The following is a 71437-nucleotide window of genomic DNA, read 5'->3' as shown; positions in this document are numbered from 1 at the left end:
ATAGTTTTGTCTGGTTTTGAAATACACAGAAAGAGAATCATGTAGTATGTACTCTTTTGTGTGTGTGTGTGTGTGTGTGTGTGTGTGTGTGTGTGTCTGGTTTATCAAAGGGTGAAGTTTCTCCATGTTGCACATAGCAATAGTTCCCTCATTTTTATTGCTGCACAATAGTTCGTTTTAGGAATAATGTAAAATGAAATTAATTATCCATTCTATTTAAAAAACACTTTTTATTGACTTTAGAGAGGGAGGAGAGAGAGATAGAAACATCAATGATGAGAGAGAATAATTGGCTGCCTCCTGCACACACACACACACACCACATCTATTGGGGATAGAGCACGTAACTGGGCATGTGCCCTGACTGGGAATTTTTTTAATTAAAAAAAGGAAGAAAAAGAACCATCCCTAAGGGTGTGGTTTGTAGTAACAATTCAATAGGGTCCTCTGGGAGTTAGGACCGACTGGGAAGGGGCGTCTGAATGTGCCTATTCAGGAGTAGATAATGGCCCCTAATTACAATTTCAATAGAGACCAGAGGCAAGTTAAGAAGTGAAGGTAACCGCCCGGGCAGATCTTGTCGGAGGAGTTTGCCAGAGACAAGCAGAAACAGGGCGGTGTCTTTAAAAGAGCGGTCGGTTGGGCAAAGCCTGAGCTGGGCGTTGGAGAGGCCCAGACCAAGCAGGTGTCCGCTCCTCCCCCGCGGCTACTCCAGCTGTAAATCTAAAGCGGCCCAGGCCCACCAGGCCAACCAGGCTTCTCCGCCTTCTTCTTTCCATTTCTTTCAGAAGGCGCGAAGGCTGTGCCTTCCTAGACTATGCTCGTGAGAGGTGAGAAACAGGGCTCTGAGGGAAGGAGAAAGCCATTTGATTGTAGGTTCCTCACGCTTCACCCATTAGCAAAACCTGTTTGTGGCGAGCTGGCTCTTGAGAAAACGTGGGGCCGTGGGAAAACGAGGTACGCTTCAAATCCTGCCTCAGATTCGCCTCAGAGCCAGCATGCCAGATGGAGGCTTGCCTCAGAGCTTCCCCAGAGGCTGTTTGTTTGAGGAGGAGCGTGGAGAGAACACAGCACAGGAAAAGATGGCAGTTAGGTTGTTGGACAGAAACGCCTTCGGGTAAAACTGTTGAGCTTGGCAGTTACCCTTTTCCTGTGCGGTCCTGGAAGTATTGCCCATCTTGGCTTACTTCAGGATTATCCCTGCCTGGGAGGAATTTCCTGTCGGGTCCAAGGGGAAGGTGGTGCCAGACCTGTGCAGATCTATTTCAGACAAAGCTTTGCATCTTCCCACACTTCTTCAGTCAGACCATGACAAGAGCCCACCCAGAAGCCTCGCTCTTCAGGTTGAATCAAGGTCTTCCGGACCCTTCGTGGTGGCCAGGCTCGCTCAGGGTCAGAGGAGGGAGGGAATGTGACTTTTCATAGTCCATCTTTTGAATTTTGTATTATGAACATTATTCAACAAAATAAGTTGTTTTAAAGACTTGATTAAGGTCAGGAAGAGAAATATTGGGCTTGCTCTCTGATCAGCATAGTTTCCTGGATTTGCTTCATCTCAGACCCTATTTGCTCAACTGAATTGTGATTCCATAGTGTGTTTGAAGTTTCGGTTTAGGGACCTCTTCCTGCAAATCACACCCCCATTCCAAGTTAACAGATCTTATCTAAATGTACGTCTATTTATGCGTGTCATCTCTTTTTCTTCCCACTGCCCTTCTGTTTTTCATCAGCAAACAAAGCACCTTGTTAAAAACACAAGCTTGAGATCTGAGTCACAGGCCGATGCCAGCCCCGCTGTTTGGTAGCTCTGGGGCCTTGCTGATCATGTAAAACATTTTGGAGAGGGGGGGGGCGGTAAAGGGGTGAGAAGGTTTGACTTGGGTGGTGGGCACATACTACAATATATAAATAATGTATCGTAGGATTGTATATATAATCTTATTCATCCATGTTACCCCAGTACATTTAACTTAGGAAAAATACTCTGGGATTCAGTTTCCCCCTGTGGAGCTGTGGAAGGTACCCTCACAAGGTCAGGAACCAAAGGCTGTGGGTTCAACTGGTTCTGCCACTTTGTTGCTGTCCAATCCTCGACATGCCTGGCCTGTGAGTGTCTGTTTCTAGAAAATGGAGGTAAATCTCATTATGGGGAGACTGGAAAAGAGCGCTGAGAGATGTGAGATGTGTCCAGGACGTATCACTTGTCAAATCATGCTAGCGTCTGTCTATTCTTTCCTCTCCACCCTCTTCTTTCTGTTTTTGTTTTGTTTCCTTTTAACGTTGTAAAGCCTGCCTATTACTGAGATCCCGACCTCTCAGAGTGCTTTGTAAACTGGTTGGTCCGGCACCAGGCAGACACTGGCCCCAGGCTGGGAATTTCTCTGGCCTCCAAATGGCGCTTGAATGCCACAGACGAGCTCTGTTTTTCTAGAAGGAATTTAATTAGGCTTTTCCAGCAGCTCCACCCCAAGCATGCTGGGGCGGGGCTTCCCTCCAAAAGTGCCCCCCATCACAAAGGAGTCAGCATCCGGAGCCACCTGGGTGCCGGCTACCCCCTCAGGGCAAGAGCAGCAGCTGGGTTTGTAAGACACACTGAACTGTAACCCAGTTCACAAGTGGAAGCCAAATTGGTGATGATGATGATGTTAATAATAGTAATAATGCTAATCATCATCATCATCCCAATAATAATAATAATGGTAGTAATAATAATAAACCACACCTGTTGTTCACTCTTTGTGCTGTGAACTGGAAGAATCAGAATGCATTCAGCCCGTACTTAATTGGATTATTAAAGGCTAGAGGCTCAGTGCTTGAAAATTCATGCAGTGGGGACGGGGTGGTCCCTCAACCAGCCCTGCTCCCCCCAATGCCCCTCTGCTGCTGGTTGCTGCCGCCCCCCCTTCCTGATCACCATCCTTTCCCTCTGCCCGCTGGCACGCACCTTGGCTGGCCTGGTGCTGCCTGCTCGTTGCTCAGTCGTTCCATCATTCAGTCGATTTGCATATTACACTTTTTAACAAAATATATATATTTTATTGATTTTTTACAGGGAGGAAGGGAGAGAGATAGAGAGCCAGAAACGTCCATGAGAGAGAAACATTGACCAGCTGCCTCCTGCACACCCCCTACCGGGGATGTGCCCGCAACCAACGTACATGCCCCTGACGGGAATCGAACCTGGGACCTTTCAGTCCGCAGACCGACGCTCTACCACTGAGCCAAACCGGTTTCGGCTGCATATTACACTTTTATATAGGATTTCGTTGCATGTCTATCTCCTCTGAAGTTTTACTTCTACAGGCACATCGAGGTGTAAAATTAAAGTTCTGAAGCAAACACACTCAGAGATGGAAAAAGAGAAGACAGTTAACCTAAAGACTAGCCATTTTAATTAGTGTAGAGATGAATCAGGAGGGGTTAGAAAACTGAGTCAGGTCTAAGTGGGAGTTTAGAATTCATTAGGACACTTACTTCAGCCACTCAATGGATTTGTAAGCTTTATTAAACAATCTACGCTTCCTGGGCCCCAGTTTTCCTGTCTTCAGATGAGAATTGGTAAAATAATATCTAGCACTTCTTCGCTCCAACGTTCCTAGGCTAGATGCTTACAAACAGACTCTTCTGGGTCAGCCCTGTCCTCCTCTGTGGACAAGGGGGAGGAGATTAAGGGTCCTAGTTCTGATAGAGCAATGAGCATATGTGAGAGATTTTATGTACATTAGTGTTAACATTAACTCCTAGCACAAAGTTGCTCTGTTAATTTGGCTAGTTGTCTTTAAACAGGCAGGCACACAGCCAGGAATACTATCACAAGAAAACAAAGTAGCCAAAACCGGTTTGGCTCAGTGGATAGAGCATCAGCCTGCTCTGAAGGGTCCCAAGTTTGATTCCAGTCAAGGGTATGTACTGGGGATATGCAGGAGGCAGCTGATCGGTGTTTCTCTCTCATCGATGTTTCTAACTCTCTCTCCCTTCCTCTTCCTCTCTGTAAAACATCAGTGAAATATATATAAAAAAAAGAAAGAAAAAGTAATCAATAGGCAAAGAAGTGTGTATATAAATTTATATATATACATATATATTAATATTTTTATTGTAGGCAGGACACTGATTCTCTTCCTTTCTGAATTCAATAAAAAATATCCTATATAATAAAACCCTAATATGCAAATTGACCAAACGGCAGAATGACCGATCACTATGACATGCACTGACCACCAAGGGGCAGACGCTCAATGCAGGAGCTGCCCCCTGGTGGTCAGTGCGCTCCCACAGGGGGAGTGCCGCTCAGCCAGAAGCTGGCTCATGGCTGGCAAGCAGCAGTCGTGGGAGCCTCTCCTGCCTCCACTGCAGGCCGGAGATAAGGAGTGAGGGGTCTGGGACTGCGAGAGCCCCAGACTGTGAGAGGCATGTCTGACTGCTGACTTCGGCCCTGGGAATCAGGCCTAAGTTGGCAAGTGGACATCCCCCAAGGGGCCCCAGACTGAGAGGGGGTACAGGCTGGGCTGAGGGACCTCCCATCCCAAGTGTATGAATTTTGTGCACCAGGCCTCTAATATATCAATATATATATATATATATATATATATATATATATATATATATATATATCCTCCTATCTAATAAAAGAGTAATATGCAAATTGACCATCACTCCAACACACAAGATGGCTGCTCCCATGTGGTAAAAAATGGCTGCCCCCATGTGGACACAAGATGGCCATCACAAGATGGCCAGCAGGGGAGGGCAGTTGGGAGGGATCAGGCCAGCAGGGGAGGGCAGTTGTGAGCGATCAGGCCTGAAAGGGAGGGCAGTTGGGGGCATTAAAGCCTGCAGGGGGATGCAGTTAGGATGACCAGGCTGGCAAAGGAGGGAAGTTGGGGGGACCCATGCCTACAGGGGAGGGCAGTTAGGGGTGACCAGGCCTGAAAGGGAGGGCAGTTAGAGGCAATCAGGCTGGCAGGGGAGTGGATAGGGGGTGATCAGGTTGGCAGGCAGAAGCGGTTAGTGGCAATCAGGAAGGCAGGCAGGCAAGCAGTTGGGAGCCAGCAGTCCTGGATTGTGAGAGGGACTAAACGGGCAGTTGGACATCCCTTGAGGGGTCCAAGATTTGAGAGGGTGCAGGCTGGGCTGAGGGACACCCCCCTTCCTGCACCGGGCCTCTAGTATACACACACACACACACACACACACACACACACACACACACACATATATATATATATATATATATATATATATATATATGATATATGAATGACTAGAAAGAGTGGGGAGAAAGTCGGATTCAGTAACTACAAAGCACTGTAGGCAGGACACTTTTTAAAAATGCAACAGGCAGACCTGGAAGTTGAACCACGTGTGGTTGAACCACGTGTGGATTCCAGTGCAGGGCAGCAGGCCACCTCACCTCAGTAAACACCGCTGACTGCCTGGGTCTGGCTCTGGCCTGCCTGCCAGGGACAGCCAGACACAGGAAACCTGACAAATCACTAGCATCTTTCACTTCTTTATTTTTAATTCTTTATTACTCACCAATGGCCCCTGTGCCCGGGCAATGGCCGGGAACAGGAGTTTCTCTTATACACAGCAGCAAGGACATACTTTCTCGCCTCTTTCCTTCTGAAGGGACAGTGTCAAGGGCATGTTCAGAGCTGGTCAGAGAATGTAACAGCAGAGAAACTGCTGCTATATTTACCCCTACTTGCCTTTCAGGCAGAGCAATTAGTATGACGAGAAACAGCAGAGACAGACTGGCCAGGGTACCTCCAGACAGAGAATAAAAAACACTGAATTTTAAAGGTCCCTATGACTTTTACGTGGCAGTCATTTTCTCTGAGGCTGAATTTCGCTTTCCTCTTTTGGAGGAAATCCTTGGTGGAAAAAGAAAAAAGAAAAAAAAAATTCTTGATGGAGAACCAAAGTTCCAGCCACGTTTGCTTATTTGTTTGCTTATTTGTTTAAGAATATAAACTGAAATCCACATTTATTTAAAGACATTCTCTCTTAGGGGAGAGTTAAAGAGATGGATGACTTCACCGCAGGCCTAGAGACCTGCAGTTGCTAATCAGTTCCAGGCTGTCTCGGAGCCTTGGGCGAGAGAGACTGAACCGGAGGATGAGGAGCAGAGGCGGTGTGGTGCCTGCGGTCTGGGTGTGTCTACATCGGCCTCGGCCGCACTCACACTCCTCACCCCTCTGGACCAATTACTTTTATTTTCCGGGCCTCAGTTTCCTGCTCAGTAAATGAAGAGGCCATTCTGCTTCTCTGGGAGAGGCATTGGAAGGAGGAGGAGGATGGATAAGGCCTTAGGAAGGGTTACTATTCAGCTATGGTGCAATTCAACTGTCACTTTCGGAGGATAGTTTTAATTTTAAATCCTCACCTGAGGGTTTTTTATTCACGGACTTTTAGAGAGAGGGAGGGAGAAATACCTCCTCGTGAGAGAGACACATCAATTGGTTGCCTCCTGTATGAACCTTGGTCCGGGGCCGAGGACTTAACCTGCAACTGAGGTTCGTGCCCTGGACTGGGAATTGAATCCGAGACACCTTTGGTCCAAGGGTCAACGCTCTAACCATTGGGAAAAATTGGCCAGAGTTTGGAGTATATTTTATTTTACTTTACTTTATTATTTATTTCATTTTATTTATTTCATTTCATTTTTGGAGTATATTTTATAAAGTGCTGGTAGACAACAGAGTAAGATTGTTAACCTTTAAGGAGTTAACAATCTGGTAACTAGTTAACAAAAATTTACCAAGAACCTTACCCACCAGGCAGCAAATGATGAGAGCCCAGGTTGCAGCTGAAAGAATGTGGAAGGAGGTAGAGGACTGGGGGAAGATCAAAGGAAGGGGCTGCATTTGCGATAGAGAAGAAAGAAGAAAGAAGAAGAAAGGAAGGTGTGGAGGAACCCCAGCTCCAGATGAGTGCTGGGGAGTAGGTCCGAGAGGAAGGGGTGGCACTGAGTTCACGATGGAGAGGCTGTGTGAGGTCTGTGCTCAGTTCCACGGGCATCACAGATGTGCGGTCAGGAGCAGGCACCTGGTGAAGGTAGCTGTGGCAGTTGCGGTGGCGGAGGGCGCATCCTGGAGAGAGAAAAGGAACAGGTGCTTGGGGGAGGGGATGGTGCTGCTGGTGGAAGTGGGGCCCTGGCGGGGTTGTGAGAAAAGCATTTTCGGGGACCCACAGGGGAGAGTGAGGTCGGTGCTGAGATATATTTGTGGCACCGGATGCAAAATCAAAGGAGTGCCCCTGTGGTGCCATGTCCCATCTCCGTCCAGCCCGATGGAAAAAGTCCAGCCTTGCCTTCGTCAGGCCCAGAAATAGGACCAGCGTGCAGAGCTGTGTGCCATGTCAAGGCTGGTTCAGTTCAACCTTTCCCCCATCGGCCAGCGCGGTCTGTGCTCCCTGCGCAGCTGCACTCGGCCGGCGCCGTGTCCAGGCCTGCACTGGGAGCCTGAGCAGTCTGCCCCGGCCCCAGGGGACTGCCAGAGCCACAGGGCCGCCTCAGGGAGAACATGCAAAGGAACAGGATGAGCCAGTGTTGGGGGGGGGGGGGGAGGCGGCGAAGGGAGGGGGCATTTTGTTAGCTGGGATTATATTATTTTGGGCTTGGGAAGGACCAGAGGTTTTTCAAAATGACAAATCAACTTCCCAAGCTCTCATGGGCTTTCGAGGGGCCCACCTCCTAACAGCCTGTTCTTTCCCCAGGCTGCACTGCCGGGCCTCCGGGGGCCGCTGTGGCTCCCACTGTGCACCTGCTCACCTCCCCCTTCATGGTTCTGTTCGTCCCCGCCCCCCCCCCCCCCCCCATCTGCGGGAAGCACAGGTGGTTCTTGGGGAGCCTGTGAAGCTCTCACTTCCTAGGGAGCAAGCCTATGTCCCCCAGTGGATGATGCTTAATGTCTTATTTCCTCTGCTCCCTCCCTTTATTAGTATCTAGCTCCCTAACTAATATCTGCTAATAAAGGCAGAGCAGCACAAAGTCTTCGTTGATTAAAGTCACCCGCAGGGAATCTCTGTGTCAAATCTGTTCCAGGGAGAGCTTCCCTCCCAGCACGTCCATTTGCAGTATTTATACTTGCCCCAGCCTGATTTGAATCCTGCTTTCTTTCCCGAGCATGATTCCTGGCTCCCCAACCAGAGGCTGAACTTCCTGAAACCACGGCCTTTCCTTCACCTCCCTCCTCGGTGCCGGCAGCCCCAGTGCCTCCTGAACGATGACTCAGAGTGAAGAGACTGGCACATGCCCTCCAGGCCCGCCTACACTTCCCTTCTGCTTTTGTTGCAGGCATTTGCAACATCATCCAAAACATTCTGAGGGTGAAAAGGGGAAAATAATCAGTAGGCAGACGGGGGAGGAAGAGAGGTGCCTGTGACATAGTCCAACACCAGCTTTGGGTTATGGTCCTTTAAAAAAAAAAGTTAAGAGCATTGACTAAGCAGATTTTAGGTCTGGCATCTTGCACTTCAAATGCATTATCTCACTGCATCCCGTTAGCAATCCTATGAGGTAGCAACTATTATTTCAGAGATGAGAAAGCTGCTGCACAGAGAAGTTCAGTAGTTTGGTCAATAACAGATGACAAGTGACAGACTCAGAATTTGAATCGGTTCTTCAATCCCAAATCTTCCCACAGAGGCTAATCAGTATAAACTGAAAAAATATATTTTAATCCCAAGCATTGTTTCAACTCCTGTTCAAGGAAGGTGTGAGAGTTCATTAATATCTCCTCCCTTCCTTCTTTCCTCCCTTTCTTTTTTATATTTTTATTGATTTCCAAGAGGAAGGGAGAGGGAGACAGGGATAGACACATCAATGATGAGAGAGAATCATCAATCAGCTGCCTCCTACACACCCCTACTACGGATCAAGCCTGCAACCTGGGCATGTGACCTGACCAGGAATTGAACGGTGACCTCCTGGTTCATAGGTTGACACTCAACCACTAAACTACACTGGCCGGGCAGGAGTTTATATTTATTTAGAATTAAAGGGGATCATGAGCTTTAAAGTTTGAGAATCACTGGCCAATAGAGTCACAAGGGCCTCCCACTACCCACTAACTCCAACCACCACCGGTACCCAGGTATCTGTGTGCAGGAGTGAGTCAGCCACCCCCTGAGGCTGTGACTCCAACCTGAGTAACTGGCTGGGAGCAGGGATGGAAGTGGGAGAAGAGGAAGCCGGAGGCTGATCCTGCCTTTGCTGGAAGAGTCTGGTTCTGAGCCACCACAGCCCCTGTAGGTTTCCGCCTCTGCTGCTGACAGAACGACGTCAGCCAGAACTGTTTCCTCCTGCATCTTTCTAAAAGGGCTTTAAAAAGCATGGACTCACTCACACGTTTTAAAGTTGACATCTAACGTTTTCCATCGTATTTCAGCATGACCCCGAATGTCTGCAGACCCCAAGACTCACGTGGCCCCTTCTCTTGGCCTTTCCCCTTTGTCTCCTGGCGAACTCAAATTTCCCCCTTTCAAATCTTAATGCGATTCCCTCCTTCAAGATGCCTTCCCGCCCTCTGATGGCCTAGATACCCGCAGTCTGTTCAGTGCATTTGGTGGAGAGCCGTGCTTCTGAAAACGGGGTCCACCGCTGACCGCGTGAGGATACTTAGGGTGTGCCAAGAATGCAAATCAGAATTCCTGGGCGAGGCTCAGGAAGCTGTATTTTAACAAGTGTCCAGGTGGTTATTTTCTATAGGAAAGTTTGGAGAACACTGCTATCCTGGATACACATACTTCTCTCCCCCCCCCCCCTCTCTCTCTCTCTCTCACACACACACACACACACACACACACACACACACACACACACACAGCTGCCTTCAGCTCCTGCGGCTGCTGATGCCACTGGGTCCTTCCCCTGCAGTTTCCCTCAGCAGGGCCCTGGGGTTTGTTTTCCTCCATGTGGACCTTGTTCATTTCCTGCTGCTTCTAAGAGGCTGGGAGAGGGTAGAGAGCAAGCATGAAAGCTGGAGGGCAGGGGAAGGGCGAGCTAAGGCAGTGGAGCTTTCAAGAATGAAAAGGAACATGCTTAGTGACAAGGCTCCTTTGTGAAGAGTTAGCTTTATGTTGATGGAGCTGCAAGTCATTAGCAACCCAGCCGCAGGGCGGGGAGCTGACCTGGTCATTCTCCTGCGCCAGATCGCCCCCTGCTGCTGACAGATAAATAACACTAAGGACGCGGGAACTGTCCAGGAAAGAGGAGGAGGCCCTGGGGCTGGGGTGGGAGAGAAGACGTCACTAAGGCCAAGAGGTCACAGTCACCACTCCAGGCAGTAGAAGACTCTTCTTAGGATCTGGTTTGCAGGGAAGGAAGAAGTGACCAGTTCAATGGGTGTTTCCAGAACCCAGCCAAACCCCAACTGTGGGTTCAGCCAACACCTCCACCGGCTCCCATGAGTCCAAGCTCCCATTTGATTTGGTTCTGCAGCCATGGTTTCCCCCTTCTTACTCCTTACCTCACCTTGAAAAGAAGGGGCGTTTAAAATAGGAAGAGGGGTTAAAAAAGAGGGGCGGGATTTTTGGTGTGGAGGCATCCAGGGGCAATTGGTCAAATGTAGACTTTTAAAAAAAATCTCATTTTCAGAGTCTGTTTCTTTTGTCCCAGGAAAGCACCGGGTCTTTCCTCTTCTCTTGCCAGGGAATTCTTACCCCACCGATGTGAGTCAGCCCTTCTTTATTGCCCCATTTTATTGCTCTTGGGAGTGATGGTTCATGTGGGTCAGGAAGAGAGCAAAGATTTGAGAAGAAAAGCTCAAGCACAGCAGTTGCTGCTGCCAGCCTGGGGCAGTGACCCATTTCCTTCTAGCCCTGGCTTCTGCCCTTTCCCAGCTCTGATTGGAGCTGGCCACGAGCGGGCCACACCCCTGCACCTTTGGATTCTGGCAGAGCATAGGACTCCTGGGGAGATGCCATTAGGGTCAGATCTGGAAAATTGCTGAACCTGCCCCAAAGGAGCTAGGGTAGCGTGGAGGGAGGAAGGAGGAGGAGGGGGGAAGAGATGGGGAGATGAGGAGTGGGGTGAAGATGGGAGTGTACTGAAATCCTCTGGCTCTTCCCAAACACCCTCATGCACAGAGTAAGTCAATGCATGTGATGCCAAGCCCCCAACCAAAGAGATTCCTTTGGATAAAAATCGCGTGGTTTGGTTGGTTTTCGGTCTACATGAGGCCAAATATCTGTATCTTCAGATAACCACATTTGGGTAATTTTATCTGTAAGCTCCCAGATGTATGCTGGTTATCTGTTTCTATTAAAATCTAAGTACTTTAACTCAGCCAGCGTGGCTCAGTATTTGAGCATTGACCTATGAACCAGGAGGTCACGGTTCGATTCCCAGTCAGGGCACATGCCTGGATTGCAGGCTATATCCCCAGTGAAAGGGGAAGAAGGGGTAGCAGGCAGCTGATCAATGATTCTCTCTCATTATTGATGTTTCTATTTTTCTCTCCCCTCCTCTCTGAAATCAATGAAGATATATTTAAAAATTTCTTGAGAAGTTGTGGTAAAAATATAAGGGTATCAGATGAAAACATAAATGTCACAAATGGGAAAATGACAGATACTAGAACTGCTTACCAGGAAGTAGGATATTGATCACAGGGGCGGGGAGAGGAGTTTTTGGGGGATATCCCAGCGATTTAAATAGATGTTTTGTGGACACTTCAAAAAGAAAGGTATTGACACTTAAATTGAGTATGAGTTTTCTAAAACTATTTCATGTCAAGTTATCTATATTTTATGATAAAGTTACTAGGAGTGAATTAGAGCAATGCCAGAGTTGCACTCTGTCTTGATTTTAGAAAGACATTTACAGAGTAAGTTCATGTCATTAAGGAAATGATGAAAGATGTGACAAGGTTCTAATATTGTTTGCTGGGCTATATGGGTTGAATAGCTTGGTGTTTTTATCAAGGACTCAGAAAGCATTTAATTAAATTTGTAGATGACAAATTTGGGAGCCAAATTTAATGAATTACACAATAGGGTTAAAAATTTTTAAAAGTGTTGTTATTTTGGGATAATTACTCCAAACCAATAAGAATATTATTGTAGCAGTCATGTGGAGACCACCTGCGTGTGGTGCTCTCGTGGCTGCCCTGGCCAGATATTTCAATAAATCTTTGCCTGCTTATTAATCAATTAAAAAAAAAAAAGAATATTATTGTATCCTGGAATTAAATCTAGAAACAAATTGAACAGGTAGGAGCTTTTGGATGATGGTTCAAAAGAAAACGCTCTGACAATCCCTGTGGTGGGACTTCATTATTTCCAGTGTACCTGCTAAAAACAAGCAAACAAAAACAAAAAAAAGGAAAGAACTTTCCCCTGGGTGGCCACTCCGGGGCTCTGTATATGGTTTGTTGTGCCATTCTTTAGGAAGATCCTTAAAAAATTGTGGGATATTCAATGATGATAATGCTGTGCAGGGGGCTTTAGAATACATTTTCTCATATAATTCTTTTTTAAAAAATGTTTTTTATTTCTTTTTAGAGAGAGGAGGGGAGAGGGATAGATAGAAACATCATCTATCGGCTGCCTCCTGTACTTCCCCTACTGGGGATCGATCCCAAAAGCTCGGCATGTGCCCTGACCGGGAATCGAACCAGTGACCTCTTGGTTCATGGATTGACACTCAATCACTTAGCCATATTGGTCTGGCTCTCATATAAGTCTTCCAATAGTCTTGTGCGCTAGCTATTCCTATCATTTCACAAGCAAAGAAACTGGGGCATAAGATTAAGCATTTATCCTAAATCATACAACTGTAATTAAGATTTATGCACAGATCTGGCAGATGTTTCCACCCATATGCTAGGAAGGATGATCAGGTCACTGGCTCTGTATGGTCCTGGAGCAGATCCTCTATCTAAATTCTTTTAGGCATCTAGGGGGGAGGCCAAAGGTTTTTCTGAGTTTTTTGGTTCTTAAAAATAGCCAGTTTAAAAGAATCGGGTCCCAAAGAGGCATCGTTTGGGGTGAAAAACTCTCTTCCCCCTTAATCCTAAATTAAACTGTGCCTTAATACAAATGGTGAAGACTCAGGATATGCATTTTAAAGTATTTTTAGTGTCATGTGGAAAATATGGCGCTGGGGGTATAATTAGGACAAAAATGCTGATCATTATCAGCAAAGACTTGATACGGGGCAGAACTGTCCCAAAATGGAATGGGCTGCTCAGGGAAAAAGTGTGTGTGCCCGCGTCCCGGCTCTGCATGCTGGGATGTGGCCGTGGCCACAGTCCCCGCCCTCGGGGAGTTTCTCGACAGAGCGTCTGACAAAGCGGAGCTGGTGACTCACCCTGGGTTCCTCCCAGGAGTGATGACATGTGAGTTGGGTCTGTACTAGGTGGAAACTTGAACTGGTGAATTCTATGATTCTTCTTTGTAAATATTTAGAAAATTTGATGTTTTCAGATGTTATGCAAATGTTAGCTCACGTGTTGCCACTATCCCTCTACCCACATTCCCTCTTCAGTCGCTCGCAGTTGTTGCTGTTTTTGTTTTAATGGTTATTCAAATAAGATTGGCCTATATGTCTACCTTGTCTTTTTGAAAATTTATTTATTTATTATCCCTTTTGTTGAATTTATTGGGGTTACCTTGGTCAACCAAATTATAAAGGTTTAGGTGCATAATTCCACAGCACATCATCTGTACATGGCGTTGTGTGTTCACCACCCTGAGTCAAGTCTTCTTCCATCACCTTTATGCCCGCTGTGCCTACCTCCTTCACCTCCCTCCCCTCCCCTACGTAGTCCTGTACTCAGACATTCAGAGCAGCTTCATTTGTAATAGACAAAAACTGGAAATGGCTCAAATGTCCATCAATAATAAATAAACATATTGAGGTATATCCCAAACCATGGAATATTACTCAGCAATAAAAATGAATGAAATATTGATGCACACAATAGCATGATGGACCACAAAATAACTATATCACTAAGAGAAGCCAGACCAAAAAAAAAAAAAAAAAAAAAAAAGTACATTTTGTGCTATTTAATTTACATAAAGCTCTAGACTATGTAAACTAATCTATAGTGACAGAAGACAGATCAGAGGTTGCCTGTGGATAGGGTTGATGTAAATAATTTTGTTTTAAAAACTGTTCATTTTTTACTTATTTTTTATTTATTTTTATATTGGGAATGGATTACAAAGGAGCAGAAGGACACTTTGGGGAGTAACCAAAGGCACATTATCTTTTAAAAAAACATTTTTAAAATTGGTTTTAGAGAGAGGAAGAGAGATGAAACATTGATGAGAGAAACATCGATAGGCTGCCTCCTGCACACGTCCCCCTGAGGATTGAGTCCTGACCTCCTAGTTCATGGGCCATTGCTCAACCACGGAGCCATACTGGCCGAGCGGTACATTATCTTGATCATGGTTATAGTTTCACAGGTGTATATGCAGGTGTCAAAACCCAACCGGTTGTAAACTTTACATATCTAGGCAGTTAATGATATGTCAATTACATCTCAATGTAGTTGAAATTTAAAAAAGGAAAATGTGGAAAGTGGTTTGGAGCCAGAAATTAATGGATTTGGAAAAACTTCAAAATAGTTGCATGTAGAACAGAAAAGCTGCTATAAGGTCTGTTCAGAAATGACCTAGTTACCGAGACTGCAAAGGCTGAGCTGGAAGCTCTTTCAAAGGTCTCCTCTCGGTCCTCTTCCCTTGGAGCCAGGTCTTTGGGACTCGGCTGTAGTGAGAGAATAGCCTCCTGTCTCTCTGGGATTGAATTAGAGGTTTGGGGGTTAAGAAACCTGGTCCTTGTTCAAGTTTAACAATGAGTAAGGAGCACTTAGAACATGCAAGGTACTAATAGTCTTTGTTGTCATTGTAATGGTCATCGTCATAGCAGAGGACTTCAGATGCAGTATCTTCTTCAATTCTAACAGTCATCTATGATATGGGTATTATTATTATTTTCAAAAATATTTTTATTGGTTTCAGAGTGGAAGAGGGAGGGAGAGAGAGATAGAAACACCAATGATGAGAGAGAATCATTGATCGGCTGCCTTCTGCACACCCCACACAGGGAATAGAGCCTGGAATCTGGGTATGTGCCCGTGACTGGAATCGAACCCAGGGCCCTTTACTCCGCTCTAGCAACTGAGCCAAACCAGCTGGGGCTTAATATATTTTTATTGATTTCAGAGAGGGAGGGAGAGGGAGAGAGCGAAACATCAATGATGACAGAGAGCCATTGACCGGCTGCCTCCTGCACACCCCACACTAGGGATCATGCCTGCAACCTGGGCATGTGCTCTGACTGGGACTCGAAATGTGGCCTCCTGGTTCATAGGATGATGCTGAACCACTGAGCCACGCCAGCTGAGCCCTCGCCATCGCTTTATACTGTAAATTAAAAAGGGAGAGTCCCTGCTCTTGAGGCCCCATGGTCTGGCGGGGGAGACTGGCATAGAAACACATGGTCCCTAACATTGACGAGCCTGGGGAGCGTGTACGAAGTGCCACAAAGAAACTAAGGCAGCCACCCCCACCTGCCTCGGGGAATCGGGGAAAGTGGCCTTTGAGCTGGACCCTGAAGGATAGGGAGGGGGGGGGGTTTTGCCATGAAGAGAAGGGGAAAGAGTGTGGCAGGCAAGGCACTGAGGAGTCAGACATGAAGGCATACCAGAGTGGGCGGAGAGCCGGTGATGCTGAGAGAGAGTGGAGTGGTGCCGTAGGGAAAGTAGCAAGGACTTGAGATGAGAATGGGGGCAGCTTGTGAGAGGCCTTCACGGGCATTGAGGAGCCGCAGGGAGAGTGTCAGAGAGGAGCAGGGTCAGAGCTGCCGTGTGGATACTGGGGTCACCCCTCCTCTACAACGTAACAAGGAGAACCTGAGGTTTTGCCACGATCCGAGAGACCCTGCTGCGCTCCAACCAGTTCCGATGTTGGAGGAAGAGGAGCGGCCACTCTGGTTATTTACCTGCTTCTGCTCAGGGGAGTCAGCCTTGGGCTGCGGGTCCAGAAGGGGCAGGCAGGGGCTCCAGCAAAACACTGCTACTGTCCTGTTCCACAGAAACCCCAGGCATGCTTCTGTGTCCATTGTGATCGCTGCCTAGAGAGGACAATTCTTTATTGGGATACTGTCCAGTGCAGCTAGCAGAAACACAGACTTGAGTATGGAATTTATCAACTCACCTTGTTAGAAAGTCCTGAGGTAGGAGCTTTCAATGAGGCTTGATCTTCCTTCTCAGCTGTGTTTGTGGTACCGCTGCCTCCCTGTGGGGTCCTAAGCTGGCTAAAAACCCCCGCAGGGCCACCTGCTTTCTCATTCACACTCAGCAGGAGAGACAGCCCCGTTGTCCCTGTATTCCCAGCAGCCTCTTCAGTAGCATGCATCATAGCGCCGAGGATAACGTGCAGCGATTACCTTCGCCTTCAGGGGCCTCTTGCTTGGTCTCTGGAGTGAGGTAAAGGAGTCTTCTTCCTGAGGACTAAATAGATCTCCAAATTTAAAACAGGACTGCTGGGAAAGGAGCCACAGGTCCACCAGGTAGGTATCAGAGATGCAGAGGACTTGCTCAGTTAATCCGATGATTTCAAAGAGGAAGGGGGAGGGAGAGAGAGAGATAGAAACAACAATGATGAGAGAGAATCATTGATTGGCTTCCTCCTGCTCCCCCTCCACTGGGGATCCAGCCCACAACCCTTGGCATGTGCCCTGACTGGGAATCCCTCATTATTGCCACTTCTTCAGTCATAGTTAGGAGTTTATGTCGCTGAGCTTTGCTGAATGTAAACGGATCGGAAGGATTGGGCCAACGTATTGAAGGGACCAAAGTCCTGCCGCCTAAAGCTGCTTTGGGGGACATTGATTTGAGCTGTTGATTAAGAAATGAGACTCAGAAAGAACCTTTGACCCTCTCCCCTTTCCTGCCCAGGAGGTTTGGAAAGAGAAACTGCTTCAGGAAGGAGATCTTAGGGTGCCAACTCGGCTTCATTTGAATTGAGTTGGGTAAATAGAGGGCTTCAGAAGAGCCTGTTAGCGAGCCTCCCCTTGGGTCCCCTTGTGTCTGAGTCGCCCCGCAGGGGTTTTCCTGCCCTGTGTGCTGTTCCTCAGCTCCCTGCAAATCCCACATCCTCACTTCTGAAACCCAACACCCCGTCCCCTCCCCCCTTCTCCTTTGTCCAAAGCCGTCTTATGTACCCAGTGTTATCTCACTGTCGTTGGAATTGTCATTCCCATGTGAATTCCCCATGCACCTGGATTAAAGCTTTGGTTTTCTCCTGATAATCTGTTCATTTGATTATCAGTCCAGCCAGAATTTAGAAGGTGGGAGGGAAAATATTAATATTTTTTTTATCCCCCACAACATAATTAGAATGAACAATAACTAACACTTATGGAGACATACGTATTCCAGGCACATTGCAAGGTGTTTTACATGCATTATCTCATTTCATCCACTCAGCAATCTTATGACATAGAGAATATTATCTTTTTCACAGGTAAGAAAACCAAGGCCCAACAACTTAATTGTCCAATGTCTAGTGTGTGCCTAAGATAGGATCCCTGGCATTTAACTCATTTTACACAGTGTTTGTCCCAGAACCATAAATAGAAGAGATTAATGGATAGTTCATTTCCCAATCCTTTCTGGTTCCTGAGAATTTTGTAAGGGATCTGTCAGGGCCTGCAAGGTGGCATTCACTGAGGTTTTGCTTTTAAATCACCTCTTGCACCATCTACCACCTTTTATATACACTGTATTGTACCCTAGGAGATCACTCCTAGTATTTATCTATAGGTAGAAAATGGGTGTGATCCAAATACATGTTCACAAATTACACTTACCGTTTATAGCTATGCACACACCCCTGTATTTAAACACATATAAAATGTGTTATGGAGGTAGTACAAGGGACGGAACGCTGATTTAGAGTTTCGCTTTTGACTAGCACTGTGACCTTAGACAAACACCATATTTGTTTAGTTTGGTTTTTAAAATCTCTCCAATGGGGAGACAGTGCTTGCTTTTTCTAACTGTGAGTATCTGAGGTTTGAATGAGATCCCAAACCTAGCAAGGAGTCTTGACCACATTTTTTTGCCCGCTACTGAGCCGTCCATATGAACTCTAGTAAATGTGTGAGATGTGTCTTCATCGCCTTTTACAGGTAACGTTGAATCTCTTTGTGTCCTAGTTGATGATTCATAGATGTCCCTCCCCTTGTTTCCAGACGAACCTCTGGAGTTCTGGGTAATGCGCATGGGTCAGGCGTTGCGAATTTAACTAGAAAGCAGGGGAAAGAACAGAAGGAAAGAGCAGGAGAGCCATTTTTACAACTTACCTACTAGCATTTTAATTTTAATTTTTTTTTTTTAACTATAAAACAGGTCACTATTGGCCGGGATGGGAGAAATGGGCCCTTTTATACACTGTTGGTGAGAGTGTTGATTCGTCTACAGCTTTGGAGAACTAGTTATCCAATTAAAGACCAACATAAATAAAAAATTAACAAGTGTAAACTCATGTTTATAGCAGGGATGAGAAGACAGACAACAGATAGTTAACTGGCCATCCTGGGAGAAGTTCCCCTTTTTACTTTATGTTCTTCTGCACAGTCTGAACTTACAGACAAGCATTTATTATTATTGTTATATTTTGCAAAAACCCGCAAAAGAAGCCCAGAGCAGAGGCCCTGTGGGTGTGCGCAGCTCAGCTGTGCTCCCCGCGTCCTCCCTCCCTGGCCGCAGTCCCCGGAGGGCGCTGACCCCGGCCTGGCAGGCCCTCCGCCTGCTGTTTTGCTGTCCATTACCAGCTGCTTAAGCAGCAGGTTCCCCGTGGCTGGTCAGCTGGAACCTGCTTCTGGAAGACAAACAGGAAGGACGCAGCTGTCAGCGGCCTCACGGCAGGAAAATAATTTAAATCTTAGGACACCGAGGGCAACTTCCTGCCTCTGCTTGGCTCGCTCCCCTCCCCGGGCAGAGGGGGCCCCGAAGGAAGCCTTGCATCGGCGTGGATGACGGTGGATGACCGGCTTCCAGCCTCGGGCCTCCACACTCAGTGAGGGCTGCGGGTCCACAGGTCACGTCTCACTGGGTCCAGATCCCTTAGGTGTAACTGGAGCTCCCTTCTCTCCCTCTCTCCCCCCCTCTCTCTCTCTCTCTCTCTCTCTCTCTCTCTTTTTAATATATTTTATTGATTTTTTTTACAGAGGGAAAGAGAGAGGGATAGAGAGTTAGAAACATCGATGAGAGGGAAACATCAATCAGCTGCCTCCTGCACACCCCCCACTGGGGATGTGCCCACAACCAAGGTACATGCCCTTGACTGGAATTGAACCCGGGACCTTTCAGTCCGCAGGCCGAAGCTCTATCTACTGAGCCAAACCGGTTCTGGCAGAGCTCCCTTTTTTTATGCAAGACGCCTGCAGGACCTGGGGCAAAGAGAGGTCAGGGGAGGCAATGTAATAGGTAGGAGCAGGTAGATGGACAGCAGATCCTGGCTCTGCCGCTTTCTAGTTGTGTGGCCTTAGGTGGGTTATTTCACCTCTCTGAGCCTACACGTCCTTACCTGCAAGCTAGGGCCGTTGTCGGCAAATTGTGGCTCTCGAGCCACATGTGGCTCTTTGGCCCCTTGAGAGTGGCTCTTCCACTGGCCTGGGCGAGTCTATGTTGAAGAAGTGGCGTTAGAAGAAATTTAAATTTAAAAAATGTGGCTCTCAAAAGAAATTTTGATTATTGTGTTGTTGATGTTTGACTCTGTGGACTGATGAGTTTGCCGACCATGGGGCCAGGGAAAACCAACCTACTTGTATTACAGGGTTGGAGTGCTGCTACCTGTACAGGCTTACCTCCCTCTGCCTGACAGAGAAGCATGCTCAGTCAGTGCCACCTTTATGTTTGCTCGGAGCCTCATTTCCTACCACTCCCCGCAGTGGCCGAGGCTGAGAGTTCGGGCTGTGATTTATTACTGGTGTGACTTTGGACACACCTCTTGGAGCCTCCGTTTTCTCACGGGCAATATGAGCGTCAGGATTCCCATCTCATGGCCCTTGTGAATGTTACCTGAGACAGGTACATGCCACGGTGAAATGCCCGGGACACAGGCATGCAGGAATCAGGCTGTTACATGTGCTGATGAAATATTAGTATGTTTCCGATAAGAAATACAAGTTTCATAAAACCATCGTCCTCACTCCTGCCTGCCCGGGCCTCAGCCTCTCAGAAGACAAGCTGCTGGTTCCAGTCTGAAGGTGTCTTGAGCTCCTGTGTCCCAGGACGTTCCTCTCTCAGCCGCTTCCTTCTTCTCCGGCTTCTCTCTCCCTCCCTGCCAGGAGGCCTCTCATTAGTCCAATTAATAAACTGCGACTGTCATCTCAGTTTAGTCCCAAGAGCAGGGCCCCTTGGGGATGAGCATTATGCTGGGGACGTGAGGTGGGGGAGCCGCAGGGTCACCCTCCTTTCCACGGGGAATGAACAAGGACCCAGGGTTGGCAGCAGATGGGCCCCCTGGGCGGGGCCTCCTGGGGTATCATCAGGATCATCAGTGAGGCCTTCATTACACAGAACGAGAGCCTGGCTGCCTGGCAGAGCCCCAGGGTCCCTTTCGGGCACTGAAGGTTCTGTCCTGGAGATAATGACAACCCCGAGGCCTCTGGCCTTCCGTGCCCCGGCCTTCAGCTCTCCCTTGGGCATGCCCACACACACCCGTGCACGTGCAGGCACGCATGCAGCTCCCTTAGCTTTCACTCAGCCGGAGAGTGTGTGGGTACGTTCCGGGCCTGGCAGGCGGTGAACAGGGAGAGCTCGGAGGGCCCAGAAACGCATGACTGCTCCCCTTGATTGCTGAGAATAATCAAACCCCGAGGTTCCCAAGAGCTGATTAAACCGTCACAAAGCCTCATCCAGAGTGACAACGGCTGGCTCCCAGTCTCAGGAGGATAAAGGACAATGGGACGGACAAGTTCGCTCAGAAGCTCAGGCAGCCCGGGGACAGGCTGGTTTGTTGGGTGCACAATGGAGTCAGCACTTTCAACCCCGAAAGGAGATTATGCCGAGGCTGGGGAGGAAGCCAGGTGTGTGTGTGTGTGTGTGTGTGTGTGTGTGTGTGTGTGAGAGAGAGAGAGAGAGAGAGAGAGAGAGAGAGAGAGAGGTGTGTCATGTAGTCATGGTTTGTTGGGAAATCAGCCCAGTTATCCCCCAATCAGTTACATTGTACATACCTGTTCAGGCTTATATTTAGGCAAAAGGGGGTTCATATCAAACTCATTCTGCTGACACCTGGCTCCTCCCTGCCGCACTGTCAGCACTCCTGTTCACCACCCAGAATTACGAGCTCTATGCTGGCTCAGCCCCAGGTGAATGTGGGTTGTTTCCTTTATCTCATTGATTTGTAGGCGGTTTCTTTCTTTCTTTTCTTTTCTTTCTTTGTGTGTGTGTGTGTGTGTGTGTGTGTACACGCTTGCTGGTTATGTATGTTGCAAATATCTTTTTGTGGTGTCTTTTGTGAGTGAAATTTTATCTTAATGTGTTCAAATTTATCCTTTTCTTTTATGGCTAATGATTTTCTTCCCTTTTCAGATATTTGCTACTCCAAAGTGAAAAAGATGGTCTTCACTATTCTCTTTTAAAAGCTGCATGGTGTTACCTCTCATTTTTAGGTTTTGAATTGATTTTTGATCGTGATGTGAGAAAGGATCCAGTTCCATTTCTTTCCGTATGATTATCTGATGATCTCAGCCCGTTTATTGAAAAGCCTGTCCTTTCTCCCCTGAAGTTACACCTGCGCCATAAATCAAATGTCCCGTGAAGTCTCTGATAGGCACCAAAAGTCCATTAAAGTTACGCTCTGGAGACACTACACTTTTTAATTACTATAGCTTTCAAAACCTATCTTGATATTTGATAAAACAAGTTCTTCTACATTTCACGCCTCCCCTTCCTTCCCCCAACAACCAAAGAGTATCTTGGTTACTATTTTGTTCTTGCACTGCCATGCCCATTGGGAATTTTTATTGGAATTGTATATATCTACAAATCAACATGAAATAGTTGATACCTTTATAATAACAATTCTTTCAGTCTAAAAGCATAACTCTTCATCTACTTAGGCTTTTAAAAAAATACTTTCTAAAAAGTATGTTTTTATTTTTAAAATACATTTTTATTGATTCAGAGAGGAAGGGAGAGGGAGAAAGATAGAAACATCAATGATGAGAGGGAATATTGATCAGTTATCTCCTGCACGCCCCCTAATGGGGACCTAGCCTGCAACTCAGGCATATGCCCTTGACCAGAAATGAACCCGAGATCCTTTAGTCAGCAGGCGGCAGTCCTATCCACTGAGCCAAATCGGCTAGGCTAGTATAGCAATTTTCAACATTTTACAGCTCATAGCACACATCAACCAATTACTAAAATTATGCGGCACACTAAAAATATGGCCATCTGACAAAAATAGGTATAATTTTGATTGATAACCAACAAATAATTATAATCGTAATTACCTACCCATTTTGCTCCAAAGTGCCTTAAAAAAAAAAAAAAATCAAGTGCCTATACTTATCTATAAGGATTTCTGGTACCAAAGAATTAACCAATCAGACGCAATCTTATGCGTGGTGACCAATAAGATGCGACTCTATTATATGACCTATATATATTTAAGGTTCAAGACTGGGCATTCACACTGGAGCGCTGTAGTTGTGTTTGTGGTTGTCATTTGGCAATCTAAGGGAAAAGAGGCCAGTGTTCCTGGCTAAACAGGTATTCCATGTTTTAAAAAGCGGCACACGGGGTTGAAAATCGCTGCCATAGTAGATCAACTCCAAGTCGGGACTTCCAACGGCCAGTTCCAGGGCACTCCTTGCTCCCTCTGAAGGAGCAACGGCGCCCCCCAGCGGGGGACCGGCGGGGAAACCGCAGAAGGGCGCCCCAAAATGCCAGACACCTGAGGTCCTCCCCAAGGCCCTCCTTGCTTCCGGCCCCGCCCCTTCCCCGGAGCCCCGCCCCCGACGCGATCCCGTCCCGGGGCACCGATTGGTCGGCGCCTCCGTGCGTGAGGACGTTGCGTCGCGGGGCGGGGCGGAGGAGCGTTGTCCGCGGGGCTCCAGCCGTGTGTCCGGGTCGCCGCCCCCGCCGCCGGGCCGTGTCCGCCCCTCGCCTTCCGGAGGGCACGGGCCGCCGCGGGGCTCGGCGCGGTCGGGCCGCTGACAGGCGTCTCCGCGAAGCCGTCCCTCCCAGCTGGCGGCTCCCCTCGGCCCGGTCCCGGTCGGGGAGGAAAATGGCGCCGGCGCCCCGAGGCGCCCGGGAGGCGCGGCCGCCGCTGCAGCGCCGGCGCGGCCCCCCGTGCGGGCTCCTCGTCCTCGCCCAGGCCCTGCTCCTGCTGCCGGCCGCCCGGGCCGGCCCCTGCCCGGCGCCCTGCGCCTGCCGCCTCCCGCTGCTGGACTGCAGCCGCCGGAAGCTGCCGGCGCCCGGCTGGAGGGCGCTGTGGAGCCCGCTGCCCGCCGCCGCCGCCAGCCTGTGAGTGGGGTGCCGACCGGGGAGGGGGCGTCTAGGGGCGATCGGACCAGGGGGGACCTGGGCGGACAGGCCTGGTGGAGGGCGCGGTCCGGAGCCCACCTTGTGCAGAGAAACGCCCCGAGGATGCTGCGAACTTTGCAGAAGGGGCTCCGGAGACTCAGGACGGAGATGCCCGGGGCCCGGGAGGCCGGGAAGCCGGGTGGGTGGAGCTGGGCGGGGTGTTGAGGACTCGGCGGGCCTGGGCCCCGGCCTCGGCTGTGGATGGGGGTGGGGGGCCCCTCGCCCACTGCGGGCAGCCTCCTCCATCCAGTGTGTGCCTCAGCCGGAACGGTCCCCGGGCGTGCGGATTTTATAAACACCGAGACACACACACGGACAGCCTTTTGTCCCCGGTTTGCATTTTGGCTCATTCCGTGCGGCTGCACCTTTGATACGTTGCAAGGTTAAAACATTAAATGTGTTAGGAGAGCTGGTGCCACCCCGAACAAACAAATACCTTTATAAGGAGCATTCTTGGTCTAATTTGGAAAAGGAGTCTTCTTTCCAAGAGCATGTCGTGTTTTAATCGCTTTCGAGTGCATAGCTTGTGGCAGAGAATCCAAAAAGCCAGCCCCCTTTGTTTATGTGTGAGAAGCCAGGGCAGCGATTGGCCGGATGCTTCCGGAGACTCCGCTGCTGAGTGCTCGTTTTGACAGGCCGGTGCCGGTGGCACCTGGGGTGGCGTTAGGAGCAACAGTAGGTATTAAATGCCGAAATGATGGGTCTTCTTAACCACCAGCGTACAGTTATTCCTCTGCCACTAACGGAGTAATTCATTTACTAATGGGCGGACTTCTAGTACAGCTGTCTCCAAAAAAGAGGCACACAAAAAGAATAGCTTGAGGTGCAATGAAAATGAGGGTCTGTTTGGATTGTCAGTAGAAAATAGAGCACAAATTGAAGGTATCTATCTGCCACAGAGGTTATGTATTCATTTGCAAATAGGTTATGATAGACAGGAAAGAAAGCTGCCTCATACATTCCTTGAGAAAATGCTGGAATAGCATAGATCTGCAACATAATCAAATGCTTTCTGTTGTTTTAAGATGTAACACCCGAAGCTAGTTTGGTTCTCTTGATGCAAATAAAATTTAAAAGATTATATCAATGTTCAGCATAGTCTTTTTAAACCTAGCACAGCACCTTTTCCTAAAAATTTATTGGAACAGCTGGTTATGACAGAATAAATTTGGTGCAGGTTTCAAAACAACACAACTTTATTTAGCTTAATTGAAATAAATATGCCCCTCTCTTTAAGATCCTCCATTGGCAGATAAACAATAATTAGAAACAGTTTTATGTAAGAAACATTTTATGCCTAGGTATGATTTTTGTTTAATTGAGATAAATTTCCTAAAGCCAAATGACATTAAATTTTTTTAAATGTTCTAGAATGAAATGGACATTTTTCAGTTGAAGTAAAATGTCTTGGCGAGCAATTCTGTTGTAGAAATGTGATTGGATGGAAGGCTTACAATAGCAGAGCAACTCGACCTATTAGAAGGTGGGCTTGTGCTTTTTAAACTGAGAAAGGTAACTGTTTTTGTAAGTTGCCTTCAGCTATAAAATCACCAGATGCATATGGGTTTCTTTTTTTTATTTATTTTTAATTTTTATTGATTTTTTACAGAGAGGAAGAGAGAGGGATAGAGAGTTAGAAACATCGATGAGAGAATCATTGATCATCTGCCTCCTGCACACCCCTCACCGGGGATGTGCCCGCAACCAAGGTACATGCCCTTGACCGGAATCAAACCCGGGACCTTTCAGTCCGCAGGCTGACGCTCTACCCACTGAGCCAAACTGGTTTCGGCCTTATGGGTTTCTTTATGCAATTTTGAATTTTTAAAACGCACGCAAATGCTTAAATATAAATATAATAAATATATATTAAATATATTTCAAACTCCAATGCTCAGATTTGTGGCCATCATCGGGAAGATTGTGGACACAATTCATTAATGCTGGCTTTTGGACTATGTCTGCCCCTGGTTCCTTTCACAAGCTCCTGAGACCCTTTTAGTTCCCTGAGGAATGAGAGTACTAGGAGCTTCTTTTAACATTTGGTCTTTGACCTTGTTTCCTGACTCAAGGCTCTTAAATCCTTTGGCATTTCCTGGGTGAGAGGAGTGTTTTTTGATCTAAAGAGACACCTCTTGGTTGGCTCCTGGGTAGCTTCAGGGTGGGGTCTGGTCCCCAGAAAGACCCATCTGTCCTAAGAAGCTTGGGACGTTCAGCCCCTCCCCCTTCATCCTGGGAGGGGAAACGGTTGGAGATTGAGTTAGTAGTTGAATATGCCTAGGTGACAACGTCACCATAAAAACCCCCAAATCTCTGGGGTTGGTGAGCAGATCTACGTGCCAGGAGGGTAGTGCACCCCACCTCCGTCAGGGACAGGAGCCCCTTTACTCCTGTAGGTCTCACCGTATGTATCTCTTCACCTGCCGGTTGTGTGCTTCGTCGTATCTTTTTTTTTTATATGTAATGAACCAGTAAACGAAAGTGTTTCTCTGAGTTCGGTGAGCTTTGCAGGCGGTTACATCTAATGACGGGGTCATGGGAACCTCCGATTTGTAGCCAAGTTGGACAGAAAGTCTGGGTCACATGGGTTCTTACTACCTGTGATTAGTGCCTGAGCTGGGGAGCAGCCTTGTGGGACTGAGCCTTTCCCAGCGAGGTCTGCGCTAACTGTGCTAGTGTTGGGATTGCATGGAATTGCAGGATACCTGGCTGGCGCTGGAGAAATGATTGGTGTGGGGAGAGAAAACACACACACCTCTGGCACCGGAAGTATTGTGTGTGAGAGTACAGGAAGAAACAGGTGAGACACGTTTTTTGCTTCATTGAAGTTCAGCCAGGTTCCCGAACCTTCTCCTTGGCCATCTGTGCACATCCTTGTAAGATACAGTTTTAGCAAGAACCTTGCCCTGTCAGTTTAGCAAGAAGCCCTAATCCTCGACATTGGATTGGGTTCCTTCCCTGTTCCATGTCCCAGGTGATAGTTGAACACTCTGACCTTTTTTTAAAAAAAAAATTTTTTTTTAAAATATGTATTTTATTGATTTTTATACAGAGAGGAAGGGAGAGAGATAGAGAGTTAGAAACATCGATGAGAGAGAATCATCGATCAGCTGCCTCCTGCACACCCCCCACTGGGGATATGCCCGCAACAAAGGTACATGCCCTTGACCGGAATCGAACCCGGGACCCTTCAGTCCCCAAGCCGACGCTCTATCCATTGAGCCAAACCAGTCCCGGCAATTTTTTTTTTTTTTTAAAGCAAAAATCCTGTTAGGTCTGTTTAGTTAGAGCCTTCTTACCCCTGATGTTTTTCTCTTAGTATGTTTTATCCACTGACCCTACTTTGCTCCTTTGCTTTAAATTCCCATACATACAGGCAGCATTCGGCACTGAGCCCAGTTTCTTACCTACATTAAAGAAATTTATTTCAGTGGTCCCTATGCCTAGCTCCCCATTCCCCAAGTTCTTTCTCACCATGCTTTACCAAGTGTCCTTGAATATTTTCCTTCTAACAGCTGTGGTGCCACAACACCCATAGGATCAGATTCATCATTGGACCCCGGACCTCTCAGCCAGGACCCTAAAAGTGCATACCTTTGAAGCCTTTATCTTCCTCCTGACTGATTGATCGGGGATCCATTGGTGAGTCCGACTCCTGAACCATTGCTCCGGACAAACGTCCGTGGAAGCTGGTGAGGACGGGTTGGATTCTTAGATTCTTCCAGAACAGCTGTTGCCAACCGGTGGTCTGCGGACCACTGGTCGTCTGCGAGGTCTGAAAGGCTGGCAACCGCTGCTCCAGAAGCTGGGATGGAGTCCTAGGTAAACACAGGCTGGGTTAGAGGCTGGGGAAACAGCTGTTTGAAAAAAGATGAGTTCGAGTCCTAGGTTTCTTTGTTTGAAAGATACCAATTGGGCTGGAAGACTCTTCTTCCTGGCTCTCTCTCTGGTTGAACCCCTGTTCCACCAACTCTGACTGCCTCCGTTTTTGTTGGCTTGCTTTTGCTGAGAATAATAGGAAACTCATTGGCCTCTTGGGGAACCTTCCCACCTCAAGCTGGGTCCTCGGAGACCTCTCCCTCCCCATTGCAGAATCTGCTCCTTTCTCCTCCTCCCACCTCTAGTCTTCCCTCCAGTTCCCTGAGTCCTTTGATATGTCTCCCTCCGAGCCCTTTCTCCTCCGTCCCTCTGTCCACCAGGCCGGACCTTTCCCCCTGCCTGTCTCTGTTGTTCCTTAAGCGTTGGGCTCCTTGCCCTCCACGAGGGCTGTCTAGGGACTTACGGATCCTCAGAAGCAAATGCTTGAGGCTGAGAAACCTGGAATAGACTGGATGTTTTGGTTAGCTAGATGGGCTTTGGAGACATCCAGACAGTTGCTAGATATCTCCTCGGTCACTCACCTAAAATCTGGTCCACAGCTTTCATTAGATTACCTATCAGGGCACCACCTTGAATAAGGTCTTCCTTTCTGGGTTTTAACAAATGATATATTTTTCTTTTAACACGGAATTCTTCCTGGACATTTGGCGTCACATAAGTGAGATTTGCTAGATGACCCTGGCTCACGGAAACGTGGTTTGGGAAAAGAAAGGATAAAAGAGTGGGGACTATGGAACCTTTGGTTCCTCGGGGCCGTTTGGTTGCCCGTGGTATGGAGCGGTAGCTGTGCGGCTCTCAGGGATTAAAGATAACCATCACCAGTGGAGATTAGAGATGGATCCAATTACCAGGACGTTGGTTCAGTCCCTTGGCTGTTTTCTGTAATAGCTAAAATGAAACTAAAAGAGTGTGCTGAGTCAGACATTGATACTAGACCAAACTCAAATTTCAGTGAGTCTGAGCTTTGGTCACTAACCCCAAGGGAAAAATTAGGCAAGGACAACAGAAAGTACCTCTTGGTGTGAGAAAAGGAAGGAACTGTTTGCAACCAGGGAGTGTAGTGGGAAGAAGTTGTTTCATATTGTGGCTCAGCAGTAGCTTTCTGAAGGACATCCTTTAGTAAGATGTTCTGTGAGAGTAATTAATTTAGGAGCAGTATCTGGTTTTAAGTGCCACAATAGGGGAAGAGCATGTTTGGGTTGATGCAGGATTTATAGCTCGTTATGTAACAGTCACAGATGGTTGTATGTGATCCAGACACAAAGCAAGTCATTCCCAAGGGAGCAGCCAGCCTGGTGGACTGCGTAAAGCCACTGTAGGATCTGTTTACCCTGAAAAAGGGGACTAACTGCCTATTCCCCCCCAAAATGCCAAGTGAACACCCCAGATGAAGTAGATAATACGTTTTCTGAATGTGTTTGTGATAAACCCACAGGCACTTGCTGAATGTGCCTGTTACTGAGTTCATGGTAAATTCTCTGGTTAAGGGGGACTCTCTTACATGGACACCCCATGAACCTTACTGCTGTAAAACCGAGGGGTAGTTGGGAAGCCTTGTGAATTTCTCTCTCAGCTTTTCTTCTGGGTTTCATAGATACTAATGAAGATATTAGGTTAGTTAACAGGAGAATGAAGAAAAGGAGAGAGTCAGTAGACTGGCCTTAGCAAGGCAGAAAAGTTTAAATGGTTATTAAGGAAGAAGGTGAGCCCATCCAATGCGGCTCAGTGGTAGAGCATCCACCCATGAGCCAGGAGGTCAGGGTTCGATTCCCAGTCAGGGCACATGCCTGGGTTTTGGCTCTATCTCTAGTAATATAGGAAGCAGCTGATTCTCTCTCATCATTCATGTTTCTCTCTTCCCCTCTCCCTCTCCCTTAAAAGCCATGGTGGGCACTAGCCGGTGTGGCTTAGTTGGTTGGGCATCATCTTATGCACCAAAAGGTGACTGGTTCAATTCCTAGTCAGGGCACATGCCCGGATTGCTTGGAGGCTTGATCCCCAGTACCCCTGTAGGGGCATGTAGGAGGCAACTGATTGATATACATTGTCGATGTTTCTCTTTCTCCCTTCCTCTCTGTCTAAAAATAAATAAAAATAGGTCGACTCTCAACCACTGAGCCATACCGACTGGGCATAAGTTGGAATGTTTAAATAGACTTTACTTAAAGAAGTTGTGTCTCCTTTATCCGAATATATTGTGGGAATGGACATTAAGTCTGGCTTACCTGGTATTGTAAAACTAAAGCCTATTAATAAAGCCCTTAAGGAGGTTACAGCGAGGGATTGTAAGGTACACGTTTGTAGGAGAAGTGGTTATGGAGATGGACATTGTATCTGACTGGGGAATGTTTTCTCTACTCAGCATTGTATTGTAAAACAGAAGATATGTAAATCTACTCTTCAGGCAGTATTAGTTGGATGTTCTAAATGGAAACCAGAAAGATCTCCAGGCTATCAGTGCGGAGTAGAAACTGGAGTGCTGGTGTGGACACATTCTCTGTGGGAAAACTGTGCGTACGCTAGACTGGGCTTAGGGCAGAGCCTGTGAGTGCCTCCTGGCAGCGGCTCCTAGGACTTTGGACCGGAGCATTTCCACTCGAAGGGCAGTCATTGGCTTGCTATTGGACATTAGTTGAAACCACCATCGTGACTAAAAGTCATAAAATAATCTTGAAACCTGAAATACTCATGACATCTTGCATAATGTCAGATAACACTCCAGTAGGGAGGACAGTGCCTAGAAATTTCCATAATAAAATGGAAATGGTTTATACAGGATCATGATACCTGGGCAATGCAAGGAGGAGATACTCAAAAGCAGAGAGCTTTTTCCCCTCAACTGACTGGAACTGTGTGAGGGGCTGCTAGATTCTACCGTCCCTTGGGCAGTGTCCTCCAAACACTCCTAAGTGACCAGCAAGGAGCCGCTTGGTTTGTGGATGGCAGCTCCAAGATGACCAGACAGCATCCCATTTGGAAGGGAGAGGGAGAGAGAAACATCCCTGGGCTGCCTCCTGCACACCACCTACTGGGGATCGAGCCTCCTCCTGGGCAGGCGCATGGAGCGAGGCTCAGCCAACAGCCACATGTACCAGGGCAATGTTTGGGTCTTTACTGACTCATGGGCAGTGGCCAAAGGTCTGACTATATGGTCAGGCAGAAAGGCAATGAAAACCTGGCTTATTAAAGGCTGCCTATATAGGGCGCAGCTAGTCCTGTGGAGGTCACTGTGAGACTTTGAGGAGTGCATTAAAGTAGGACATGGTTACCATCAGACCCTTTCCAGGTTCAGAAGATGATTGGATTCAACAAGTAAAGATCCCTGTGTGCTTGCTTGCGATGGCCACCTGGGTCTGTGAAATGGGCGGATATGGAGGCCCTGCAGCAATGCAAGATGGGCTGCATCCAGACGTGTTCCTCTTGTACCTTTTGAGGCTCAAAATGCCAGTGAGCTCTCTTCTGCCCGCTGGGAAAAGATACATCGCAGGTAGCTACGTGGCACATTCCCGAGGGTCGACCCTCAACCACTGAGCCACAAGGCCAAGCTGCTGAAGTGTATTTCCTGGTCTGCATAAACGATGGTCAGTTTGATAGAGAATTGGAATGGGCACTTAAAACACTGGTTATCTTAAAAGGGAAGAAATAAAGGTGGGAAGGACTGGCTTACATACCTTCCTGTTAGTGTGCTCACATTCAGTGTCAGGTGGCGCTCAGAAGTGGCCCCACTAGATAGAGTCCTCTTTTTCTGGTGGATCTGGGGAGGAGGGAGTAGGGAAGGATGCCTGGCTGACGATGCAGTTCTTTCTTTTCTTTTTCTAAAAATATATTTTATTGATTTTTCACCGAGAGGAAGGGAGAGGGATAGAGAGTTAGAAACACCAATGAGAGAATCATCGATCAGCTGCCTCTTGCACACCCACTACTGGGGATGTGCTCACAACCAAGGTACATGCCCCTGACCAGAATCGATCCCGGGACCTCTCAGTCCGCAGGCTGACGCTCTATCCACTGAGCCAAACCGGTTTCGGCAAAGATGCAGTTCTTATTAAGGAGTATGCTGGCATAATGACTACTTTTTCTTCTCCGTACACCTCAACTGTTTTTCCCCTACTTGTTGAAGTGGTTATAGCATTATGGCTGCAAATACAGGTGCCGGAAACAGTAATGATTCCTAAGCAAGAAACTATATATTTTAAATTGACTATTTACTTATTTTTAATATATTTTTATTGATTTCAGAGAGGAAGTGGTGGTGGGGAGAGTTAGAAACATCAGTGATGAGAGAGAATCATTGATGGCTGCCTCCTGCACACCTCACACTGGGGATCAAGTCGGCAACCCAGGCATGTGCCTTTGACCGGAATTGAACCTGGCACCCTTCAGTCCTCAGGCTGACTACGCTCTATCCACTGAGCCAAACTAGCTTGGGCAAGAAACTATATTTTTAAACTTTGGGTCACAATTCCTAAATGCCTAATGGGGTAGATTGTGCCTGCATCCCCTCTAGCAAAGTTGAGGTTAATAATGAATACCCAGTATGTCTCTTGGTGGTAAAAATAGCTCGGTGGTTCTGCCCCTCTCTAGCCTTGCACTAACTGAGTAGAGTGAATTGAGGGGGAGGTACTTGCTACTGGTATTCCTGCTTGTAATCTATAATAGACCAGCACAGTGGCTGTACCTGATGTCCCATCCGAAGGTGGAAGAGGCTGGGTGTAAACGCAGAGAAGGAGCAGTGGCAGCTGAGGGTAAAGGAACGGGTAAATGGCTTTGTGAGGAGGGGAGTTCACTAAGAGACGGCATTGTCTGTGATTCAGTTACACCGGGTGACTGAAAGGGTGAAGAAGCCATGTGTTTGCTTAGACTGCTCCTGCTCTGGAACTTGACTGAGTAGAAGGAAGCCTGCAGACCTGAGTGGCCTTGCCTGCACATTGTTTTGCTGGAAGGAGGTGTATGGCCACACAACAAGAGGGGACACTGTGGTCTCTGCCCGGGTTCCTGCTCAGAGCTCCTGAAGGCCTGGTAATTTCCTAAGTGATAAGAGCACTCACTATAGGAGCATCTTTTGTTCTAAGATTTGGTCTTTGAAATTTTCTTTAATTGCTTCAAACCACAAAGTGGTGAACTGAAAATGAGTCCTTTTAAAAAAGGTACAGATTAAATTTCCCTTCCACTTAAGGTCCCTCATGTTCACCTCAGTTGTGAGTACCTGCCTTTACTTTCCATTTCCTCCTTTCCTTTATGTCATATTCTCACCATACTCACAGAGAAGTGAGATTGGCCCCAGGGCTGAGCGTGCAGTGGGTTAGAATCCTGGTTCACTCTGATCAGCATGGCCTCCATAAGCAGATATCAAGAGAAACTTCTTGCTTTGGGTAATATCACCCTGTTCCCAGTCTGTACTCCAGAGTAAAGAACCACGCTTATTCCTGGAAAGATTCCTCACCCCTCTTTCCTCTTAACGCCCTTCTCTGCTCAGCACCAACCAGTATCTGCCATGAGACTGTCAGCACTGGTCTCACTGTGCCCTCTGTTCTCTAACAGTCTCCATGAGAATCTCAGGACCTGCAGGCTATCTGTCTCTCCCAGAGACATCCCCGACCCTCTTTGTGGCTTTATTTTTGTCATTAGTAGGTATCATCTTTTGATATGCTACATACAGCTGCCTCCCGTACGCCCCCTATTGGGGATCAAGTCCACAACCGGGGCATGTACCCTTGATCGGAATCAAACCCGGGAGGGACCCTCTAGTTCCCATCTCACACTGTCTGGAATGTTTTGTCTAATTGCACCAAAATTCACAAAAACTTTTGCCTGCACAAATAATTTTTCATTATTCTGATCATCTTTGTTTTTTAAAATTTGTTTCTATTGATTTTAGAGAGGAAGGGAGAGGGAGAGGGGGAGCGAAATGGAAACATTGATTATGAGAGAGAATCATTAATTGCTGCCTCCTACATGCCCCCAGGGCATGTGCCCTTGACTAGAATCAAATCCAGGACCCTTCAGTCCACAGGCCAGTGCTCTATCCACTGAGCCAAACCAGCTAGGGCTGATCATCTTGGTTTTTAACAGGGCTTTGCAGCATCTATTAGGTATTTACTAAGTATCATTGAATAATCGGTTGAGTTTAGAGTGTCATTATGGCTTAGAGCTGTAGTTTGAGGAGTTTTTAATAGTCTACAGCTTCATTCCAGCCTGTATGCCAGACATGCATTTCTAAAGCTGGGGCACTTCAAAGGCCTTGTGGATGGCGTTCACATACCCATCTTCCTAAGCACTAGCAGAAACACAGCTTTCTTTAAACTAGACCGACTGGTGAGTGTCTAAGCACATTTGGGGGCAAGGAGGATGCACTACCATCGTGTTTGCAGAATCTATTGTCTGTTGTTTTGGGTTTGCATATTGTTTGTTCTGAGAAACTGTTTCACTTCCAGCAGTCATTTCAAAGCATGCACAATCTGCTTTTCTTTCATTGCTTTAAAGATGTTAACATATTCTTTATCTTGGTCTATCTGGGGAAATGGTAAACAGAAGATGAAGCTCATGAGAATGGAATCCAGGAGCAATATTTAGCTTACTACTTTAATTTATTGTACAGGAGTAGATCCAGTCAGTTAAGATTTTACCTTTGGAAGTGGATTATGGCTGCATGTACAAGAGATAAATACTCAGAAAAGGCGATTGATCTGGACCATCATCCTATTTCAAATCTAATATTATATAACTTGCTATTTACATACTGAACTGTATGCGAAGCATTTTGTTTAAACTTTTAAATTTTATAAGCCTCAAGTGAGGTTTGCTATTGTTTTTTAACAGCAGGGAGACTGAAGTTAGAGAGGTGAAGTGACATGCCCAAGGTCCCAGAATTGGACATGCAAAACTCTATTCTTAAGTGTAACTGTAGACTTTATATTTCCTGTTTGTAGTTGTATGTTTTCAACCGTTAAGAACTGAGGAAGGATAATGGAAGAAAATAAAACCTGCCTTTTATTCTTGAAATGAATGCTCTCATCTTCCTACCACCTTACACTCTTTGGACTCATAGAAGTGTTGTACATTGTATTACAAATAAGTAGTGCAGATGGAGGATAGAAAGTTTAATTTGGAATAGCACTAGGCTTTAATAAAATCTTATTTATCCTAAATGTATTTACTTAATGTTTCCAGCCATCTCTAGTTCAACCAAAAGACAAGTGTGTTCCAGGAAACATTTATTCATAAAGCCTTTCAGATTCTCAGATTTCATTTAGTCCTGTTTCAACAGGCCCTGAGGTTTCCTAGCTATGACAGTTGGTTAGAAGCAACAAATCCAGGACAATTTCAAGCAGCGCTGTTACAGACAGAAAGGCTGACTTTTGGTGTAAAGCACTTAGTGGTAAAGAAAAAGCAAACGTAAAAGCAGACAATTTTAAGAATTGTTTTTGCAATCCTTATCTTTACTGCACTCCAAGAGTAAGTAATACTGATGATCATCAGCTGGTTAAATCACAGTACTGGAATTGATCAGAATTATTTTTGAAAGTAAATTATGCTAGGTAGATTCTAATGAGATGGGTTTTCATTTACAGAAGAAGGCAACTTATGCTGGATAAATGCATGAAGCATTATCACACTCATTGGCTACAATATGCCCTTATCGTTTAACTTTACAAAGGGCTCCTTTATTTTTTTTAATTTTTTAATTTTTTTAAAATATATTTTTATTGATTTTGTACAGAGAGGAAGGGAGAGAGACAGAGAGTTAGAAACATCGATGAGAGAGAGTCATCCATCAGCTGCCTCTTGCACACCCCCTACTGGGGATGTGCCCGCAACCAAGGTACATGCCCTTGACCGGAATCGAACCCGGGTCCCTTCAGTCCCCAAGCCGACGCTCTACCCACTGAGCCAAACCGGTCTGGGCACAAAGGGCTCCTTTAAAGAAGCTTTGTTGTTATTGAAGTTCACAGTTTGGCCTGTCAGTGCTGCAGATGCCTCCAAAGTGTGTCTGTGTGACTGGGGAGAGAAAACCCCAGGTCTCCTGGCTGTGGACTCTGCAGTTAGCTTGCAGAAGCAATTCTCCTTAGACTGTGGGGATTGCGCTGTCCATCCTATAAATTATTTACACCCTGATGGTACTAAATGACTACATTAATGGCACCTCTGGCTCCACATGATATCAAGAACCTTAATAATTCATCATTTATTACAGATACATCCCTGTAGGGTAGCAAGAGTGGGAGCTGAGTTTACAACACTGAGATAAGGCCTTCCCTGAAACTTTTACTTTCCAAACATTATATCCATAAATAGATACTTAGTCATATTTAAAAATAAGGGAAAGACTATTGACTGTTACGAAGCTTTAGATTCTTTAGGTGATTTAAAAAAAATATGTATTACTGATTTTAGAAAGGAAGGGAGAGGGAGAGAGAAACATCAATGATGAGAGAGAATCATTGATTGGGTGCCTTCTGCACGCCCCCTACCGGGGATCGAGCCCACAATCCGGGTATGTGCCCTTGACCAGAATGGAACCCGGGACCCCTCAGTCTGCAGGCTGATGCTCTATCTACTGAGCAAAACCGACTAGGACTCTTTAGGTGATGTTTATCAAGCATGGTGTAAATTAAGCTCTTAAATGAAGGGGACTAGGTTTTATAGATGGGCAGATATGGAATCTAGTGGAGAACAAGTTACTCCATGGTAGAGATATCGATCAACCTGCATGCATCTGTCAACTTCCTGGGTGGTACAGTGAAATCAAGTGATCTGTAATGTTTCTCTAGTCTTCGGCGATTATTGTAATGTGTAATATATCTCTTGGGCATACAGCTTGTGTGGGCTGGATTCCACCTCAGTCTTGTAAAGATACCTGGAAGCATCAAGGCGAATTTTTTAAAGCTTATTTAAATATTTAGACTAATGGCTAATTTTAGTGAAATATCTGCTATACTTAATAAACTGTTTGCTAGAAGTGAGATTTTAAGTTGATGGCTTCATCACTTATCCGCTATGTGATCTTGGATTGACAAATTATTAATCTCTCCCCATTCTGTGCCAGGAAAGGAAGATTATAAGAGTATTTGCCTCATAAACTTGTGTGGAATTAGGCAGTTCATATGTATAAAGTGTATGGAAGAGTGATTGACTGGCACTCAAACATTAGCTGCTGTCTTGTGAAATCTACAAGTTTATCTTCAGCTAAAATGTGATATAGTGTATTACAGTGTTATATATTATACTATATATTATGTGAAGTAAATACTACTTTAAAAAGTACATATTACTTTACATCATATTACTTTGAAAAGCATATATTTCAAAAGTGTAGTATATTATCATAAAGTATAATAACACTAAAATGGATGAAGAAATTTATAACATTCTGTGAAATGACCTACAAGCTGTACTGTGAAGAGAGAAAAGCAAGGGCAGAGTAGGGTGCAAATTATTCTACCACTTACGTAAAAATTTTCTGGTACATGCATAAATATTTGTCAGGTTACACAAGAAATGTTATGTTATCATTTCTTGATGTGGAGAAGGGAAATTGGATGGCTGAAGACAAGGTAAATTTTTATTCATCCTTTATAAAAATTCTTTTTTGTGTTTCCTACTCAAATTTACATTTGATAGGGCTTTTAGATTCCTATTTTAGTTTTTTCTTTAAGTTTGCTTTCCAACACTAACTTAAGAATATTTTTTGTCCTCCATTAGGGATTTGAGTCATAACCGGTTGTCTAACTGGAATATCAGCTTGGAATCTCAGACATTACAAGAAGTGTAAGTTATTTTACTTAAATTTACATTAAATTCGAGGTGATTTAGAAATGCTGACAAAAATTTGAAGGAAAAACATTTACATTAAAAGACATTGTTTAAAAACACAAACGGACATCTTTAGCTTTATTGTCACAGACTCTGGGCATTGTGCCTTGGGTTGGGCAGGAATCACCAGCCCTAAATTGCAAACTCTAGAAACAGTCTTCTTGGGGCCAAAGTAAGATTTGTCCTCTTTTGAGAGTAAATATGCTTTGTTTCTTGCCATTAAAACTGTTGTGTAAACTCTTTTTTTTAATGTCTTTTTTGTCTTGTCTTGTTTTAATAGTTTATTGATTTTTAGAGAGAGAGAGAGAGAGAAAGAGAGAGAGAGAGAGAGAGAGAGAGAAAGAGAGAGAGAAACATCCATGTGAGAGCGAACGTTTATCGGCTGCCTCCTGCACACCTCCTACTGAGGACTGAGCCTACGACCCAGGCATGTGCCCTGACTGGGAATCGAACCAGCGACCTTTTGGTGCATGGGAGCATGCGCTATTAACTGAGCCACATCGACCAGGGCTTTTTTTTTTTATGTCTTGACTCATCTAAAATGGGAGCATCATGTCTAAAGTAGATTTACATGTAATACAATACTGTTGGTATCATTTGGAATGCGATGGTTAACAATTCAATTTTCCACCTGACTGAAGTGCTTCCTTTAATACTGAGATGTATTACTATGTATTCTTTGGTGGAAATATTCTAAAATAGGTTATTGTTAGTATCAGTTACTACATTGCAATGTTCTCAGAGGCACAGGCATCGAGCTTATTGTACCTTTATCTTAAACACCCCCAGAACTCTCGGATCTATTTTTCTTCTTATTGTAGTTTCCCGCTGGCAGGGTAAGCTGTGCACGCAGTGTTCCTGCCTTCCCTCCTTGCCTGTCTTGAGGTGACTGCCCCTGTTTTGCTACAGAGTGAATAGACAAGGGATAGGCTTATTAGCCGAGAGCGGCACTGAGGGGAGAGGTGAAGGAGCATCAGTAGGAAGTGCAGGAGTCTGAATTACAGGGGCTTTGCAACTTCAGTTGGTTCTTTGGAGGCCTTTTACTTTAGGTTTTTTCCTGTATTTTTTATTGTTGAGATTGTTCCTTGATTGAAAACTAGGTTAATGAAATGTGATTATGTTAGATTTGCTACTAAAACATTTGAGATGATATGTTCTAAAGAGCTACTGGGATCAGATGCTGACATGCCATGCATCTATAAAATTTAATCACACACTCTCTCTCTGGGTTGGTTAATTTTATCTTTCTCAAGCAATTCTCCCTAACCTTGAATAACTTTAAAATATATATGTATTTTTTCATATATGTGCATGAGTTTATATTTTTAAAATTTATAATTTCATTATAAATATATAAAATAGATATGGATGTGTTAATTACTTTTTCTTTGTTTAAGAAGGACCCAGATCAGCTGTCATAAACAACTATTCAAAGAATCTTAGTGGGATTAAAAATTTCTAATGTGCGAAGTATTTCCTAACCTTTTAAATATTGAGATCAATCATAGATCTGTACCATGAAAAAGCATTTTTTATTAAAACCTCTAATTTCTCAGTTTGAGACATTTAGTCTTACTCATTCTGAGTCATACAGGCTTCTTTCAGATGTGGCATCCATCCTAAAGAATATGTATTAGGCAGTAAACCAGAATTCAATACATAACATTTCTCTCACTAAACTTTGAAATCTTATTTCCCTCCTGACTAGGAAAATGAATTATAATGAACTAACAGAAATCCCATATTTTGGAGAACCAACCTCTAATATTACTGCATTGTCATTGTAAGTAAATAAGATTTCAGATCTTTTACTTAAATTATAAATAGTACACGGATTTTTGTTTGTTTGTTTGTTGTAAGCACCCTTATTGTTGGTCCCAATTATTTAACATTCTTGTGGCCTGGGGTGGATCACTGGCAGCAGCTTCACTAGAACCTTTGTTTTGTAGAGTCCATAATATGATCGCAGAAATAAATGCAGAGGAGTTCCAGTTTTACTCTGCTCTCGAGAGCTTAGATCTCAGTTCAAACATGATATCAGAGATCAAGACCGCTTCATTTCCTCGAATGCAGCTGAAATACCTGTAAGTAAAATAGAGTTTAAACTGGAATTACTTTCAAGTGCATGTCTGTTACTGTGATTTTTATGTGCTTATGTGAATCAAATCTACGGTCAGTTTTGGGTGGTTTGGGAGATTTTTTTTTCTCCCCTTAAAGAAAGAGTGCATTATTTTCAGAAAATATTGGTAAATATCCAGGATAATTTTTAAATTCTGGATTGTATTTATTAACACTTTTGTAAAAGGTAACTAGGAGTAGTTTGGTAAACAGCAGCTTAACCTATATAATGATGATAATTAGCGTGTGCATTAGTGTTTTACAGTTCACAAGCATATTCACACATACCGTTTTAACCCAAATGAAGTAGTTAGTATCCTTATTTTCTAGTTGAAAAAGCAAAGCAGTTAAATGATTTGTAAAGTTGCACTCAGCTGCCTAGTGGTAGAGCTGGGGCTCAGTCATGGACTTTGGGCAGCTTTCCTCTGGTAGATTTTTATTTCACTAATTTTTTGTTAATCATTTTTCATTTTAGGAATTTGAGTAATAATAGGATAACCGTTTTGGAGGCTGGTTGCTTTGATAATTTATCGAGTTCCTTATTAGTGGTGAAGTTAAACCGTAACAGAATTAGCATGATTCCACCCAAGATCTTCAAGCTACCTCACCTCCAATTCTTGTGAGTAACTAAATAGTTAGATTATGAGATCATTTTTTTCTTACAGTCTTTTCCTTTTTAATTATTAGTAGAACAAATCAGCAAACCAGTTTTGTAATTGTAAACTGTTTTTGTTCAAGGGAGCTTAAAAGAAACCGAATTAAAGTTGTGGAAGGTCTAACGTTCCAAGGTCTGGATTCCTTAAAGTCTTTAAAAATGCAGCGGAATGGGATCAGCAAACTGAAGGATGGTGCTTTTTTTGGCTTGGATAACATGGAAGAACTGTAAGTACTATGAACCTGCATAGGAGATTGTGAGGAATGGGGTCTGACTGGGACTTGTTAGTGCCAAACAGCTAGGTTACTGCGGTAGTTATACCTAGTTACTACATTAGTTCTTTTTCCCTTCTCTGATGTGAAATAAGTACACACAAAGCCTTTAAGTTTTATTAAATAACTGGCATTTTTGCTATCATTCTCATAAACATTTTCTCTAAATGGTTTATGTTCCTTTATTGTTTTGGCTGATGAAATTTATTAGAATTTACCCAAAACAGGTATACTATACCTCTTGGTGTCTTGATTTTATAGATCTGATATTTTAGACGGTCTTACTACCTTCTAGCACTAAATCTTAATATGATATAAATAGTTATTGAATGGAACTCGGGTTGAAGAAAAGTATATGTTTGGTTTGGGCTGAAGAAAGGTAGATATTTCTTTGAGTAAGACTTAGTGAAGATTTTGGAATCTTCTCATTGCACTGCTTGTTATGAAACATACTTTCTCCTTTGTTTCTCTAATTCTGCAGAGAACTGGAGCATAATAATCTCACAGAAGTGAACAAGGGGTGGCTGTATGGCTTGCGAATGTTACAGCAGCTCTATGTGAACCAGAATGCTGTCGAAAGGATCAGCCCCGATGCATGGGAGTTCTGCCAAAGGCTGTCTGAACTGTAAGTGTTGGTTGGCATTTCGGCGGAGTCTCTGAGGCTAGAGCAGGTTGGAATAAATCATTCCCACGGCCAGTAATAAAATCTGACATCCCTCTTTATTAGAAGCCTGTGGAAAGCTCTAAATTTGTCACGTAAATAGAATTAGACCAGGAAAGTCGGATTAAGATAGAGTGAATGCCTTGCCTTTCCTGTGTCCTGTCCCCAGGGATCTGTCCTATAACCAGTTGACCCGCCTGGATGAGTCTGCGTTTGTGGGGCTGAGCTTACTGGAGAGACTGAACTTGGGGGACAACAGAGTCACCCACATCGCCGACGGCGTGTTTAAGTCTCTCTCCAATCTTCAGACGCTGTAAGTACATCTGTCCTCTCTTTTTACATGTTAATACGTTGTGGTTCTTCCGTTCTATGCCTCGGTGCGAGACAGTCTTACTTGTCTCTATCCCCATGCCTGAATCTTTCTTATGTCTAGCCAGTTCTGTGTGTACTTTAATTCTGAATTAACCAACTAACCAACAAAGCATCTCTCGTGCCATTACTGTGGAGCAAAACACAGTTGCCAGCGCCAGGAATGCACATTTTCTTCTTCCTCTGACCTTGAGCCATGTTATTTCTTGTTAAATTAAAATGAGCTTCGTTAGCTTTCACCTCAAGTACAGATATAGCTAGATGGGAAGAGCGATCGCCTATCTCCTTAGTGACATTATGTACATCTTGTAAAGAGAAAGGCTTGGGGCTTTAATATGAGACGACTTAAGGAAGCAAGAGATCATCTTTAACCGGTGTTTCTTCCATCAGGACATGGTGCAGTGCTGTTGCATTTCCTCTGAGAACTGAGCAGGAGATTTTAAAAGATCCATACTTTTCCTTTTAAAGAAAACAGCGATTCCCCCTAGCACATGGGTGTATCATGCTTGCTTCCCACGGGGCCTGTTTAATTGCTGAGGAGAGGTGAAACTGTGGACATTACTGTTGTCAGCCATTTTAGGTTCAGGGCCCAGGGGAAGGCTTGAGCCGCCCAGAAATCCCATTAGTCTGCATCAGATTGTGGGCGATATCTCCTGTATCTTGAAATCCTCCTGCTTTTGGCAGGATCCTGACATCACTTTAATATGCTAACACGTTGAATGGCTGTTAGCTAGGGTGATTGATACTCTTCGCAGGCTGCTTAAGTTATCAAGGCCAGCTTACTTCTTATTAGTTTATGAGAATCAGTTTTTATATGCTTATCGCAGATATTCTTTTTTCAAAAAAGAGTTATTCATCCTAACTTAGCTGATAAAATAAAGATAAAATGATTGCCATGCCGTAATGGTGCTCGGTGATGTAACGGTCATGTTGACTGACAGCCTGTTTTTCCCTGACATTTTTTTTAGAAACTTAAGAAACAATGAGATTTCATGGGCCATAGAAGATGCTAGTGAAGCCTTTACTGGACTCACAAGTCTCACTAAATTGTATGTATTTAAAACATTTATGTGTCATTTATAAGGGTACATTGTCAGGAACACATTGTAAATGGGATTGGATTATATCTATTTGCTGTGGCTGGGAGGTCTGAGCCTTTCGATTTATTCACTAAAGGAGGAAGCTTTTTTAAAAGTCCAGTATATGTTTTTATTGATTTTTAGAGAGAAAAACATTGGCGTGAGAGAGAAGCGTCAATCAGGTGGCTCCCATACGCACCCCAGCTGGGGATCAAACCTGCAACCTTTTCTGTGTGTGGGATGGACCATGCTCCAACCAACTGAGCTAAAGGAAGAAATCTGGTTGATTATTGAGTTTTTTGTTTGTTTTGATTTTAAAAATTTTTTATTTTATTTATTTTTTTGTGGTGGGGCAAAACAAAAGAGCGTTCCTATGGGCACATAAAGAAAAGTTGTTTATGGAACAAGAATTTCTGTTTAAGTGAAAAGATGCACTGAGAAACAAGAGTTGAACCAGCAATCTACTTAATCATGTGAGATTGATGGGAAATTTAATGAGAGGATTCTCTCAAGTAAGATTTTAGATCTTTTCCCATGAGAATTTCTTCAAGGCTTCACACTGGTCTGAATTTCTTTGACCGGGTGATCTTCCCCTAAGAAGGGAGACTCTGGGACCATCATCCGGTCTCTCACATGAACACTGCCTGTGTCAGTGGTCAGGAAGGTCGTCCACAGGCACCTCATTGAGCGCTCACCTCTTAACAGAGGCCTTCATTCTCTGCTTTGCGTTGGTTAGTCATAAATGTTTGCCAGTTTCATAAAAATGCATGTTTAGCTTATTTTCACCTTTTACAGGTAAAGGTCTGGTTTAATGAATTTAATTTTGTTTAGTGGCACACTTTATTAGAAAGGTCTGTTTGTTTTTCAGAATCTTACAAGGAAATCAGATTAAGTCGATTACAAAGAAAGCATTCATGGGTCTTGAGTCCCTGGAGCATCTGTAAGTATTTTGCATATGTTTTTCTACTGTATACATAAGTTTTGCTATTAGTAGGGGTTTTCATGACTATTTAAAGTCTTTATAGAACTTATTTGTAGAAATGGTGACTAAGAATGTTTTGTTTCTCTTCATTTCAGAGATTTGAACAACAATGCCATAATGTCTATCCAAGAAAATGCTTTTTCTCAGACTCGCTTGAAAGAACTGTATGTAACTGAAGTATTTTTTTTTTTTTATCAATTAGATCATTATCCATGCTTGTATTTAAAAGTGAGATGAATGTGACCAGATGTTTTCAAAAGTACACAATTCAGGCAGGAAAAAAAAGTGTCAATATGCGTTATTTTAGTGGCTGGATATGATTTAAAAATAACCCAACATTGAAAAGCACACTGTGGCACCAGGACCTGCTTGCTTATAGTTGGCACTGATTCTTGTGCTTTATGTATACCCGACTGCTCCTTTCCTCCCTTCCCCCCTTTCTTTTTGGACTATGGAAACATGTATATCCAATCCTTACCCCTTGGGGTGGTTACACTTGGGGGATTATGTCATTTTTTTGGAGATGATCTAGCACTTTCAATATCATGGTCAAACAGGATGTCTCTAATGTGTTCAAGCTACTGAAATGTTCAAAACTGCATATAGTTGTTATAGAAAATACATATCTTATACCTTTTTTTCATTCATGGTTTTTTTTTTTTTTAATTGCTTTTAATGGTTTCAAGATTTCATTGGGCTGGGGTGGGGTAGGGTGGTAACTAGTTCAACTGTTCGGCCAATGGTTAGCATTAAGGGCCAGTAACATTTATCTTGCTCTACCGGAAAGCTATTTAAAGGAATGTCTGCGGACCAGAACTGGTTCATGATGAGATATGGATAGAAATGTGTTTTAAAACGTTTAAAAGAGTTTGACATTACTGTGACACTTAGTTCAACTTTGTAAAAGTGTTGATTTATAACAGATGGGAAATTTTAAGAACCGGTTCTTCACCATATAGTTTGAGGTGCACTGGAAGTATGCTAGTTCAAACAGTCTGGGTTCAGATTCTTGCTCCGTTACCCACAACTATGTGACATCAGACACACTGATTAGCCTACGACTGTTTTCCTACTTAAAATGACAGCAGCACCTTCCTCAGGGCTTGTGAGGATAATATGAGATTAATTTAGTCATTCAGGGAGTTTATTGTCATCTTCTACGTAAAGCATTGTTCAAGGCAATGTCTCTGTTTCATAGTCTATTACAATAAATTCTAAGGAAGACAGGTAATGGATCCGTGGATATCCTTTATAATAAAAGCCTAATATGCAAATTGTCCGACTGGGGAACAACCAGTTGCTACGACGCTCAATGCAGGAGCTGCCCCCTGGTGGTCAGTGCACTCCCACAGGGGGAGTGTCGTTCACCCATAAGCTGGGCTCATGGCTCTCCCGCTTCTGCTAGAAGCAGGTGGTAAGGGTGAGGGGACCTGGGCTTTAAGAGCCCCCAATTGAAAGAGGGATTTCCGACTGCCAGCTTAGGCCCTTTCCTCTAGTAGTGTATTATATTATCAAGTAATAAATATGCTGATGACAGGCAAAGCTGGTCTAAGGTATGTAGAGTGGCAGGGATTGCTGTTTTATATGAGGCATAGAGAAAAGGCTTTCTGAAGATATAGCATTGGAGCCAGGGATGAAATGGCAAACCATTGACTACTGGCTTAAGGGCATCCAGGCACAGGGAAGAGCAATTGAAAAGGCCCTGAGGTAGGAGCTTGCTTCTTGTGCTTGACACTGGTGTGGCTGGAAGACAAGAGCAGGGCAGGAGTGGAAGGAGATGAGGCCAGGGAGTTAATAAACAAGAGCCAGGGCATGTAGGATATAGCACCTTTAGGTCACGAGGAGTTAGGACCCGTCTCCTCTTGCCCCCAAAACATTAGTAAACTTGGGGGAGTTTTGAGAAGATGCTCAGCACAGGCCTGGCACATTGAAAAAACTGAATAAATAATATTAACAAAAATACAACGTTATGGTAATTATCATTAGTTATTTTCTGCAAGAATTTTTAAGTGGGCCCCCCCCCCTTTTTTTTTTTTTACCTCTTGTATAAGAGCTCAGTTAAAAATGTAATTTAGATAGTAGATGAAAACACATGTTATAGTTTATTCTTCAGAGTGTCATGTCAGTAATATGGGAATTGATTTGAACAAATTGCTAATGCAGGAACTATAATACAGCTTTTTTTACTGAGGAGTTTTGGCTACTTTATTTAATTTTTAACATTTGATTTTAGAGAGAGGAGGAGGTGAGGGGTAGGGAAAGAGAGAGAGAGAAATCGATCTGTTGCCTCCCGTACATGCCCAAACCAGGGATGGAACCTGCAGCCTGAGTATGTGCCCTGACCCGGAATTGAACCTGCCACCTTTTGGAGTATGGTTACTTTAAATAGTTATAATACTTTTTACATCAACACGTACTTAAAACTCTACATTTTTTATATTGTCACAATACTTGGTGTAAATTTGAGGGGAGATGGGACAGTTGCATATAAATTGAAAGTATTTTGCATTGAAATTATACAATCATGGTAGAAAAATTGGAAAGTACCGTTAAACCAAAAGGGAGAAAGAGATACCGAATCCCTACTACCTCAATACAAGGACTGTTAATGTTCTGGTGTCTATCCACATGCTGAGAGGATGCAGGGTGCTCTCAGAGGCACTGTGAGCAGGGTCGGTTAGCATGCACAGGGTAGAAAGATGCAGAGAAAGAGAAGCGAAGGGCACTAAAGTGAATTCAGTGGTTTCTGTGGCTAGGCACTGTGCTAAATACTTTACTTAAAATTGTTTTTGAGGTAGGCACTTTCAGTCCCGTTTTCCAGAGAGAGAGACAGATTTTGGAGACATTCAGTATCTTGCCTAATGTAAGTAGCGGAATTAGTCCCGGCCTCCCGGGTCCAGTTCATACCCAAGAAACCGTAAGTCAGACATCGTTCCTCTGTGCTGAGCCATCCCGTGGCTTCCCATCACACACGGAGAAAACAACTCGAGTTCTTCGCTCATAAAGCGCTCGCAGGGCCTGGCTCTCCCGGCCCGCTCTGACCTCATTCTGTCACCACCCCTCCCTCTCCTCTGTCCGCCACACTCTGACCCGCAAGTCTTTCGCTGTTTGCTGTCACTTTTCTTGGGTCTTCGTCCAGATGTCATCGCTTCAAAGAACCTTTCCCTGACCACTCCACTCCACCTAAACGTAGCTGCTACCTCAGGGCCATTGCCTAGCTTTGTTTTTCTTGATAGCACTTACTTTCTGCCATTATATTTGCATTTATTTGTCTTTTGCTTGGTTTAAATACAGAAGCTCTGTGAAGTATAGAGTCCCACAGCCTACAATATCTGGCATGTAGTAGACTTCAGTATTCCTCTATGATTGAATGAGTGAATGTAACATAAGAATTCTTAAATGCATAAGGTAACTTTTGGCCTGCTTAATTAAAATTATCCTTGATAAAACATGGCTTTTGCTATTTCCTTGAAGACTGAAACTTCTTTGGAATCAGATCTTTGGTACTTTATACCAAACTTTAAAAGTAAATGAGGGACATTAAAAGAAAACTCTGATTTTTTTTTTATTTACAGGATGGGGCAAAAGTAGGTTAACAGTTACAGTACAAATAATAATAATATGAGAATAAGTTGTTTCACACACACTTTAGCTACTTTTGCCCCCTCAGTATGTGTTATAGGCCTATTATAGACCACACACGATTTTTCAGAGGTTCTTAGTTTAAGTTACAGCACACATTGCCACAGGCTGAAGTGTGTTCCGTCTCAATGAAGTAATTTGAAAAAATTATATCCTCTACAACAAAGATGTGTTTATGCTTCAACATATATATTAAGCTTTTTTCCCTAAATTTTTCTGGGGAAATTTTTATATTTTATTTTATTTTACTTATTTTATTTTATTTAGCAACTGTATCATTTAGGAGTGCTTCCGGTTTTGTTTTTGTTTTTAAAAATATATATTTTATTGATTTTTTTTTTTTTTTTATGGAGAGGAAGGGAGAGGGATAGAGAGTTAAAAACATCGATGAGAGAGAAACATCGATCAGCTGCCTCCTGCACTTCCCCCACTGGGGATGCGCCGCAACCAAGGTACATGCCCTTGACCAGAATCGAACCCGGGACCCCCTAGTTCACAGGCTGACACTCTATCCACCGAGCCAAACTGGTTAGGGCTCTGGGGAAATTTTAAACCTTAAAGATTTAAAGAAAAGTAAAGGAACTTTCATATACCCTTTACCTAGATTCACCAATTAATTAACTTTTTGCTAAATTTGTTATCTATTTTTCTCTCTCCCCTCCTTCTCTCCCTCTCTCCCATTACTTCTTTGTATCTCTCTCTACACACACACACAGATGGATAGATATATATACACACTTCATTTTTACTGAACAATTTGAGAGTAAGTTGAAAACAGCATGACAGTTCACTTCTAAAAATCAATCAGCATGGATTTCCTAAAAACAGTGATATCACCACAGCACTGTTGTCACACCCAGTGAAATATGCAGTTCATACTCAGGTTTCCCCAGTGTCAGAAAATGAGCTTTGTAGATTTGTTTTTCCAGTCAGGGATCACTCATTTTATTCGCTGTGATGGCTCTGTAATCTCCTTTGGTCTAAAACAGGCCCCTGGCCCCCCTCCCCATTAGGATCTGCCATGGCACTGACAGTATTTGAGGAATTCAGCTGACAGTCTCCATTTGTTTTCTCCTGGTTAGACTCAGGTTAAACATTATTTTGGCAAGAAAGATGCATAGGTATGTAGTCAGCTTTTAATGCTTGAAGAAACTTGGAATGAAAAGTAAAAAGCACTTCTTTTCCTCTCTGTTTCTGCAGGATTCTGAACACAAACAGTTTGCTCTGTGACTGCCATTTGAAGTGGCTGCTTCAATGGCTCGTCGATAATAACTTTCAGCATTCTGTGAATGCAACGTGTGCACACCCCGAGTGGCTGGCGGGCCAAAGCATCCTGAATGTGGATCTGAAGGATTTTGTCTGTGGTTCGTGTTTTTGGTTTTTAAATTTTCTATATTACACTCTTACATCTTAACAATAGAATTTTTTATAAAGAGGGTAATAGGATTAGAACTTGTCTTGAAATTTTAATATCGGTTTTTCTTTTATTCCCAGTAACTGCTAATGCTTAAGAAGTACATTCTAGGCGTCACTGTCAGTAAGGGATAGTGGGAAGAGTTTGAAAACCTGGGTTCTGGTCCAGGCTCTGCTACTGACTTACATGTCTCTGAGCAAATCATTTGACCTTATCGGCCTCATCCTTCCATCTTTAAACGAGGAATTGGATTCTATATAGTCTCTTTCGGTCTTAAGATGCCATCTTGTAAATAGAACACACAATTTTACATTACTTGTTTTAAAATTGAATTTGTAGAAGCAAAAATAAACAACTGACTTGTCTCCTGCCCCCTTATTTTCCCTTAGATGATTTTCTCAAGCCACAGATCAGAAGGCATCCTGAAACCACAACTGCTCTCAGAGGTGTGAACGTGACTCTGACGTGCGCTGCCGTGAGCAGCAGTGACTCCCCCATGTCTGCCGTGTGGCGCAAAGACAGTGAGATCCTGTACGACGCTGACATTGAGAATTTTGTTCGTTACCAACAGCAAGCTGGAGAGGCTCTGGAATACACTAGTGTCTTACACCTTTTCAACGTGAATTTCACAGAGGAAGGAAGATATCAGTGCATCATTACCAACCACTTCGGCTCTAACTATTCTTATAAAGCCAAACTGACGGTGAACGGTGAGGAGATGTGCCCCCTAATGGTTTTTCTGTAGTTGGGAGGGTTTTCCACATTACATTTTGAATCATTTGACTCAAGAAAATTAGGTAAAACCTGACATTTGAGGAGGATCATGTATAGTCTGAATTGTCAGCTTGTCCATTTCATCCCTAATTGGTCATTGGTTGAGGGGCAAATGTGAATTCCATGTCCCCAGAAGAGAAGCTGCTTTCACTGTTATTTATGCTTTTGAAAAAATAGTTTTGGAATTCTCCCATTTTCTCCCCAGACCATAGTTCTGTTCTGAGAACCGTGAAATTCATTCCTGGCGTTATTCACAGGGCCTTTCAGTAGTGGCGTGTTTAGCACATTTCTAGGTCCTGTGATGATCATCATTGTCTTCATGTAGTCACACACAACCATTGTTGAAATTAATGCTCTCTTCTCCGTGGCTATAAAACAACTTCTCCAAAACAGCTTGATCTATTTATCGCTCGTTAGATTGAATAACTACAACATTTTAGACTGTGCACTCAAAAGATGTGCTTACGTTTTGCTTGTGTGTTGTTTTATGAGATTTTTGAAGGCATAATTTTTTTTTTAATTATACAGTTCTCTTGACAGCACTGTAGAGGTTAGTGTAAGAAGCACCGTTTAGTCTCTTAAGTAAGGAAGTTAGTAAATACCAGGTTCTGAGATACGGAGTTCAGAAAGGTTTGTGACCATCTGCTTAAGAAAGGTGTGTCATGTACTCCAGAAGGGTGATCATCACTGTACTGCAGATACTCCAAGTCGAGAGAAAAGATGGCCCCTGAAGTTGCATTTTACTGTAAGCCCAGAGAGCATGTCTCCCTAAGAATGCAGCATGACGACAGCTGTCATTGGCCCAGCAGGTTCTCCCTGAGTGTGTGTTTTCCCTCACTCTCTTTGCCTCCGTGATCTTTCTTGGAACAGAGATGCCGTCTTTTCTGAAAACCCCTATGGATCTCACCATTCGCACCGGAGCCATGGCCAGACTAGAGTGTGCCGCCGAAGGGCACCCCGCCCCGCAGATTTCCTGGCAGAAAGACGGCGGGACTGACTTTCCTGCAGCCCGAGAGAGACGGATGCACGTCATGCCCGAGGACGACGTCTTCTTCATCGCGAACGTGAAGATAGAAGACATGGGCATCTACAGCTGCATGGCGCAGAACATCGCGGGGGGCCTCTCGGCCAACGCCTCGCTCACCGTGCTCGGTATGCTTACCGCCGGGGCCCTTCTGCAGGAGCCTTTTCATGGGGACCTAACCTTGGTCTTCATGGCGAGAAAAGTCTGAGACCTCAGCTGTGATCCTCACATCTCGTCACCTTGTTCTGCCAGTTGTGCAGGGTTATGTGAGCCTAGGGAACTAGTGGCTCAGGTAGCTGAAATCGGGGGGAGCGCTGAGGGCGGATTTAGAGAGGGTTATCACAGGAAATGAAAACTCAGGTCCCTGAGTGTATCTGTTATGTCTGCCTCCGCACGGCGCCTGCTTCATACACATGGTTTTCTGCTCTCCAGTAGTGAGTTTCAGTTGTCTTATAGGGAACTTGAGACAGTTTAACTGTTTTCCCTCCCGGTCATCCACATCTGTTTTTTAAATACAGACAGAATGACCTGTCCTCTAGCTAGGTTTCCCGTTTTCCGTCCAGTGTCCTCCTTTAATTTTATGTTCTAGTGAAATGTCTTTCCCCTACAGATTTCTCCTTGCAGCCTTTTTTCCTAATGGCAATGCTTTTCTTCCTGGATCTAAACTCCCGGGATATTCTGTTTTTAGTTGTCTATTCTCCTAGATGTTAAGGTTTTTAAAAGTTCATTGGTTTGTGTTATTTACTTGTATAATAAAAAGATAAGTTTATTGTGTTTAAAAATGTTGGTTATACAGAAAATTAGAATAAAGGAGGGAAAGTCACTCAAACAGTTGTTAAAGATTTTGTCATATTCTGGACTTTTTTTTAAACTCATTTTTATGTAGTTATATATACCTGCTTTTCCCACTTGATGTTATCACTGGGTTACCCTGTAATTGGTCTTCATAAAATGTCACGAGGCTGTTTACTGAAACTTAATTAATAATTTTCCCGCTAGGTTTTTAGATTTTTCCCTTTATTTAAAAAAATTACAACTAATTTTATAATAAATATCTTTGTGTAGAAATTTTTTAATTCCTTAGCTTAGGCTAGCTTGTCCAAAGTGGAATTACTGAGATAAGATTTAGATTTTTTTTAAGACTTTTGCTTTCCTAAAATACTAACTTGTAATCTCCCATGAGTATATGGAATTACCTATTTCATTTTCACCTCATTAGTCTAATCCAGTAGGACTTAAGGAATAAAATTGCTTAATATGATTTTTATACATTTTTTGGTAGAGACGCCCTCCTTTATTAGACCGCTGGAGGACAAGACCGTCACCCGGGGTGAGACTGCGGTGTTACAGTGCATCGCCGGGGGGAGCCCTGCCCCTCGCCTCAACTGGACCAAAGACGACGGCCCGCTGCTAGTGACCGAGCGCCACTTCTTCGCGGCCGCCAACCAGCTGCTCATCATCGTGGATGCTGGGCTGGAGGATGCTGGGAAATACACCTGCATCATGTCCAACACTCTGGGAACAGAACGTGGTCACATTTACCTAAATGTCATCTCCTCCCCCAATTGTGACTCCTCCCAGAGCAGCCTGGGGCACGAGGACGACGGCTGGACCACCGTTGGCATCGTCATCATCGTCGTGGTCTGCTGTGTGGTGGGCACCTCTCTGGTCTGGGTCATCGTGATTTACCACATGAGAAGGAAAAGTGAAGACTACAGTATCACCAACACAGGTGAGTGGCACCAGTTGACACCTTTGGCTCGTACTTGAATCGGGAATGTAGTGTAGAATTTACTGTAAAGCATAAAGACTGGGGAACTTTGTTACTTTTTACTAGTTTGTGGTAGAAGGAAGAGTTTTTCTGTTAAAATATCCAATTTCCTTGATATAACAGAACCTCTCTCATAAATAGTTTTAAGAATTTGTGGACACTCCCTTAAAAGTTTACTCTTCTTCTTTGAATGCCTCCAGGTCATTTCCATTGTAATTTCTCTGTGCGGACGGGAGCCCTTATGGCTGATCAGTCTTTCACACGCCTTACTCTGAAATGCTGTGAGAGGAGTTTCAGCCACAGACTGTGAAAGTACCTACCTACAGATAAGATTTCCGTCTTAGGTTTTGTTTCTTTTGGTAATACTATTACAATGATGCTTTGAGAAGTCTAGTGAGATGATTTTAGGGGAAATTCTAGTGAGAAATGATTTTAGGGGAGAGTTTAAGTTCCTAGATATACATAAAACATTTTCCTGGCCAATAGTGTCCAAGTGGAACACATTTATAAAGTGGTCTCTGAGCGTTGGCTTAAATTGCCTAACTTTATCTGTGAGTTACAGACAGATTTCTCTTTTGCAGAGGAGCTCAACCTGCCTGCAGACATTCCCAGCTACTTGTCTTCCCAAGGAACTCTGTCTGAGCCGCAGGAAGGCTACAGCAACTCTGAGGCGGGCAGCCATCAGCAGCTCATGCCTCCTGCCAACGGATATGTACACAAAGGCACCGATGGTAATGCTCTGCTGTCTGTGCTTACATGGCAGCCCTGCCTGCTTGAGTTTCTTAGTATCTAGTTTTGCCCTTTAACCTGAAGCAGTATTTTTATTTTTATTTTATTTATTATTTATTTATTTTAAAAAAATATTCTTTATTTCTAAATTCAAGTTAGTAGATCAAAGATTAAGCATCCCATACACACATGCACTTACAGATGAAATAACGCGTCTGCAGTATTCAGGCAATCACTTCCATTTTCTTCCTTCACTGTTAAGTGGATTTAATAGTGGATTTACCAGTGCTAGTGCTTTATATTGTAAAATTGGCTTCAATATTAATATGGTTAGAATATTGAAGCAGTATTTTTAGAGATACTCAAAACATTTGACCCTATGTAAACTAGGATAAAAATTGACTGAAGTCTTAAACAGAGAAGAAAGGCACCTGACAGGTGGGAGAAACACATCCTACAGGGATTGGGAGCACTGCCCAGCACAGTCTCCCAAACCAGTGCTGTTATGGGAAAGAGAAGCTCTGGAAATTAGGTGTCTTCTATCTCATCTCAGGCGTGAACATCCTTCAGACCATGTCTAGGGGAGATTTGTTTCTCCTGCTGACAGGTACATAATCACTGAAGTTTAAACGGCAATGATGTTTTTCAGCGTATATCAGAGAAATATGAAATGTTCCTTAATTGAGCCCATGTTCTCAACACAGCTGTTCTTCCCATTCCTCCCTTCCCACAGGAAGGTGAGTGAAGGGGTAGAATCGGGTTTGGTTCCTAGTCCCTCTTTCCAGCTCTGTGGCCGTGAACAAGTTAATTTCCTCGTAGCTAAGAAACACAATATTTTATAAAGCCTTTTCCTTAGGACTTAGCAGATTCCTTCAACAAATCTGTGTAGTATTTCAAATCCAATACAAATGAAAGGTCTATTCCATTTCTAGAGATTTTTTATGCTGGGTGTTGACAGAACTTCTCTATGTAATTGACAAGTTGGATTTTTTTGGTTCTCCATGAAAAAGGGGTATTTTTAGCTTTTAAAAAAATATGTAAAGCTTTCACTCTGAAATTTGTGGGAAATAACACTGCTTTCTGGGTTAAACAAAACTACATTTAGATTTCTCCTAGGTCTAACGTTTTGTTGCTTGATCGTGAATTAAGTACCTCGCTCTTTATTCCTCGCTCTTTTTCATCACTCAGTTTTCAAAGCACTTAGCTGCCAGGGAGCTCACTGTTCAGCTTTTACTTCTGCCAAACACGGGCTTGTTGGGCAGGACTCCTGGCTTTCTCAGGGTACTTTCCGCCGCTAGTGTTGCTTAACCTCTTGACTCATGAAAGTAATACGGGCTTTGGTGAAGTGAAGCGATCATAACTCCTTGTTCTCTGCTTCATTTTGCTGAAGCCAAACATGTCTGGTAGCACAGTGCCAGCCTTACTTTGGCTCCTTTGATTTGAGCATGACTTGATCCAGGCTGGACAAAGATGGCTTAGTCAAGAGCGTGAGCTGGAGCCAGAGTGCCGAGTTCAGATTTCAACTCCTCACTCTGGCACTATGCTTAGGCCAATTACTTAACTTCTCTGTGTTGAGTTAATCCATCTGGAAGAAGGGGGAAATAGTATGTTGTGAGGATTAAGTAGTTAATTTACAGAAAACCTTCGAACTTCACCTGGTCAGTAACATAAGTGTGGAGTAATGGCCAGCTATGAAGATGATGATGGCAACGGTTGGAGAAAACTGGTGATGGTAAAGCTGGTTCTTTAACTGAAGGCTGTTCGGCTTCTCTCTCATGTTGACCTCAGGTGGCTCTGGAACCCGGGTTATCTGCTCAGATTGTTACGACAACGCCAACATCTACTCCAGGACGCGAGAATACTGTCCGTACACCTACATCGCTGAGGAGGATGTTCTAGATCAGACGCTGTCGAGCCTCATGGTCCAGATGCCCAAAGAGCCGTATCTGGCACACCCTCCCCAAGATGCCACAACCCCGGAGAGCCTGGTGTCACCGGCCGACAGAGAGGCACCTGCCTTTCCCACCAACCACGAGAGGCTGAGCGAGAGGAAGCTGCCCTCCGCGCAGATGAGCAGCGGTGAGGGCACAGAGCTTTGTGTTCCTTTTGTTTTCAGTTCACCTGTTCGGTTTTCTCTGTCATGTAGTTAGCGCTCTTGTCTGGCAGGACGCAGCAGTCCGGTTGTGTAATGAGTCTTTAGCTACTATTACATGGTGTGAGTTAGAGCAGGAGATTTTCAGAGACCAGAGTTACAGGGGAGTCTGCATCTTTTGGATGAAAACAGCTTTTGTGGAAAGAGCAAGACCACACCTCTAAAGATTCAGAAGCCACAGCTTTCAAAACGTTTCACATAGGAGTTACTTTTTTACTTTCATCTTACTTACATGACGGAGATCTGAAATGCTGAGGATATACAATTAGATGCAGGTTTTTACCGAGAAGATGTTTGAATGCTTTATTTGGTTGCTGTGCTGTCAGGGAAGTATTGAATGCCAGCGTCCCTTGGCAGTGTTAGCTTTTTTCCATGAGGCATGATCAGGGCCGTAAGTGGGAAAGCAGTTTTGGGAGAGTGTCCTCAGACCCACATAGCCCGGGGAAACGAATACATGTTAGGTGTGCAGATGGAGCACCTGCTAACAGCTTGGTCAGTAAAACAAGCAGAACAAAACTCTCTCAAGGCCATTAAAGGTGTTCCACGAGCTGTCAGTCACCCCCCTGTGAGCCCTAAGGCCAGAGCGCTGGGCCCAGGGCGGGAGCACTGCAGTTTGCAGAGGAAGCAGTGGGGGGGGGGGTGCTTCCGGGAGCGGCCTGCCAGGAGTGAATGGGCCCTTTGAGATGTGCTCGTGTTTTAATTAAGAGACCAACTCTGAAGATGTTAAAGAGGGTCAGGTCAGAGAAAAGCATATTCTGTTACTAAAATTAGCCTCTTATCTTTAAAATTAATCTCAGTGTCCATGAAAGAAATGCACCAGCTTTAAATCTGTTTTCCCATAGACCCCGAAATGCCGTGTATCCTTTTCCGAATGGGGTGTGGTAATTGTTACTCCGGCCTGGAAGCGAGGAAATGAGCAGATGAGTGTGGGTGTGCTGCTCATTCCTTCCCTAGGGCCTCTCGCTCTTTGCCACTCAGAGTGGTCTGTCGGCAGGAGCTTGTGAGAAATGCAGAGGGGGGGGGTTCCCCCAGCCAGGGAACAGGCCGTTAGTCTCCCTGGGCCCCAGCTGATTTGGATCATATAAAGCTCGAGAAACTCTGCTGGCGTTCGCTCTTCAGATGGGTTTTTAAAACATTTTATTTCTGAGTATGTTTCCAGAATTTTTCAAAAAAGCTTTTTCCAGAATGCATCCCCATGAAGTTAACATAACTTTCCGTAAATGGTCTTTGGGGAGAGGGCTTACCCCGCAGTGAATAAGGAGAATGAGAGATGCACACTTTCGAGCTCAGAGCACAGACAATCTGATTGGAAATCACTGCTGTTGGTTATCTTATTGCTGGAATTATTAGAATGCTAGAAGCTAGGGAAATTGTTTATTCTAAAGATAGTTTTTTTAAACATAGGCATTTAATTGTTATTTAAAAATATAGAGGGTGGGGCAAAAATAGGCTTACAGTTGTTCCTAGTGAAAGAAATACAATAATTAATAAATAATACAACAAGAATAAATTCTGTGTTTCATGTTCTCACAACTTTAAGTCTACTTTTGCCCCACCCTGTAATGGCTTCTCTGAATCAATTTTTATTATGATTCATGCAGCTTCCATTACAGTGTGAGTACTATTGTATTAGTCCCTTAGTCTGTTTCCATGTGTCTAAAGAGTTTTATTTTCAAGTTTTGTAGCAGCAGAATCATTAACAAGAGGCAAAAGTAGGAGACATAGCGCACGGATTCAGCAAATAATTGGTTAAGTTTGTTGAGTAGAAAGGTTTGCAAGACCATAGTGCCCGTATTCGTCTCAGTTCTTTTTTTAGTTGTTGCTAAGAAGATGGCAAGTATATATTTGATCTCAACATCCTTATGCAGGAATACTGGGCATCCTTATTTCTTTGAGGATTTGGGTAAAAGAAAAGTTTGAGGAAATTAATTTTGAACTTGTCTTCCCCACTGACAGTTCTTGTCTTTGATTCTCAGAGACGTTGCCGCGGCCGCTGTGGACCATGAGCGGAGAACGGGGCCTGCCTCCTGCCCCCTTCTCCCAGCAGCCCGTCCCCGATCCACCGCCGCCCCACCAGCACGAGGGCCAGGCGGAGGCCGGTGCCGCCCGCTCCGCGTCCCCCACGCCCTCGCCCTGCCACAGGTTACACGGCCACGCGTTTGATCTCAGTAGGACTCGGAACATTCAAGAGGGAAGCGAGGGCACATGAAATATTCTAGGATGAAGTCTGGGCAAAGACCCAAATTCATTGATTTTGTATTTACTACCTCAGAGTTGAGAAGAAACCCCAAAGTCAGCATTCCCTTCACTCTCTGTCTACAATTACATTTGACCTCACCACGGTGGGCTGGGCGTTTGTGTGGGCTTACATCGGACAAAGAAGAGATAATGGCTGACCGCCCTGGGCACATGTAGTGGGCAGTGTGCGGAGGGGCAGAGGAAGGCACAGGGCAGGTGTGCCTCCTGAGGGTCCCGTGGGGTGTGCCCGGGTGCACGGCATATTAGGAAGAGTCTCATTGCTGCTTAACATGCTGATTGTCTCAACCCGCAGAACGATTCTGAGAAAGCAGAATCTATTCTGCCTTCCAAAGAGCAAAAATAACTCCGGTCCTTGTCTGGACGTGTTCGGGGTTTCAGCATGTAGTCGAGAGCGGATTGGTGAGGCTTTGATATTCAAAGTCTTTGGCAAGTATCCCAGGCTTGACCAGTTGTTACCAGGTCAAGGAGTTTTGTATTCTTGTGAATCTTTTTTTTTCTTCCTTTTCCCTTTGGGGGATAGGGAGAGCATTCCTATCGCCCTGGAATCTCATTGTAAATATATGTGCATTTATAAATAATTTTTTTGTATTCATTGAACATAAGTGTTGGCTGCAATGTAAATATTTTTGATATGCCAAAATTATATATGATATCTAGTTATAATGTTAACAGCAGCTTCTCAGTCCACAGACAGATTTTGTATATCTTGGTTTAGTGATTTTAAAGACTGTTTAAAGTTTTAAAAATGTACAGAGGCAGGGTACCCAGTGACTGGGTGCACGCGAACACAGACTTGGTGTAATTAACCACTTACTTCGTACCTGAAGGCTCATACAGCTACTCATTTGCCACCTGTTTACAAGTGCCCGGTACTATTTCCTGTCTGGGGTAAGAAGGCTCTTTGAAAACACTAGCAGTCCTGTCGGCACCACATGTGCACAAATCCAGGAAAACTCGGGGTATCTTCTTCCAGCAGAGGGTTTCGTTGATGAGGAAACCAAAGAGAGTTTCTTTTCTGTTTGTCTTTTATAACGTCCCTCCGACCACTGCACAGTGCATCTTAAGAAGGGACAGGCTTTTGGAAGTAGAAGGACATGCGGAAACGTTTACACTAGAGAGCTGTGGAGTGGTCCTTGTTTTGTACAAGTGACTATTTAAGCCAAAAACTTTTCCTGAATTTCTGATAGCAAAAGCTTTTTAAATTTTTTTTATGTAAACAAAGGACTTCACACTAATGGAATGGAATGAACTGAAGTTCTTTGTGCTTTCAGATTTCCTTACATAGGCAGGCAGGCGGTCAGACTGCCCTCTACATCTCGTAAGTGCTAGCCATGTACTGCACACCTGTCACTGCAGTGAGAATATCTAAGTCATCGGCATTTCAAGGGTTCTAATTCCTCAGCTTCTTGCTAGAATTTCATGCTTGTTGTCAACCCCCAATCTTCCCTGGCCAGCAGCACCTCTTGAGCTGTTTTGTACCATCATGCCTTTCTTTTTCCTTTTAAAACTATCAGCCTTTCTTCATTTTCACTTTGAACTTCTTAACTATCTTTCCCCCATCACCATTTAATTTGGGATCCCTCTTCCTGCTGACCAGGCTGTAGTATAATTTGTACGGACTTAGAATCGAGAGACCTGATTGCATTCCTCGCTCTGCCATTTACTGGTTGTGTAATCAGGGGCCAGACCCTTTCCATCTCAGCCTGTTTCCTCATTTACGAAATGAGGGCGCGTTCCGGAGGCTCCAAAGCCCTTTCCAGCTGTAACAGTCTACGAACCTGTGATCCCTCCGGGAGCCAAGGAGGATTATGCTACTTTAATAAAAAGCTGCTTCCATAAGATGTTTATTAAGTAGACCAAGATGCTGCTTGCTCGGACTTGAGCCAGATTTATTTCCTCTGTAGCAGGAGTTAATGGTATAAGCTACACTCCCGGGAAGAAATACTCTGCTTCTAAACAGTGTCAGTAAAGAAGGACACTGGGCTGCACTGACAAGCACCAGTGCCCTCCAGCCAGCATCTCTGAGCGCTGGTGTCGGAGCACTCCACAGAGTCTGCGTCAGTTGGAGGGTGTGGCACCGCTAATTTGTAACCAGTATGCGACCTTTCTGCTGTGTTCACAGTTACCCCAGCAACGATTGACTCTTTCTCATATTCTGGTAGACTTTCTTGAGTGGAAAAGGTGGAGATAGAGCCAGACCTCAAGTGAGCATCGGCTGTCGTGTGTGAGAGGACAAAACAGGCTGGACCAGCGCCTAGGAACGTGGCTGCCTGGGTGCCGCGGTGGCGTTGGCAGTGGCCATGCTCTGCAGTGTCTGTCTCCTGACGGCCAGGGGTTTTGTCAACTCCCAGATCTCCCTAGCTTGTCTACATAACTAAAAAACTTACCTAAATACCACTCAGGAATTTGTTTAAATGTGAATAACATACCCCCGGTCTTTAAAGAAAATAATGAATTTAATAAATTCTTTTTTTTTTTTTTAATATATTTTATTGATTTTGTACAGAGAGGAAGGGAGAGAGACACAGAGCTAGAAACATCAATGAGAGAGAGTCATTGACCATCTGCCTCCTGCACACCCCCTACTGGGGATGTGCCCGCAACCAAGGTACATGCCCTTGACCGGAATCGAACCCGGGACCCTTCAGTCCCCAAGCCGACGCTCTATCCATTTCGGCGAATTTTATAAATTCTAATCCTAGGAGGAACCCCCGGAACTTTTCATTATTGCATCTGTTCTTGACCAAGCGGCATTGAGCTCTCCTGTAGCCCAGATCAGTGGCTCAGCAGTGTTTCTTTCCAGCATCCTAATGTCCGCCTGTTGCCTATTTAACCAGGGGTGTGGCTGAGCCAGGTGAACAAAAATGCTGGGACCCAATTACCACTTCCTCTCAGGAGCGATGCATCAATTCTCTTCATTTGTTTGCACCCCTCAGACCGATTCTCCCAGCCTGCCTGGAAGAGCCAGCCTTCTTGAATTCCATCCTTCCGGCACAGGCTCTACACCTTAGCCACTGGCTTTCTGTCCTCGGCAGCTTCGACTGTGCTTTCCCTAGAATGCAAGGTCCTCCGTGGGTCCCGCCCACGGGCAGTTCCCTCTGGGTGCCATCTCAGAATGCTTAGCATGTGTTTCTCTGTATGGTAACGTTCATGTTTAAAAACAGTTGCCTTCACATTTCCTATTGGGAGATTGTAAAAGGAACACTAAGATGTTAAGCAACTTAGACTGAGCCATTTTTCTATGAAAAAGGAGATATGAAAAAAGTCTTTAATTACTTAAAGGGTGGTTCACTTTTTTGGTTCTAGAGGACCTGGGTCATACCAGTGGGGCAACAGCTACAGGAAGTGCGGAATACACTTGCCGGTAATCTATAATAATAGATTATTAAAATAATCTATAATAATAGAAGTGTAATATTCTAAATAGACCCGTCAGCCGAATGACCTTCCGGATGAAGCTGGGCCTGCGAGGGCCAAGACCCTTGCACGAATTTCGTGCACCAGGCCTCTAGTGCTTTATAAGCTCACTCGCTAACCCATTAGGTTTGGAATAATCAGCCTTTTGGGGGGAAAAGTACACACACAGGCTGAAATCATCTGCTAATAACTCTGAGGAAATTTCTGCCTTGAGATGGAATATGGGCAAGATGATTCTCATTTTATCATTGGAAATCTCCAGAAAAACCTTGCCCTTCAGAATCCTTTATATAAAGTAAGTATAGAGCACTTAAGAATTTTTCTTCAAGAGTTTTGTGTTTTGGCCTATTCTGTGTTAATGGCTGAAAACATGAAAGCCTGGGCTTATTCTGCGGAAATACATAATTAGTAATTAACACAGACAGCAGCACCACAATAAAAAGTTTAAAGCCTATAATGTATTATATCCCTCCCCTTTACTCTTTATTTAACGTTGGTCCCTATTTCTTATCAGTGGCTCCATATAGAATGAGGTTGGAATTTCAGTGTTTAATTTTATTCCCAGCATTTCACTCAAGTGTGTGGTGGCCTTTCCTAATCACTTGACTGTCCACAGGAATGCCAGGAGGGTCATGGAGCCACAGAGGTAACTTTGCTGTCATTTTATGCTATGTCTTCCGTTTCCTGTTTTCCTCCTTGGAGCAGAGGGCAGGTAACTGAAACAGTCAGCTAAGGCTTTTTGGCGATCTGCTAGGAGTGTTTAGTTTTTCTATTACACGGTCTCTTTCCAGTTGAGTTTGGCAGATGTTTCCCCCTCCTGCTTTTCCTAACTTTTTTGTTGGGAGTACAAGCTAAACCAACACCAGTTGGCTTTCATTTTCTCTCTGTTTTGGGCACTGCCTTGGTTGTTGCAAAAATAACAAGTTCTGAATTGAGAGATATATTACAAGCTGCTCTTATCGAAACAACTCCTGAAAGCCCATGAATCATCTGAAGGTTTTATGGGCACTAAACTGTGTGTGTGTGTGTGTGTGTGTGTGTGTGTGTGTGTCTTTGAAGAGTAATATTTGGACCTGTTCCCTCAAGGTTGTATTGCTTATCAGTCCTAATAATCTGCACCAACGGGTGGGGTGAAGGTGAAAAACAGGTGTAAGGAGTATAGTTATCAGCTGTAACTGTCTTGTAAGAGAAATTGGTCATCATTGATCAGCTGCTCTTAGAATTTCTCTTAGCTACTTGAAGTGGCCTCGATCCGTAGACTGTTTCTATGTTCCTCCTGTACGCGCCCCCCTCCCCCCCCCAATCAGAGGAGGTCAGTCTGAGCGGCCCTGGTACTGGATGTCCCTGAGGAGAGTTGTAAGTCAAGCTGTTCAGTGCGGCCCTTTCCTCGTATCTATTTATATTTTCTCACACACGAGAATGTATATTTTATAAAGCATGTGTTTGTCTACTTGTTCGTTGTAATATGTCTTCAATAAAGCTAAAATACGTTACGATTTTCTGGTCTTTTCTTGCCTGAAGTACAGGACAAAATGGCACATGATGCTTTATGATTCCAAAGCACAACTTCTTTCCCCTTACTTTGTCCTTTAGTCTGTTACGGCTTGGCGTGTGTGCCCCCAGTAAGAAGAGAGAGCTTAGAGCCCAGGCATGCATTTGCGCAGAGGACTGAGCAGATCGCCATCTGCAGGCCAGCAAGAGAGGCCTGGGAAAACCTGCAGACATTGATCGTGGACTGCTAGCATCCGGAAATGGGAGAAAGGAACCTCCTGTGGTCTAAGCCCCGGTCTGTGGTGCTGGTTATGGCAGCCTGATACAGTTATGGCAAGCTGGTGCAGTCTTCCGGTCACCGAGCCAGGTGAGCAGTCTCCCCACACCCCAGGCTGTCATTTGCCTAAGGTCGGAGGCTCCGAGGCCCATGCTCTTTGGACCGATTCCTGCTGCCTTCTGGCCCAGCCGGAGCCTTGTGTTCTGAAAAGCTCCGCGGAGATGGACACGCCGCTGGCACCGCGCGGCCCCCGCGGCACAGGATTGAAACGAGAGGCGGCCGCAGCGCCGAACGGCGCTGCCCAGAAAGCAAGAAGCTACCGTGTGTCTCCGCGGCAGTGACTGGACTGGCGGTTGAGTGCCTCTGGGAACAAAGGCGCGGTGTTTGGAGCAAGTGCTTCTAAGCTCTTTTATTCTCTTCCAAGGAGAAACCAGGCTTTTAAATCAGTAAGTAGAATCCCACATGTGGACTCACTGGCTGTTCTGAGTTATTTGGATCAAGCCGTCTGATTTTGTGTCCTTTTAAAATCCTCCATCAAGGCCAGTGTGAATCCCTCTGTCTCAATTACAACAGGTTGAGGTCGGCCGTGATGGAGCCTCGCTTGAATTATTTATTCTGGTCAAGCTCCAGAGACCAGTGCTCGGGTCCGTTCCAGCTCAGAAACGGCGCAGAGCACTAGCATCCCCGTCAGACCCAATTCCTGCTGCTCCCGGGCCCTGCTCGTGCGTGTGTGTGACCGGGGAGTGGGTGCTGCAGGGCCGTCCAGACGCGTTCTGAGCTGGCGCTCCCAGCTGAGACGCCAGTGCAGGGGGAGAACTGGGTGTGGAGAAGCACAGACTCGCAGTCAGTAGCGGATTTGGGGGAAGGCAGCATCCTGCTGGCCCGAGTTCTGCCTCCTGGGCTCCACTCCTCCACAGGCACCAGCTCGCTCTCCTGTAGTCCCTGCCCCACCTGCCCAGTGTGTGCCAGGCCCCGTGGTTCCCAGGGAGGCAGACTCCCTCCTGTCTGCCCGCTGAAGGTCCCTGGTCCGTGTTCCTTCCCCCGCACAGCTGTCATGGAGAGAAGGCCAAGAGCTGGCTGGCTCCTTACTTTGCTCCCTCCAAGAAAGGGCTTCTGGAAAGAGAGAGTGCATTTTACAGAGATGACTGGCTCATTTTGCCCAGAAATCCTCTCTGGCATCTCATTTAGGTCCTAGCAGATGCAAGGCTCTTAGTGAAATGGTTCCCGGGGGAGGTGGGAGAATGTGAGGATGTGTAGAATTTTGCCGGTAGCTCTAGAAGGCAGGGTGTGCCGTTTGGAATACCTTTGGTTTAGCAAACAAACCCATTTTGTCCCCACTAAACACTCCTGAGTGTTCACTTCCTTATAGCTGCCCTTCTTTCCTACCCTCCTGACTGCCCCCCCCCCCCGCCCCCGCCCCTGCCCCTTGCCAAGAGTTTTGGCAGGAGAATCAAGAATCTAAACTCCCAGTCCCCAGCCTGCCCTCCGTGGGGGACCTCCCCTTTCGGGCCGCCTGGCTGCAGTGCTGGGCCAGGGCAGCTGGCTGGTGTCGGAGGGTGCCCTGTGCTCAGCCAGGATGGAATCTGAGTTGCCCTGGGCCCTCCCTGCACACACCGCGCGGGGGTTAAAGGTCAGCGGGCCAGAGCACTGCCTCTGAAACCGCCGGGCCCCACTCCCACCTGCACCTCTTTCCAGTTGCGGCACGTAAGCCAGCTCTGTAGGAGCTCGTGCCTCACCTCATACAGGAAGTGGGAACACGCTTGCCCACCTTACATGGCTGTTGGGAGGATTAGATGCCCTGATGCCCAGCTCAGCACCCGGTGCCTTTGGCTGCTATTGGCTGTTGTTAGGGGCACTTGGAATAGAGCCTTGCCCTTTTCCTCCCCTGCTGTCTCCTGCCCTCCCCCCTTGGCCCCCCCAGCACATCGCAAGACAGGAATGTCAGCAGTTTCCCCAAAGTCACTTTCGGAGTGGCCCTGGAGATTTTGCTCCTGGCTGGGCTTTATTTAGAAACAAGATACCATCTCCTGAAACTATGACTAAGTGAAAAGTGCCTTCAGTTCAGCCCTGAGTCAGGGCCGGGGATGCTGACCAGCTGCCACTCACCGACCATACGCTCTGGCTGCCGGGACTGGGTGCCCTCTGCTCAGAGAGAGTCTGCACGGCCATCGATGCTCGGAGGCCCGTCCCGCTCCGGGGGCCCTGGCTTTTCCAGGCAGGAAGCCGCTCACCCCGCCCCCAGACCCTGCGCAGGGTTCACAGGGACCCCGAAGGCAAAGAGGGAAGCTAAGAAGCGAAGTTGGGGGAAATCTTTGTTTGCGAAGCGCTGAAACCCCCCCCCCCCCCCCCCACACACACACGTGTATTGTGTGAACTGACCTCCAGGGAGCTTTGCTCCTGATTGAGGGGCCGCCTCGGCCCACAAGGCCCACCATTCCAGTGCGGTCCCAGGGAGTGTGTGAGAACTCTGCAGAAGGCTGTAGCAAACCGAACTGCTTTCCAGAATATTCTTTCCGTACTTCACATGGCGGCATTGGAAAACCGGAGCCGGAACCCGAGATCAGATCCTGGCTACTCTGTGCACGGACCGGCTCCTCAGTTTCGTTAGACGCAGTCTCCTCTGCAGGATGGCAGCCATGCTGGTTCTCATGTCCAGTCTCCTGGGAGGCGCTGTGCGCATCACGTGGAGCTGGTTCTGGGGAGACGCGAACACCTGGTTTCAGTAAATTAACTCCTTTGGGAGAATGGGCAACGGGAGTGGCAACTTCACTGGTCTGGGCCCTGTGGCCCGTCAGTGGACTGCACTTCATGCATAAGGAACGGCTGTAGTTTTTTAAAAAAATACTTTTGAGTTTAGAGAGGAAGGCTGGGGAAGAGAGAGAAATACCAATGATGAGAGGGAGCCATTGGTTGGCTGCCTCCCCAGGCATGTGCCCTTGACTGGAATCGAACCTGGGACCCTTCAGTTCACAGGCTGACCCTCTATTCACCGAGCCAAACTGGCTAAGGCCAGCTGTAGCTTTTCAATAGATCCAACCAGCACACTCGTGTTCCCGAGGCTCCTCAGGGCTCCTTGTCTGAACTGCCATTGGTCTGAAGAGGGGCCGGCAGCTGCTTGCAGGCAGATACCTGCCCCTCTGGTGGTCGCTCCCTGGGCACCGCACAGCTGCCGCCCCCGCAGTGTGTGAGGATGTTTTATGGACCTGTTTTCCGGGTGCACATAGCAATTCAGTAAGACCGGGAGGAGGAAGCTGGCCTGGAGAAGGGTTGAACAGAAACCCCTGACGTATAAAAACCTGCCTTGCTCAGTCTGGGCTCTTGGGAGCTCGGCTCATTCTTCTTGACGCGCTGCTACCATCTGGCTTGGATGTTCTTCCGGAGAAAATGACTCCAGGCTGATCTGCACGATCGGCGACCCTTCGGTGCCTCTGCAGCATCATCCTGGCTGTTTCTAAATAAATGGCGCATGACAATGTGTGTTCCTGCTCAGCCCAGTTCCAGGACTGTAAGCAGGATCTGCAAGCTCTCCCCCAAAGGAGGTCTTAGCCACCGAAAACCCCTTTTCCCAGCTGGCCAGGCCGTCTGAACTTTGGGGTGCAGAGCGGATGGGTTGGGGGCTGAGGGGCAGGGCAGACGGTTTTGTGGGGTTTTTTTTTGCATGTTTGCTCTTAGGTCTGGATTTTCCGTTTGTGAGAAGGTGCCCTTCTCACTCTGGTCCCTGACCTGGAGGAAGAAGCCGAGACATTTCGGCTCCTCCTTTCTGATCAGCAAGCATCGGGGGAGCTGGTGAAAGGGCTTCTGGGGTCCTCTTGGGGGTCCTCTGCCATCTTTTCCTCTTTGTTTCCACCTGCCAGGCAAATTGTAAAACACCTGCACCTCCGCTTGGGCTGGAACTGGCCTCCAGGTGGCGCCTCAGCACAGAGAATGCCAGCATTTCCGAGGGATCTCGTTATATAAGGGAGTCCACGGGATTCTGGCTTCTCGGTAAGAGGGGAGACCTGGCCTTTGTCACGTCAGCGGGACAGTGGGAGGAGGCAGGGGTCGGTGCGGCCTGCACAAGCACTTCGCTCCAAGCAGCTGAACACGGGCCCAGGTTCCTGCCCCCACCGAGCACAGGGCAGCGTGGCCCGGGCAGCGAGGGGTGGCTCGGCCTGCCCCAGAGCTTCGGGCCTTGTCCTGGCCAGGAGGCCGCACCCGGGCTCAGGGATCAGGGCCGGAGGACTGAGCACTCAGCATGGCCCTCTGCCTGCACAGGGTCCCCAGGCCTGGAGGGCAGCTCCCGGGTGCAAATCTTACCCCTCCTCCCTCACACCCATCTCACCCGCTGCTGTTTACCCAGCACTTTCCCAGTGTGATCTCATTTGCTGCTCATCAAGCCCCAGGGGGAGGGCAGGGCAGGTGGGGAGGAGGGGCAGGCGGGCTGCCCTCCCTGGCTTCTAGGGCCCTGCATTCTAACTCCGCTTTCCCCAGCTGTCTGTCTGTCTGAGGGCTCCGTACCTGGCGCCTGGCCGGGAGGGGCGCTCACAGTTGCGTAGTGAAGGAGTCAATAGTTACTGATGAGAAAACAATGAGGGACAGATGGGTCAGGCCTCTAGGACCAGCAGCAATGCTGCAATAGGTACTAATTGTCTCATGTGGTTTCCCCGTCGAAGATACAGCTTGCGGGCACGGAGGGACCGAGCGAACAGATGCATCTCCATGCCTGGCACTCAGGCCCAGGGCTCCTGTCAGGGCGCTGGAGAGGTGTGTCCGGAGGAGTGGCTGGCCTCTATGGGGTTGGGGGACAGGGGGAAGGTGGGCACTCTGCCCACCTTAAATAGCTTCCCTTTTATAACCCTTCTGTTTTATCTGATAGAAGGCTTGGGGGAAAACAAAACAAAACAAAACAAAACTCCATCCAGGGATTAGTCAACCCACCCCACTCCAACCCATGATCTGTCTGTCTGTCTGTCTGTTGTCGATATTTCGGGTAGCTTAGGACTCTGCTGGGAGGTTACATAGGTTCAAATCCCACCTCCATCACTTCCAGCTGCGGGCCTTGGGCAAGTCATTTTGCCTCTCTTTTGTAAAAAATTAGTTTACAGAGAGGGAGAGAGAGAGAAACATCGATTTGCTGTTCCACTTATTTATACGTTTATTGGCTGCTGCTTGTGTGTGCCCTGCCCAGGGATGGAGCCCGCCACTGTGGCGTATCAGGATGATGCTCTCAGCAGCGGAGCTCCCGGCCAGGTCTCCTGGAACCTCTTTGTGCCTCTGGCTCTCACCTTTTGAATGCTGGTGATAAAAGCACTTACCTCATGGCTATTGTGGGGACTTCGGGAGTTAATGGATGTAAAACCAACCAGCCCTTGGCAGCGGTGGAGGCTAGGGAGGGTTCTGCACCCTCTTTATCATGTCCTGGATGGAGAACTGGCTATGTTCGCCCTCTGGTAAGGTGACCAGATGCCCCGCTTTTTAACAATTTGTCCCGTGTCCCATTTTTCTTGAAAAATCAGGACTTTTTTTTAAAACACCTCGGGACGTGGGACAAATTGTTAAAAATCGTTAACATTTTAAACAAATTGTTAAAAATCGGGACTGTCCAGCCAAAAGCGGGACGTCTGGTCACCTTACCCGAGGGGGGCTTTTCATTATTGTGCAGAATTCCCTGGACTCCCTGCACGTTAGCCGCCTGGCTCTCCGTTTCCCCCAAACTCAGCTTCAGCTCTTGTAAGACCGGAAGGAGAGAGGAAGCGGCCAGAAATACGGTTTTCTGCTGACCAGAGCAGGGGCCTCATCTTTGTTGAATGGACAGCCTTTCCTGAAGGCTCCAGGGTTCACGGGCTCTCTGCTCCACAGTAGGACTCGCCCTGTAGCACAGGGTAGGTGTTTACTAAGGGCTTACGGCAGGCAGGGAGACACCGGGGAGGATAACATCGGCACAGAGTAGCACGTATGGACGAGGTCCTTAGGGGATACACGCTTGTCCCCTAAGACGTCCTGACTAAGCATGAAAATCACCGAGGAAATGTGATCAGTGCGGAGCGGGCGGAGGGGCAGGGGGGAGAAACCGGAGCGGCCGCTATCTGACGGAAGGTATCAGTCTGGCCGCTGCCCACGGTTCCACTGGCTCAGGCCAAGTTGAAAACCCTGCCTGCCGCCGCCGGGACATCGCGGGCTTCTCGGATTGCCGGCCGCCCCGGCCACGCGCCCTCCTCGGCGCGGTTTGCCGGGTATGTGGCAGCCTCGGGTGCTCTTCCCTGTGGCTAAGCCAGCTCCCCGGACGCCTCTGTGGGTTTGGGTCCGAGGAACGTGGGGAGTGGGCCACGCGCTGGAACCATCCTTGGGAGAAGCTCTTCTGACCGTGGCCGTCTTCCTCCAAAGCGGACTTCTCACAGATCCTTACCCACAGCCCAGATCCTCCCCCCGAGAGGCCCGGAGTGGATGGGGTGTAACTGGAGACGCCTCTAGGTTAAGGTTCCATAAGGGAGCTGAAAGCGAAACCCGCCCGAGCGTTTCTAGTAAACACATCAGCTGTTTAACCAACGAGGTCACTGATGGTAAGTAGGACTGTCTCACCTGGCTCGCCGGCCCTGATTGGTGGACAACGGCTGCCTGGGGAGCTGTGCTGAGAAGGATCCAGAGCCTGCGCCATCACGTCTGGGGCCAGCAGGGTCCGCCCCGGGTGCGGGGAGGGGGAAACGGCCCGGGAGGGGTCGGCATTGTCCTGCTTGAGCCGCTAATGAGGAGAGGAGGCTGCTGATTCGGAAGTGAGAACAGAGATGGCGGAATGGTTAACGATGCTCTTTTAAGTGAACCAAGACGGACCGCAGTGCACCAGCTCAGGAAGGCAGGCAAAGGGGAGTGAGGGCGGGACAGAGTTCTGTTTTGGGTCCAAGTCTCTGCAGAACCTGCCAGTCGTCCAGTCCGACGGAGAGAGAGCCGGCGCCAGAACCTCAGATGGTGGTTCCGAGTTGGGGCTCAAGACCTGGCCAGATCCCAGAACAGAGAGTCAGGCCCTTGGCAAGGCGACGGGAGAGCATGGAAAGTGTTTCCAGAACCGAGTTCCATGCATGGAGGGGGAGTTCCGTGGTATTCAAGTTGGGGAAACCCCCTGTCAAAAAAAAAAAAAATTCAAGAAAGGTCATGAGCCCAAACCAGTGTGGCTCAGTGGTAGAGCATCGGCCTGCAGACTGGAGGGTCCCAGGTTCGATTCCGGTCAAGGGCATGTACCTTGGTTGCGGGCACATCCCCAGTGGGGTGTGTGCAAGAGGCAGCTGGTCGATGTTTCTCTCTCATTTATGTTTCTAGCTCTCTATCCCTCTCCCTTCCTCTCTGTAAAAAATCAATAAAATATATTTAAAAAAAAAAAAAAAAAGAAAAAAAAGAAAAAGAGAGGGCACGGTAGCCCAAGGTGGCTCTTTGCCAGTAGGGTCATAGGAGAGGAACAACGTGGCTAGGCCGAGGATGTGGGATTCACGTCGGGTCCATGGCCGAAGGCTCACAGACGCCTCCTGAGCCCTGTCCCTTGCCTGCAGGCCTAAGTGTCAGTTAGGTTTCCCACAGGCTCCCCTCTGCTTTCTGGGGAGCCAGCCTCCCCCGAACTTCAGAGCTGGCCTGGGCTGCTGTAACCCCAACGCTCGTGCCGCCCGCTGGCTGGGGACTGGGGTGTGCGCGGGTGAGCAGAGGGCGCAGGCCCGGCCTTGTGCGCGGGGAGGGCGTGGACACCAGTCCGGTTCTCAGCCGCAAGCACAGGCCGCCTCTGGGTGACTCAGCCGTTTAATGAAAGGACATGGGGATCCGGGAGCTGGGCCGGCCCAACCACCCCACCGGCCAGAGGTCACGGGAAAACCGCCCCCGTCACCGGGTTCTGGCCACAGGGGCTCTGGGCTGCATGCCTGTGCGGGAGCCACCACCACGGCCACGGAGCCACCACCACAGCCACGGAGACACCACCACGGCCATGGAGACACCACCACAGCCACGGGGACACCACCACAGGCACGGAGTCACCACCACAGCCACGGGGACACCACCACAGCCACGGGGACACCACCACAGCCACGGAGCCACCACCACAGCCACGGGGACACCACCACAGCCACGGGGACACCACCACAGCCACGGGGACACCACCACAGCCACGGAGCCACCACCACAGCCACGGGGACACCACCACAGCCACGGGGACACCACCACAGCCACGGGCACACCACCACAGCCACGGGGACACCAGGAGACACCACCACAGCCACGGAGACACCACCACAGCCACGGGTACCGGGCTGCAGCTCTGTACTTCTGTCCTGGCATCGCCAACTCCTGAGTACAGGCCCCATTTCTGTGCCAGGAGAACAAAATCTCTCTTCCCCCGTGAGGGGTGGGGCGGGGTTGGGGGCAGGAAGTGGGGCTTACGATCCAACGTGTCCCGGCAGAGGGAGAGCCGGATCTGGCTTCCACCGGGGCAGGTGCCGCTTATAATTTCCAACTTGTCCCGACGAAGGTGAGCGTTCCAGGGAGCCGGAGTGACGGCTAACAGGACAGAAGCCGACCACAGGTCTGCCCCTGTGAGCGCGAGGCACACAGGGTGTTTGCAGCGAGAAGCCTCCTCCTGCTCAGAGGAGAGAGCAGGCGAGCCCCTTCCCGGCTCCCGGGCGTGTGGGTGCGGAGCTGGGAGCCGGCGGGTCGTTCTGGCGGGAGCCGGGCCCGGCCGGCGGAGCAGGCACCGCACGGAGGCCGACAGCCGGGAGGGCGGGAGGCACAGAGCCGGGCTCGGCCGATCGGGGCCGGGCAGCCTCTGGACGCCCGGCCGCCTGAGCCCGGGACTCGGCTTTCTGATGCTGCAGCCCAAGGCACCCTCCCCGGGCAGGCGTGGCTCCACACACAAACCACCAGCAACGGCGAAAGGCAAGGACACGGCCGAGAAGACCTGGGTTCGAGCCCCATGGCTGCCCCGGGCCTCTTGGCCAAAGCCCTCCGTCTCTGAAACGCAGCTTTGCCTTTTTCGGAGCCATCGTGGCATGACACGGGGGTGCCGGAGCCCCCGGAGACGGTGACAGAAAGGGCCGAGGTTCTTCTGCTTCCCCACAGGCTCTCTCATCCCGGGAGACAGGCGCACA

General features: G+C 46.4%; 1 protein-coding gene across 1 annotated transcript; it reads left to right on the top strand.

The window, feature by feature from the left end:
* Positions 1 to 23036: 23036 nt before the first annotated feature.
* Positions 23037 to 62067, top strand: LRIG2 (leucine rich repeats and immunoglobulin like domains 2). Its single transcript, XM_084866163.1, has 18 exons — positions 23037 to 23501; positions 37143 to 37208; positions 38962 to 39036; positions 39203 to 39337; positions 39847 to 39990; positions 40110 to 40253; positions 40780 to 40923; positions 41129 to 41272; positions 42297 to 42377; positions 43276 to 43347; positions 43485 to 43553; positions 48232 to 48395; positions 48835 to 49155; positions 50090 to 50371; positions 51526 to 51975; positions 52596 to 52745; positions 54532 to 54822; positions 56872 to 62067. The coding sequence occupies exons 1-18, from the start codon at positions 23263 to 23265 to the stop codon at positions 57102 to 57104; spliced, it is 3204 nt and encodes a 1067-aa protein (XP_084722289.1). The 5' UTR covers positions 23037 to 23262; the 3' UTR covers positions 57105 to 62067.
* Positions 62068 to 71437: the final 9370 nt, after the last annotated feature.

Source organism: Pipistrellus hanaki (genome assembly GCF_964339955.1).
Source record: "Pipistrellus hanaki genome assembly, chromosome: 18".
In the NCBI taxonomy this organism is placed as follows: domain Eukaryota; kingdom Metazoa; phylum Chordata; class Mammalia; order Chiroptera; family Vespertilionidae; genus Pipistrellus; species Pipistrellus hanaki.
The sequence above is the reverse complement of the archived record's forward strand: the minus strand, read 5'-3'. Positions and strand labels throughout refer to the sequence as shown.

Coding starts and splice junctions, on each gene's coding strand:
- LRIG2 (XM_084866163.1), top strand. CDS start 23,263: ATGGCGCCGGCGCCCCGAGGCGCCCGGGAGGCGCGGCCGCCGCTGCAG. Junction 39,991..40,109: donor CTACCTCACCTCCAATTCTT/GTGAGTAACTAA, acceptor TTTTTGTTCAAG/GGAGCTTAAAAGAAACCGAA. Junction 52,746..54,531: donor TGTACACAAAGGCACCGATG/GTAATGCTCTGC, acceptor TGTTGACCTCAG/GTGGCTCTGGAACCCGGGTT.